The sequence below is a fragment of the Mercurialis annua genome, linkage group LG1-X, assembly GCF_937616625.2.
Source record: "Mercurialis annua linkage group LG1-X, ddMerAnnu1.2, whole genome shotgun sequence".
Classification (NCBI taxonomy): Eukaryota; Viridiplantae; Streptophyta; class Magnoliopsida; order Malpighiales; family Euphorbiaceae; genus Mercurialis; species Mercurialis annua.
Window position 1 is genome coordinate 12572176 of NC_065570.1, and position 72089 is coordinate 12644264.

At 32.0% G+C, this 72089-nt stretch overlaps 2 protein-coding genes and 3 long non-coding RNA genes across 8 annotated transcripts; 3 read left to right on the top strand and 2 right to left on the bottom strand.

Annotated features, from left to right (window-relative positions):
• Window positions 1-1512: 1512 nt before the first annotated feature.
• On the bottom strand, window positions 1513-3893 carry LOC126676943 (uncharacterized). The gene is made up of 3 exons (XR_007640442.2): window positions 3629-3893; window positions 2677-2761; window positions 1513-1789 (listed from the first exon to the last, which is right to left on the bottom strand). It is a non-coding gene; the product is annotated as an uncharacterized LOC126676943 (long non-coding RNA).
• Window positions 3894-8975: 5082 nt separating this feature from the next.
• LOC126664998 (3-hydroxyisobutyryl-CoA hydrolase 1-like) lies at window positions 8976-34071 on the top strand. The gene is made up of 13 exons (XM_056106090.1): window positions 8976-9149; window positions 23428-23496; window positions 23674-23737; window positions 28724-28803; window positions 28912-28996; window positions 30566-30649; window positions 30717-30802; window positions 31303-31424; window positions 31524-31584; window positions 32174-32272; window positions 33322-33423; window positions 33508-33549; window positions 33906-34071. Exons 1-13 carry the CDS (start codon window positions 8976-8978, stop codon window positions 34035-34037), a joined length of 1200 nt encoding a protein of 399 aa, XP_055962065.1. The 3' UTR covers window positions 34038-34071.
• Window positions 34072-34944: 873 nt separating this feature from the next.
• LOC126676776 (uncharacterized) lies at window positions 34945-44149 on the top strand. 4 transcript variants are annotated; one of them, XR_007640410.2, is made up of 4 exons: window positions 34945-35502; window positions 35582-35675; window positions 36583-36668; window positions 43940-44149. It is a non-coding gene; the product is annotated as an uncharacterized LOC126676776 (long non-coding RNA). The 4 variants fall into 4 exon arrangements; XR_007640409.2 differs by lacking the exon at window positions 43940-44149 and adding an exon at window positions 38812-39601; XR_007640407.2 differs by lacking the exon at window positions 43940-44149 and adding an exon at window positions 37561-39601 and having other exon boundaries at window positions 34951-35502.
• A 4853-nt stretch (window positions 44150-49002) lies between these two features.
• LOC126665379 (uncharacterized) lies at window positions 49003-49673 on the bottom strand. The gene is made up of 2 exons (XR_007637595.1): window positions 49468-49673; window positions 49003-49238 (listed from the first exon to the last, which is right to left on the bottom strand). It is a non-coding gene; the product is annotated as an uncharacterized LOC126665379 (long non-coding RNA).
• Window positions 49674-53942: 4269 nt separating this feature from the next.
• Window positions 53943-54859, top strand: LOC126665006 (uncharacterized). The gene is made up of 2 exons (XM_050357660.1): window positions 53943-54244; window positions 54355-54859. The coding sequence occupies exons 1-2, from the start codon at window positions 53943-53945 to the stop codon at window positions 54857-54859; spliced, it is 807 nt and encodes a 268-aa protein (XP_050213617.1).
• Window positions 54860-72089: the final 17230 nt, after the last annotated feature.

Consider the following 72089-nt stretch of genomic DNA (forward strand, 5'->3'; position numbering starts at 1 on the left):
TGTAGGCTCTAACCTACAAGCATGGGTTCTAATAGCATTTGTTGCTATAGGCAATAACTTTACGGTGTACTATTTAACCAATACATTTTATATCGATTACATATCAAATACAAGTAATCATATTTTCTACAGTTGCATGCCACAATAGTCACAATTCAATTATGATCAATTATACAACAAACCAATCAATATAGCCAAATCAAATACACAAACACACCATTTGTACCATTTTTGGTAGGCACGAAATTCACGTAGATTACACAATCATATAATTTATTTCAATCACATAAGCAGGTAACTTATGACATACTTTGGGCAACCTACCTAGACTCACCCCTCTCACGAGTCACAATACTATGCTCGTGCCTTCTAGCTTAACCAACAATATCTCTACCCTTAGGCACGGGGAACACTGATCTATCATGTCTATAGAAGAAAGGTCTAATGGGGTTGTCATCTCACTCGTGGTCGCTAGCTATCGAGTGAGCTCTAACAGATAACGATCCAAAATGTTCTGAAACATAAGCATATAACTCTACAAACTCAAGCCTTAATCCTCGAATATACCTATGGTTGACTTCTTTGTTGCCTCAAATTAAGTTTAGGCATCGCTTCTACCATACTTAGAAACTTAATAATATATGTTTCCATAGTGCGTAAGCCTCTAGGAAAAAAAAACGATGTTCATTTATGTCTGAATACTGTTTACACTGGCCTCGGCATATCTCTCCCTCCATACTATCTCATCTCTCATGCCACAATATCTATGTATCTCGGCGCAAAACGGATCTCCCTTAAATACCTCGATATCAAGGTCTTCTAATGGATCCTCCTCCGATGCTGCATCTTCGGACGGGTTGCTCTCACTATCACTATCATCTCAGGTGAAATAGCCCCGTCCTGATCTTCGTCACTATCTAGTACATATTCATTCTCAAATTACTCAGGTGACCTATTAGCATCGATAAGAAGTCCATTTTGATAAATAGGAGGCGTTTACTCCTCGATCGATATAGCATGTCACCAAGTTCCTCGTCGCCCGGGCATGCGGAAATCAAACAATTTCGATACGTAAGGTACAATTCAAACCCCTTATATCACCATGTTCTATAACTATGCCTAATTTATAACTCAGATAATCACTTAGGCACATCACAATATAATGCACATATCAACAAATCTCACATCCCCGTATTATATTCGAAAATCACAACCTAGCAAAATCAATCAATTTCAGACAATCACAATCAATTAAGGCTTGACTCTCTATGCTGCAGTAGTTCCTAGGTTACCTAGTGACTCAGTCACTAGGGTCAAATAGACATTTTTCACAGACCGGCAGTGGTAACTGGACCAACTGCTCTGATACCAACTTTGTCACGACCCAAAATCGAGGGCCGCGACCGGCGCTAGGGAATGGGAATTGTAGTTCCAAATCCCGTAGCAAGCCTGAAATTCACTATAAACTTTTTGCAAAACAACAATCTTAAATTTTAAAAAAAATCGGCAATATAACGTTTGAAAACTGTGCTACTGGCACCTGTTAAAAACACAAACCACCTTGTGCAAAATATCATGTAATCATATACAAAATGTGTGGATAAACCATTTTCCAAAAATACATCTTTATGCCACAGCACATGAAAAACATAAACTGTCAACTATCGAATTAATCTACTAACATAACTACTGCAGCTCTAAGAAGGGTAGGAACTCTCATAACTGAGACTTCCAGAACAGTGGATGGAAGCTCGACCACGTCACCACATAATAAACCTGAAAGAAAACACTATTGGGGGGTCAGCTTAAGCTGAGTGAGATATACCTTACTAACGGTATTATCACAAAATAACATCGCAGTTGAAATTCATTTATTTAAACAAATATAATATCATTATATTACAAACAAAGATTTGATCCGATAGAAACCTTAATCTTAAACTCCTAACATGTATCGTATTCATATCAAATCATTTTGATCCAAGTGGTACGGTCCCGAGATAGTTCAACCGAGTTACTCGTTACCACGTGGCATAGTCCCGAGATAGTTCAACCGAGTTACATCATGCCACTACTCGATCCCAAGGTGTGAGTCCCGAGATAGTTCAACCGAGTTACTCACTAGATACGGGTCCCGAGATAGTTCGACCGAGTTACCTCGTATCTACCAAAATTATAATCCTCCTTTCCGATACCCAAACATATTCCATTTCATAATCATAAATATGATCAATATTTAATGAGCTCATGTCAAACAATTCTAAGTACAGACATCTAAACTCTTACAAACACCGGTGATCACACGGCCTATTGACGCCCAATAGGTAGCTTGTTTCTTCGGATCACACATCAATTTCAAACATAGAACAAATAGCAACAAAACGATATACAATTCAATCCAACACCAAATATTTAATTCACTCACAAATATATAATCAATCAATACATAATTTAATTGTCAAATGTAAATTATTAATATGTATACTCATATACATATATATATAACTATTTCATTAGTCATATTCCGTGTATCCCACGGTAGAATAACCATTTAGTTCATACAATTCCAAATCACAACAAATGATTATATAATGCGATGTGTTTTTATAACTTATAATTAAAATGTTTAATAATATAATTATAGCGTAATAATACGCGAGAGTAAAGTATACTCACCGAATTTGCTATCCAAATCATGATATCAAAATAATGGCCGAACCCCACTAAGCCAACACCGTCAAGTCCGTACTCGTCAATATGTCTGTCGCAATATAATACAAATACGTTTAAAGTTAATAAACATATAACCAATATTTATAAGCCTAAGCTATTAGCGTAGGTCGACTTCTTAACTTTAACTCGATATTCTTAGAATATCGACTTTAACTTTCTAAATCCAATTTCCATGTTTCAAATTCAATAACGTATTTAAAAACTTAAATACGTCTAGCTTAATTCTCACATCCAACCTTTACATTTTATTGGTTATATTAACCAAAAACATCTTAAGCGTTCAAATTTGACTCTTTAGCATTTTATGTGTACTTCGTATATTATGTTTTATACTTAAAACGCCTATTCCATAACTCCTATTCTCTAGCGTTTTTAAGTATAAAACAACCCATATACCTCATATAATATCATTTCCAAATCGATAAAACTTTCGTCCAAAGTTTGTTTTCGAAAACTATTTTACGTTACGTTCGATTTCTAACTCCGTAACTCAACGTATATCGCAAAATCGAACGTACTAGGACCTCGGGGAAGGGGTGGTTTGGACCCCTTCCTATTGTCGTGGCCCTCCCCTGTTTTTATAGGGGAGGGGCTGCTCAGTTCTGGTGCGTAGCACCAGAGCTGCAACAGCTCGGCACCACCGTGCATTCAGCACGGTGGTGCGCCTGCTGGACGGCCGGGTCCAGCAGGTCCGGCCACCACCTATCATTAAACCCTTAAGCATACTCAATGCACAACTCTCATTCTCATACCAAAACAACACAAACTCAGCTCTACCTAATCAATTAGACATCCAAAACATCACAATTAACCTTTAAGTTATCATTACCATCAATTTTGAACAAAAATCGAATTTATTACTGCTGAAAACCTAACCACAGAACAATATTTTTACCTTGAGTCTATGGGATAGATGCATAGAGCTTTCCTTCCCCGTTCCGTGGCCGCAAGAATCGTCTAATTCGGACCAAAATCGAGCAAGATATGGCAATTCTAAGTTCTTGCATGTTTAAGCTTTCTAAGGAAGGAGATGAAGTTGAGGGCTGAGTCCTTTTTTTTTTCTATTGCTGATCTGAGAATCAAATCAATTTGATTCAAGTTTTAATGGGAAAAGTCTCCTTTAGTCCTTTGAATTGCCATTTTTAACCATTTTAACTTCTAGCTTTTATTTCGCCCAAATTCGTCGATTAAATACCCGATTTTTATACTTCAATAAATTTTATATTATTTATTTTCCAAATAAATAATACCACCTTAATAGCTCCTAATTCAATTTCCGATAATTTATTTTAGCGATTTTATTTTTGTTTTCGCTAAAAATGCTCAAATTCCAATTTGAGCTAGAATGCTTGTTTTTCCATCAAATTTTGCTTAATGAATATCGATTGCCAATTAATCGATATTACATGCTTAAATATTAATTTCCATATATACAGTTTATTTAAATTATATTTTTCGAGAATTAAATCATTATTTTCTAGTTTAGGCTTAAATTTGCCTTTGTCCATTTTTTTCCATAAACTCTTTTAAAATCCATTTTCATTTCTTTTATGAACTTTTAGCATTGAAATTTTCTTTTCAAAATTTCAATATCGACCTACTCGAGTCCTCTTTTATTTAACTCTTTCGCTAATTTCCTCATTTTTTTTCTCATTTTGACGATTCAAAATGAGACGCACCGCTTACTCTTGAAACATCCAAATTTCAGGGTATTACAATTATATTTTGTGCTCTACTTTAAATGCTAAAGTTTATTATATTGATCGCCCCTTTTCTCTTTTTAGATTCTTTTAGAGTTACAAAATCTCGCCTTTAAAATTAATGATTATTCCATTCTTTAATATGTCTATAAGTAATACTAATCTTTTTGGACAATGATACTAACATTTAAACATAGAGTATAATTACATAAATTTAAATGATAAATATATATAAACATAAACAATAAAATTTAAAGAAAGTATTACATTTAAAGATTATTATAAATATTGCTAATTGTAGAATTTGACCTAAAAATAAAATATAAAATATAAAATGACAAATTTTTCATTAATATTAGAATAAATTAAATAATTTTAAATTTTAATTTAAGTCAATTAATTGAAAAATAATTTTTTTTGCATGTATCAAAATTTAATAGAAAATAAAAATAATATCTAAACATAAATTAGAAATAGAAACAAAAAGAGAAAGAATTGGAGCAATAAAAAGAATTGTCAGGACATAATCATAAAGTATGAGATATTATATTATTAATGGAGTGGAAAAGAAAAAGCGTATTTGTGCAATAAAAATTGTAGAACAGCGCACGCTTGTCCATATGCAACATAACCGAGTATTTTTAAAAATAAATGACAAAAAAGCGTACACAGCATCATTTTCTCATTTTATGGGTTTTTTGAAGCCTTTATTACAAATTTAAATCTTCTGCCTTGATATTTACGTGTCTAATATTATTGTAATTTTAGAACTTTATTTCTAATATTTTTAAAAGAAAAATTTGTTTGCTTGGATAGAATACTTTTGTATTTTTTTCTGATATAAAAAATATTAATTTTTTGAAATTAATTTAGTCAAAACGTTATAATAGTGTGTTGGTGTGGACAAGTATAATCAGAGGTGGAGATAGACCCAAATTTCACCAGATTCAGGCCTACTCTAATCAGACGTGACTCGTATATATAGTATATACTAATTCATTTCGATTTAATCCTAATATATATTATGCAAATTTGGCTCATAACTGATCTAAATAGTGGAATTCGGAGTTAAGAGCAAGTTTATAGCGAATATGTATATTCTTGTGAGATTTATTTTGGCACCCTAAACATTTGAGTTTTAGAGTGATATATTGTGAGATTAATGCCTTTATTTGATGTTTATGAATTGTTAAGCCATGCATTTTCCGTCTTTAATTTGATCAATTGTTCACATGTCCACCGGAAATGGTTGTAACTTCGTAATTGCTGTAAGTTAGCATGATCCCAATTCAGTAAACTAAAAGTAAAGTGAGATATCAAGTTGCATAATAGACAAAACAAGTAAAAGCTATGATAAGTCTACGAATATTAGAAAAATTTGTATTATATTCACATAACTACCGAAAGCAATTACATTCTCTACTAATAGATTTTGACCAAACAAAAAGCCTTATCAATTCTTATAATATTTAGGCCTAATGGTAAAAAAAAATCCAAAACTTTTACGACTTGTTACAATTATATACAAATCTTTTAATTTTTCCAATATTATCCAAATTGCATTTTTTATAGTAATAGTAGTCAAATTGATGGCTAAACTTGTTGTTTTCAATTAAGATATTAGGCTATTATTATATTTTAATGTATAATAATATAGTAAAAGTCCTAAAAAATTGCAAAAAACTCAAAAACATTCACATAAAAAGTGCAATTTGGATATTATTGCAACAAAATAATGCAATTTGGATATTATTGCAAAAATTAAAAAATTTGGATATAATTGCAACAAGTCGTAAAGGTTTGGGTTTTTTTACCATTAAGCCTAATATTTAATAGATTATTTGGAGTTAGACAGATTCAAAAAAACAAAATCAACAAAAATAAGTGAGACTATGAGCCTATGATACTTTGATAATGAGATTAAGCATAAAAAGGTTACATATTATGTATTTAACAAGGCTTAACTCAAACAAATAAAGAGTTAATGTATAGTCTAACACGAGAAGATCAAAAAGTTTATTTTACCCTTCCAATAATAATAAAAAAAACCTTAACATCTATATTTAACAATTCAATCATATAGATGATACCTTAATTTTTGTCATAATTATATATAATTTTAAAATATCTATAAGGTCATATAGAATTATAAATAAATTAACACGATGCATTTGTTTGAGTTTGTTATTTGAGATTCTCATATAATTGGTTAAACTGATATTTAGTCCATATACTATTATTCTTATTCAATTACTCATTTGGATTGTCTATTATCCTACATAGCATTCTCATCGTGTAAATATAATAAAAATGTTTACAAACTTTACTTTCTAAAGGTCGCCAAGTCTCTATCATAATATCGTTTTCTATTAAGACATTGTTTAGAAACTTATAATTACAGTGTCTGAATTTTTATGAATTTGCTATTTTGGTTTTTGAACTTTTATTTATTTTCATCTTTTCATGGTAACCGAAAAACAGTTAAAAATAATTATTCGATAGATTTCGAGAAAGTTTCAATACAAATTGTGACCACCAACATATTAGATTCAAAAAAAATACCACTTCTGTAATGTTTCCTAATTTTTATGATTATTTTGCTCAATATTGAGCTAGAGGGGACTAGGGAGGGTCTTCGCCCCCCTCAACTTTTATAAATTGTTTAAAGTTAGTATCTAAATTTTTGCATATTGTAATTTTATCTTTCCAACTCTTAAACTTATCTCCTCGTATAAAATATAGGAGTAATGTCATTAAAAATTTACCAACTTTACACGTTTTGTCATTTTAATCATGCCGTTTAAACGTCTTCATTTTCATTCACCAATTACAAATATTTTTCAGATCCACACACTGTTCAAAGTTCCGGTAAAAAATGTTGACGTGTCGCTTTTCGGTTCTTTATGATATATCACTATCTGGTTGCTAACTCATCACCTTTCACCAGATTTTGAACGATATATGGATTTGATTTGATAGTTTGTGTATGAAAAGAATAATTTTTAAACAACGTGATTAAAATAACAAACATACAAAGTTAGTAAATTTTTGTTATACTATTAATTCTAAAATATATAATGTGATTTAGCCCTCATAATATAATAGTTCTTTATCCCTGATTTTGCTTACAAAAAGTTAGTTTGAAGAATAAGCACAACGCACTACAAGTAATATTGTATTTGGCAACAAAAGTTGTTGCAGCTAATTTTTTTTGCTGTTAAAAAACATTTTAGAGCATTAATTTTGAAAGTTGCTGCCATTAGTTAAGTTATAGCAGCATCTTACAGTAAATTTTGTTACCAATTACTTAAGGCAACGTTTTATTAGCAGTAATATGCCACAATTGTTTTTTGTTGCTATGTGTTAATAGTAACAATTTTAGTACTATTAGCAGCAAAAATGTTTCCTGCTAATTCTAGTATTTTTTGTAGTGACGGGATCTACTATTTTTCTACAAATACAGAAAATACTTTTCTAGTTCTTTTGCTTTTGCTGAAAAGACTATTAATCTAATGGAGAAATTTTTAAGTAGATTTAGTCCACCACATTATCTATGGACTAAATCTATGACATTATGACACATTATTAAAATAATTGTACTATTATAATATTACTATTTAAAATATAAAAAAATAATAAACAAAATTACAATAGTGCCACTATTTTAATGACGTGTCATAATGTGATAGACTAGTTCACAAATGACGCAATAGACCGAGTCTACCTAAAAATCTCTCTAATCTAATGACACACGAAATCACTAGAGAAGGAAATTTCTTGATTTTTTCCCATTCTTATGTCCCAGTTAATTATTTTATTTTATTATTAAAATTGATTCTAATTGTTTTATTTTTATTTATTGAATAATCTTAAAATTAGTTTTTATCCTTATTATCCCTATTAATTTTAACTTTGAAGTAAATAATTCTTGATAAAATATAGTAAGATTAATTTATCATAATTTGGGTTTCAATGCGTATTTATTTATTTAATAATTAAAATATATTTATATAATTAAAATAAAATGGAGGGATTTTTTATTTAAACAAAAGTCTAATGATAAATTAAATCCATATATTTGTGGATTGTTACACTTTAATCTAAATTTTTTAGTTTTTATAATAGTAGTCTAATTTTAATATTTAGTTGCAATTTAGCCATTTTTTAATCAATTTAATTTTCTCAATTTTTCACCTCAATTCAATGTATATTAGTTTCATTTGGCTTTCTAGTCATTTTTAATTTTGAAATAGTTTTTTTTCTTTAATCATCAAAAAAGTTAGAGACTTTATAATTGGATTTTAATATTATAATTTATTTTTTAATATTATAAGTTAAATTTTAAAATTTTAAATAAGGATCAATTTTGTTAATTGTGGAGTTAATTTATAAATTCAACTAAAAAATAGAAAAATTGGATAAAATTATAACAAAACGTTGAAATTAAGTTATTATTATAAAAATTAAAAATATTTAAATAAAACAGTAATAATTCAAAAAAATTGAATTTATTTTATTTTTAGGTCTAAAAACAAGCCAGTCATGTCATTTTCTCCTCAAAAGAAGCCATTTTTTAAAGTGGCGCGTCTTATACATGCAGTGATCAATATTAATTATATTTGCAAAATATTACAGGTGATTTTTGAAGGAGACTCAATTTTCAGAAAGGTGATACTAAATCGACCAAACAAGTTCAATAGTTTGAGTTATGAAATGGTAAGTCAGATATTTCCTTTTTTCGTTAAATTTTTTATTTTACTAAATTAATTTGTTACGAACGACTTTATAATTATGAAATTACTTTTATTTATAATATTAAAATCTTAATTATTTTTTTAGCTATTTGCAATGCTTGAAAGGTTTTTAGATCAATCATCCACAAATGAAATTTGAATGACTTTATTTGATTCCATATAATATTTATCAAGACTGAACTTAGCTTAAACTCAATAGCGTTTGATAAAAATAAAAATTAAATGCTGAAAATTAAGTATTGAATTTTAAATGCTGAAAATAATAATTGCTGATTATTTTTTAAGCGCTGAATTAAATAAGTCAATTGATAACTGCAATTACTAAATATTAAAATTTTACTAAATTTACATATTAAAACTCTAAACATTAATTATTTTAAAAATAAATTGTTTAAAAATATGTGTTTTAGTTGCATTTGTTAAAAATAGTCCTTATAAATTATTATTTTATATTATATTATTTAAAAATATAACCCATAAATGTAATACACTTATAAATCAGCTCTATTACTTTCTGAAAGAATATGATCATAGCTAAACACACCAGAATCAACATTTGCTTAATTATGGATGACCGTCCCCAAGAACTCTTTATAATGTTGAACTAAAATCTCTCTAATTCTATCAAGATCAGTAACATCATTATCATCAGAATCTTTAATAGCTTCAGTCTTGATTTTTTGAAAAATCTGGTTGCAAGAACTCATCTTCTGATTAAAAATGAGATTATTTCTTGCCCCCCAAATATGATAAACTGCAGCAGCGAACATGAGTTTCCTCAGCTTGACTTTTCTGTTCCTGCTGTTAGATCTTCTACAAAACATACTAACTTCTCTTCTCCAACAGAGGATATCTCTATCCATTCCAACATAATTCAGCACTTTCTTCCAAACTTCTTTAGAGAATGCACAATCAAAGAACATATGGGTCACATTTTCAACCGCAACATTACAAAGACAGCAGATATCAGAATCCACAGACCCCCACTTAGCCAACTTATCCCTGGTTAGCAATCTGCTAGAAATAGCTAGCCAACAAATGAAAGCATGTCTAGGTATATTCCTAGAGCACCAAACTAATCTGTACCATGGAACATTATTATGAACTGGGGTCATTTTTTCCCTCAAGCTATTAATAGTGAACTTGCCCTTAGAGTTAGCAGTCCATCTCACTGAGTTCTCTCTATTCTCATTGATTGAGAAGTTCATTTCGACATATCTCCAAGCCATCAGAGTATACTCATCCATAGGATCAGGCAGCTTCCAACCATTTCTCCTCCAAACATCATTGACTTTAGCAGATTTAGGGACTTCAGAATCCTCAATAACCACATTAGGAAACCTATCTCTTAAGGAAGATCCATTGGCCCAAGGATCAAACCAGAAAGAGAAATTTCTGCCATTGCCCAAATTGTACTCCAGATAAGGAGCAATAACCTTTCTCACTTTCAGAAGACTGCTCCAGCACCAAGAGTTGCCATATGTCTTAATAATCCCCCAGAAACTGAGCTTCTTAAGCTTATTCTCATTGACCCAGCTAGCCCAAATAGACGGCTTGAGAGAGACCAGACTCCAAATATGCTTACAAATAGATGCTATATTCCATCTATAAACTGCCTTAACCCCTAACCCACCTTGCTGCTTCTTATTACAATTTTTGTCCCAAGAGACTAACCCTCCTTTCTTATGATTCTCTGAGCCATGCCAAAGAAAATTTCTGCAGATGCCTTCTACCCCCCTAATCAGACTTAGGAAGGATAAAATCGAACACCAATAAATGTGCAGGCTAAGTAAGACAAAGTCAACTAACTGAAGCCTACCCGCATAAGAAAGACATTTGCTGGTCCAATGTGACACTTTAGAGGAAAATCTATGCATAAGAGAAACACACACCTCTTTAGAAAGCCTAGAGGAAATGAGAGGAATTCCCAAATAACAAATAGGCAAGCTACCCTCTTTGAAGCCTAAAATCTCAAGAGTCTCATCTCTCTCAAGATTAGAGGAACTATTAAAGAACACTGAGCTTTTCTTGTGATTAGGGACAAGACTTGAACAAGCTGCAAAGTCTTTAAGGACACTATCAATAATGGTTATAGATCTCCTATCCCCCTTACTGAATAGGAACAAATCATCAGCAAAGGACAATTGGCATAATCTCAGATTCTTGCAACCTTTATGGTACTCAAAACCAAATCCCATCTTAGTTTTACTAATCATACACCTGGTAAAATACTCCATGCAAAGAACAAATATCAAAGGGGACATAGGGTCCCCTTGCCTAAGACCCTTCCCTCCTGCAAAGTAGCCATTACTTTCCCCATTTATCATAACAGAATACATGGGGGTTCTAATGCAGGTCATGACTATATCAATAAAACTCTTGGGAAATAAGAAACCAATCATCACCTCCTCTATAAAATCCCAATCAAGAGAGTCAAGCTTTTTTAAAATCCACTTTAATAGCATAGGAATTGTTATTGCCCCTATGGTAATTTCTCACTATCTCATCTCAGCTATACTTCTATTAGGGATAAAAGTAGACTGACAGTTATTAACAATACCATTGATAACACCTCCAATCCTATCAGTAATGATCTTGGAAATGCATTTGTACAACACATTGCAGCATGCAATTGGCCTATAATCACCAATAGAGCTAGGGTTACTGACCTTAGGAATAAGAGTGATAACAGTTGAGTTCAATTGCTTGAGCATTTTCTTAGCACTGAAGAATTCTGAAACTGCTTTAAAAACATCCTCTCCCACCGTATCCCAACACTTCCTGAAGAAAGCACTACTGAAACCATCTGGGCCAGGGGCTTTGTCCTCTTTGATAGAAAACATGGCTTTTTTAACTTCATCAAAAGTTACAAAAGAGATAAGACTATCTCTATCCTGGTCAGAAAGAACGTTCCCCTCATTGAAGATTACAGGATCTACAGATCTTCTGTTAGACATTTTAGCCCCTAAGGAACCCACATAGAAGTCCACAATATCCTTCTTTATCTCCTCAGCATTTCATAAGCTTTAAAGCCACAATACTCTTCCTGGATTGTCTCTGCCTTAGGCATTTATGAAAAAATTTAGTATTTTGGTCTCCAAAATTTATCCACAGAGCTCTAGATTTCTGTCCGAGAATGGACTCCTCCCAACTTAATAGCTTACCTAGGTGATTACAGTAAGCCCTTTCCTCCTCTTGCAATAGGACATTAAAAGGATCCAAAGCTAGATTAGTTTGAATGCCTTCCAATAAGAGTCTAGCTTGAGACACCTGACCAGAGATACTACTAAACTGATTCTTGTTAAGAGTCCTCAACTCCTTCCTAATCAGCTTTAGCTTCTGATAGATTTGAAAAATAGTGACCCCTATAATGTCACGACCCAAAATATTGAGCCGCAACCGGCGCTAGGGAACGGGAGTGGTAGCTCCGGAACTCGTAGCAAGCCTTAAATCACTATTAATTTTTCGCAAATAATAAACAAACAACAGCAAACAACGGAAGCCAATATACATATATAACACATAAACCAATATTTACACTAACTGTTCAAAACCTCGCGGGCTCTAGTTACCGTACCCTGTACGAACTGGCCTGGCGGTACTATATCCATCAGTTAGTGTATCCAACATATCACCGGCATCTGGTGCCGTGAATGAAACATAAAACACGTAGCCTATCAAAACATATAAACAAGACAGCAAGTATTATGTACAATCAAAATGTACTGCTGTCTAGACTACGACTTTGTCAACGCGGGACCACTACTGCAGCATTCACAGAAGTCAGAAACAATACATACACAGCTGACTTCTGGACTTCAAAATCGGCCTCTAGCTAGGTCCACAAACTAAGCACCTGAAAGACATCAAAGGTGAGGGGTCAGTATTTGGGAAAATACTGAGTGAGTTTGCATTTACTAACGGTATTATTATAAAAACATAGCATCGCATCTCAATAAAACAATAATATAAAACATATAAACATGTATTTGATCCGTACGAAACTAATATCCTAGCATGCGACACATTTCTCGAATAATCATTATCATTCAACTCAATCGTAAATATCAATCGCGAGTCTAACTCGCTGGTGGCCCAGCCACTAGATACGGGAACTCCAGACTACACCGTAGCCGAGTACTTACTCGTATCAAAAACCCAATCGTAAATATCAATCGAGAGTCTAACTCGCTGGTGGCCCAGCCACATAAATTTTATAATCATCAACAGCTCCCAGCTGTGTCAAGTCATTTCTCAAATGCAAATATACTAGACTGACTCGATACTGGTGATCACACAGCCTATTGACACCCAATAGGTAGCTAGTTTCTTCGGATCGCATACTAGTACTTGTATATAAAAATTAATAAAGCATATAACATTTCAATCAATTATATATAATGCGATGCGTGTAAACAGTATATATATATATCTATACAAAATAACTTTATATGTATAATACACGAAAGTAAAGTGCAACTCACAGTGACCGCAATCCAATCACAAATATGGTCGATGAAATGATATGCCCTCGCTATCCCACGTCTACTGACCTCTCTGCTCGCTGACACGTCTGATAAATAATTAACATTTAATGATTAGACGTGAATCTCGTATTCCTATACGTATAATACTTTTAAGTTTTAGGGTTTAGTTTCATTCCGGTGAAGTTTTAAGGAGTTTTCAAGGCAATGTGCAGGTGCTGCCTGCACATTGACACTGTTTAGTAAAACGACGATCTCTCCCAATTGAACCGTTGGATCGACATGAAATTTGACAGACGCGTTCCTAAGAGGCAAGTCTATAAACTGACCGTTGGGATTTTGAATCTGCCAAGTTTTGGGTAGTGTGCGAACGCACACAATGAGTGTGCGAACGCACACCCTAAAACTCAGGGAGTGTGCGAACGCACACTCAATGTGTGCGAACGCACACTCGTGACAGCCCCCGGAAAGTCGTTTTCCGGGGCTTTTCAGCCATCCCGACGTGCTATACATTCGACTATACAATACCCGCATCTCGGTTTTCATTAAAACGCTATAATAACTTCAAAAACGTCGAATTCAATCCTAAAACTCAATCTGACTAAAACAGCCATATATATTCGAATTTATCACCTATTTTCGAAATATTTACCTTGATTTGATGCTCGGGATTGATAGAAGATTCGATTCTGAAGAAATCGCCGCGAAAATTGCTCGAATCGGACGTCGAACGACGAAACAGCGTCGAAACGACGGTATCGCTCGTTAACTCTCAAAATCTCTCGATCCTTCTCTAATTCATATCTTCTTCTTCTTATAATTTGGCTAAAATGCCACTTTGATCCTTGTTCTTTTTGTTTATTATCATTTATTCTTTAAACTTTTCTTTTATACGATTTAGTCCATAGCTAATCGATAAATCCTTTTACTATGACTTATACGTATTATTTATATCCAATAAATAATACGAAACTCGATATTAATACTTTCCCGTCAAAACCTATAAATTTCCATTTTCGACACAAAGTGGTTAAATTACCACTTTGGTCCCTGCACTTTATTTCGAGCTTTTCTTGACATTTTTCCTCTTAATTCCAATTCGAACTTATGAATTGAAATATATTACTAAAATCCTCGCATATAATCCTTTCCAAAACCGACCTACTAAAACTTATTTATCGGTAAACTTTCTGATATCGCCACCCTGGCGAGTCCAAACTGGACACGTGGTCCAATTAGATAATTAACATTTTGGGGTATTACATGTAATAGTCGTATTCCAGTTCCTTCTAACTAAGTTTTGGAAGTCTAGATGCTCACACGACACATTGAAGAACTTGAAAGAGCTTTTCCTACAAGAATCTCCCACCTGCAATCTGACCAGAAGGGGACAATGATCAGAGATACCTGGATTTAGAATCTCATAGTAAGAGTTCCCCCACACATTCAACCACTGGGCATTAACCAAACACCAATCAATCTTCCTTAATATTCTTTTCTCACCAATTGATTAGTACACCAAGTGAAGTTATTTCCCAATGCCTTCAATTCAAACAAATTGGAGAAAGCCACACACTTCTGAAAATCTTCAATAGCCACTAAATCTATCTCATTACCCCCTTGTCTATTATTATCCTCCATAACAACATTGAAGTCCCCAATAACAATCCAACTCTCTTTGATACATTGACTGATTCCAGTGATCTCATTCCAAAGCTCCTTTCTCTCATTAGCCAGATAAGAGCCATACACAAATGTGCAAATCAGCACCACTCCATTAATAACGATTTTACTATGGATGAACTGCTTATGATAAAGAAGAATAGAAACATCCACATCACATTTATCAAAGATAATCCATATTCTACCCATATCAGAACAGCATTAGTTATTAAGAACCTCTCAACCAGGAATTTTCTTTTTAAAACTCTTCCAGACACTATCAAATTGACATATATCCACTCTAATTTCATTAATACCAAACACCAAAATACCTTTATTCTTAATCAGAGCAGCAAGCTCTGATTGCTTTAGAGGGTTATTAAGCCCTCTAATATTCCATGATGTGATCATTTATCGATTTCCAAGGGTCTAGCAAGATTCCTGCCTCTCTTGCCATTGCCAATTATCCCCACCAATTGCTTATAACTGCTTCTTCCAACATTGCTACACAAGGGCAAAGCATTCATCATAGTCAAGACATTGAAAGGATTCTCAATTACCTTAGGCATAACATCATTTTTCACTTTTGCAGCGGAGAAACAAACTGGATCCACAACATTGGGATTACATTTAGTAACCACATAATCATTCACCACCTCTTGGACTTCCTTTTGCTTAGGATCTACTTTTTCCTTCTCCTTCAGCACTAGAGTTCCATTCCTACAAGAGTCTTTTGAGTGGCCTATTTTCTTGCATTTCTCACAAGTTAAAAGTCTCCCATACACAATACGTTGCATAAAACTGCTACCATTTTCATCTTGGAGCAATACATGTTCAGGATACAGCCTATTAACTTCCATATTAACAAGGATTCTAGCAAATGCCAATCTAGATTTACTCATTGTGCATTGGTCACTATATAGAGGAGTTCCACAAAAGCTACCTATCTTACTCAAGATCTCAGGAGACTAGAACTCCCAAGGTAAGCCAGACAGCTGAATCCAAATCGGTATGGTCTTAATCATTGAAGGATCCATATTCATTCTAGGTTGCCACTTCATCAACATAAAAGGCCTTTCATCAAAAGTATATGGACCTTCAACAAGAACTCTACTGCACTCCTCCTCAGTACTAAATTCAAAGAGAAACAATGAGTGATTAATTCTAGTGACATTAAGCAACCCAAACTTCTCCCATCTATTCTTCACAAAAGCAGCAATCCGCTCATACCTCGGAGTCATGCCATACACGCAACCAACCATGAACCTCTTCCATCTATGTTCCTCATTGATTACATCTTTAGAATTAAAGCAAACAATTCTTTCCCCATCTTTAACTGCAGGAGGAATGAATTTAAGAACACTCTTCCCACTCTTCTGACGGTTATCTGTGAACAGAGCATTCCATTTCTTTCTTTCCCCAACATTCAAATCATCTTCCACAGATTTAATCGTATTCCCATCCGTATCGCCATCAGCGTCAATATTCGACAACTGATCACTAGAAACCCTAACTTCATTTTGCAAATTAGGGATTTCAATTGAAACCTGATCTTCAGTTTTCCCTAATTCTGCATCCACTCCATCACCCGATAACTCCAAGCTCACATTAGGACCCTTCTAAAAGCTAAATTGTTGAGCTTTCTGAACTCATGCTTAAAGAACTTAAGCTTCTAGTAAATCTTATACATACTGCACCCACTCATATTCATATATTCCAACCATTATGCACAATGAAAGTGAAATTAATATGCTCACCCCATACATTAAAGAACTTGAAAGGAGTTCTCTTATTTACTACATTGGCCATCATCCTGATGACCACCAAAGGGGAGTGATTAGAGATGCCAGAGCCCTTAACCTCGTAGTAAGAATCATTCCACTCCTCGATCAAATCTCATTCACAAAACACCAATCCAACTTCCTCTAAATTCTTCTGTCATGTAAGCTCCATAGAAAAAAAACATGGAAACAATTTACTATCATAAATAATTCTACAATGAAAATAAACTGACTATAAGTAGCCATCACATCCATGGATTTAAATCGCGGTAACGGCCGCAGTCGCGGTCGCGGCTTTACATAACGGTAACAGATTGGTAACGGCCGTAACGTTGCGTAACAGTCTACCGAAGTGCATTTTTTAAAAAAAAAACTGTAAATTACGTAGAATTAAAAGATTTTGAAAGAATTAAAATGACATTTAATTAAACAAATATCTAATAAAAAGAACTATAAAAAAATACACATTTTATTCATTAATTTATATCATGTATTTTTTTGAAGACTTAAAACTTATAGAAGTAGGAGTACACACACATATATATAGCTTAAATTATTTAGTTATTCCATTATATATAGATAATTATTATTTAAAATATAAATGTTTAGGATTAATTATTTAAAAAAAAACCAAGCTCTAAAAGACTAAATAAGAGTTTATAAAAAATACAAAAAAATGTAAGCATAAACTCTTTTTTAAAGATATTAATTTAATAATAAAAAAGATATAATTTATGTAATTTATTTATATTTAGTGAAATTTTATAATTTTAGTCTTAAATTCAAGATTTTAGTTCATTAAAATTTATCATTTTGGGCTTGTTTAAAAAAATAGATTAGTGATCGGGTACTAGGCCCAATGAAGTGTTGTCACAAAACCTAAACCTAAAAGAAGAGAAGTTGCGGCGCTGCAACTTAATAAAATACAGGAGAATACATTTGACAGAAAGGTGGTCGCTGGCTGCTCCTCTTATCTGTGCTGCTCCTCTTCTTTTTTCTGTTTCAAAATTTACTTCACACTGTTACCTTTTAAGTAAAGGTGAGAAAACATCCGGTTACCTAGAAGTAACGGAGGTAACAGCCGTTACCTTACAAATTATATATAACGGTTCAAAATCGGTCCTAATGGTAACGGCAGGTCCAAAAACGTGTAAATAACAGTTGTTACGTTACGTAACAGCCGTTATTTAAATCCATGATCACATCCACATTAATCGTCTTATTATTATAAAGAACCCAAATCCTGCCCATGCTAGAACAAGAATAATTATTATAAGACTTAATCATTCAAAAGCTCTCCACCTTTAAACCTTTTTTCAATTGCACCATGAAGTTGAAAAACTCTCTCAAAACCCTCCCACCTTTAAATTTCATTCCAATTGCACCCTGACGTAGGAAAATCCTCTCAAAATCCCCCCACCCTTATATTTTTTTCAATTGTACCCTAAATTGTAAATTTTTATGGTTTTGATTTTAAAAAGTTATTGGATATAATTTTAGGAAGAATGATTTTTTACATTATTCATAATATTAGTGTTTAATTAGAATATAGATTAAAAATAAAAGATTATTTTAAAAAAAATTGATGTGAAAAGAGATCAATTTAATACTTTGGGGTACAGTTGAAAAAGAATATAAAGGTGAGGGGCTTCTGAGAGGATTTTCCTACGTCAGGGTGTAATTGAAAAAAAGTTTAAAGGTGGGGGGGTTTTTGAGTGATTAAACCTTATTATAAAACCTCCCAAGTAGGAAGCTTTTTCTTCAAACTATCCCGAACTTTAATAAACTGATTCCAATTCACTCTAGTTTCTGTAATTCCCATAATAAAATTTTACTCGTTCCAATCATATTAATAATTTATGATTGCTTTTAGAGGTCTATTCATCCCTCTAATATTCCACGCTCCTATCATCTATCAACATCTATCATCAGGGAGTTCAACCTAGCTTTCCTCCCATCCCCCGCATATCCAAATTTCATATTCTTATTGAAACTAGGAGTACTACATTCACCATCAATGCCAATGTCATCAGCCAGAGTCTTGTAAAAACAAGCACCAAACGTTACATTACTATTCCCCTTACTAATAGGAGTCTTCTTTAAAACAGATCACAAACTCTTGAGAATCTTAATAACATGAACAGTGTTAGAAATGATAGAATCCCGAGGGATATCTTGATTAACACCATCATCAACATCTTCATTAACCACCTCCCTTTCGATACCAAGAACCTTTTTAGTATCTTGAGAAACTATGTAATTTTTCTTAGCATGTCCTAATCTACAACACTTATCACATAACATAGGCCTCTATTCGTAAACAATTTTTTGTTTGAAACCATTCCCAAACTCACCTTGTAATTCCATAGAATTAGGAAACTGACCCGCAACCTCCTTCTCCACAAGAACCCTAACAAAATTTAACTTAGTTCTACTAAGAGTACATTGATCATGGTACAAAGGTGAACCATAAGAACTTCCAATCTTGCTTAAGATAGCTGAAGTCCAAAACTCCCAATGTAACCCTTGAAATTGGATCCTCACTAAAACTGATCTAATGGTATTTGGATCCATGTACATTCTCGGTTGCCATTTCTTCAGCGTCAACGAGTTCTGATGAAATGTATACGGACTGTCACCCAAAATATGGTTCTAATCTTCTTTATCTCTAAATTCAAAAAGAAATATAGAGGCATTGATCTTCACCACATTTTTCAGACCATTCTTAATAAATCTATTCCTATCAAAATAATTTAATCTTTCAAACTTAGGAAACATACCATAAACACAGCCAACAATGGCAGACTTCCACTTATCTTACTCCTTTCGAGTTTCATTTGAGTTAAAACTGACAAATTAGACTCCACCTTTAACCGCAGGAGGAATGAACTTCAACTCACTCGCTTCACTCCTTTCACGGTTACCAGAGAATAGTTTGTTCCACTTTTTCTTTTCAATTAAGGAACCATTGATCTCCATAGGAACATTGTGATTAAGATTCTCATCCTTTATAGCCTCAGTCGTCAGATCTGTCACCTTCAGGCTCATTTCACAAACTAGGTCATCTACACACACCATTTCAATAGAAGCAGGACTATCATTCTCCTTATCAACTTGATTTAGCAAACAATCATCATCAGTAGTCTTCTTTGCCTTATTCACCATTTTCTGATTAGTTTACGTTACGATTATTCCTAGAATTCTAATTAGTTTAGGACTTTAATTTATCCTAATATGTGTTGGATGTTGATTATGTCGCTATTCGGTCTGTGTAGGAAAAGGAAGTCTAAATCCTATTTTGGATTTGAACTTCTGATTCCTTTAACCTATTTAGAAGTCTATAAATAGACAAGTTATGGCTTGTAGAATTTAAGAGTGTGAGGAAGATTAGTACGACAAAAGCATTATTTAAGTTTATTGTTGGGTTTGGGCATTAGAAAAATCTCTACCGTTCTTTTGTATTCTTCATCTATTAGTGAAGAAAACTCGTTACTTCGCCCGTGGAGTTGTCATTGACGAACCACGTAAATCTTGTGTTTGTTTTTAGTTTGATTCATTATTTTGTTATATGTTTGATTTCCTAATTACGTTTCAACTATTCCGCTGCGACTTATCTCACAACAAGTGGTATCAAAGCGACAATTCTGATTTGGGATTTATTTGGGAATTTTTTAATATGGCTATGACAAAATTTGAAATTGCGAAGTTTGATCGCACCAAGAGTTCTGTCTTATGGCAAACCAAGATGCGAGATTGTTTGACACAAGCTGAATTACGAAAAGCATTATTGGAGAAGGAGAAACTGTTAGAGAAGATAACTGAAGACGAGATTGAATATTTGGATGAGAGATCTCTATCTACCATCCGGCTATGTTTATCTGATAATATTTTGCGTGAAGTTCTACTCAAAAAAATCCGCTTTTGATTTGTGGAAGAAACTTGAAGCGCTGTTCTTGAAGAAAAATCTCACCAGTAAACTTGTTGTCAAAAACCGTCTACATATGCTTCATATGGCTGAAGGTACGTCTTTGAAAACACACCTTGGAGAATTCAATTCTATTATAATGGATTTGGAGATTCTGGATATTAAATGTGATGAAGAAGATCTGTCTCTTATGTTACTTCATTCATTACCTTCTGATTAAAAGCAATTTTGTGAAAGTTTAATATTTAATCATGATACGCTTTCTATTGAGGGAGTTAAATCTGCCCTATTTTCGGAGGAGTTAATGGATAAGGAGCTAATGGGCAATGCTAGTCAGATATCTAATACTGCCTTTACAATCAGTACTAGCATGAAGACAGATTATGATAGCAATTGTCCGAAACACAAAAACTCTACTTGTAATTATTGCAAGAAGAAGGGGCATCTAAAGATTGATTATTGGAAAAATCCAAAAAGCAAAAACTACCGAAAGCCTAACGTTCAAGCCAATATTGTTGAAGATGAATCAGATCAGGACCATGAAGATGTGTTAGTAGTTTGGAGTGGAGTTTCAGGTTTTAGAGGGAGCTGGTTCTACAACCGGTTTAACCCAGAGAACTGGCTTGATCCAAAAGTGCAGCAGAAATCTATAAGTTCGAAATTTTATGCAGATTCGGGTTGTTCATATCACATTTGTGCCAATTTTGATTCGGTTTCCGACTACAACAGAGTTGATAGTGGAGTTGTAGTTATGGGAAATGGTCAAACTTGTAGAATTTTGGGCATTAGTTCAGTCAAGATCAAGATGCATGATGGAAAAGTTAGAACATTCATCGATGTTCGACATGTTCCTAAAATGCATAAGAATCTTATCTCTATCTACTTTAGAAATTTGTGGATATAAATTTTATGGCAGGAATGGGGTTTTGGATATTATGAAAGATGATGTGGTGTTATTGAAAGCTCATAGAGTGGGTCGTTTATATGAGATTTATGAAACAGTTATGACTTCGTCTCTTTTACCAGATTCTACTGATGACATTGCCAAGATCAAGGTCAACAAATTCACAGTTGCGTGCCAATTGGTTGATAAGTTATTTGATTTATCTATTGTGTCATTTTGCATTAACAAGTTCAAGACGTTCTTGGGCTTGTTTGGAATTTCTCAATTGTAGTAACCTGTTATGGTGAAGTGGAGAAGGTGGAGTTTGGTTGTCATTCTAATTTATTGAAGATGCAAGAAAATTCTAGTCAAGGAGGAAATTGTTAGAATTATTTCTAAAATTCTAATTAGTTTAGGACTTTAATTTATCCTAATATGTGTTGGATGTTGATTATGTCATAATTATTGAGTCTGTGTAGAAAAAGGAAGTCTAAATCTTTTTGGATTTGAACTTCTTATTCCTTTGACCTATTTAGAACTCTATAAATAGACAAGCTATGACTTGTAGAATTTAAGAGTGGGAGGCAGATTAGTACGACTAAAGCATTATTTGGGTTATTGTTGGGTTTGGGCATTAGAAAAATCTCTACTGTTTTTTTGTATTCTTCATCTACTAGTGAATCAAACTCGTTACTTCGCCCGTGGAGCTGTCATTGACGAACCACGTAAATCTTGTGTTTGTTTTTAGTTCGATTCTTTATTTTTCTATAAGCTTGATTGCTTAATTAAGTTTCTACTATTTCGCTGTGACTAATCTCACAACAGTTTCTTTTTATATCACAAACATTGGTCTTATATTTATGTTTTTGTTATAATTTTTTTTTAATCAACATAGAGCTTTATATTAGCTCCAAACTATTGCAGTCACAAATGTAAGTTTCAGGATAAAACCCGATAACCTAACATAGAACAAGACACCCATGCTAGAAACACAAACGCATTGATCATATATTGTCTTACAAACTTTGGAAGTTAAAATTATATAACTTCACTAGACCTATATAAATTTGTTGATCCATTAAGATTCTACAACCTGCAAGCCTCGATCATCGCAAAAATTGCTGAAGCAACAAAATCGTCAAGAAAAAGCTTGAACCATCACAAGAATTTGAAATGAACCAAATAACAATAACTAGACACAATTCACCAAGAAACGGTACAAGTAAACGTCCAAAACTATAAGATCTTGATAGAATCCTTAAAACGTCAATAAAATAATAAAAACATATATCACAACAACAAAAACTCTATAACATAAAAATTTATTCAAAAAATTCGAAAAATGGTAAAGCAAATGGTGAAATTCCGGTCTAAAATAGGAAATACCGTTTTCCACCCAATAAAAACGAAGCGATGGAATATGGTGGAAAAACAAGAAAAATTCTCTCTCTAGGTTTTCTTTTGCTTTTTGTTTTTATTTATGTTATTGTTATATTGTTTTGCAGGTTTCTCAAATGCTAAAGAATTTAAGAACATTTGAGATGGATTCTAGTGTCAAATTTGTTATTTTGAAGGTAAATAAATAAATTTTAGACTAGCGGTTTACAAATGCATTTATAACTTCTTTCCTTACCATGTGATTTAGAGTTCTATGCTTTTTCATATGATTATGTTTTCTATCAATATATTAATTGTATTATATTATCCTATAATATTTTTTACTATTATAATATTTTTAATATAATTATTAGGCAAATGGAAAAGCATTTTGTGCTGGAGGTGACGTTGTTTCAATTCTTGGTTCCATGATGACAGGTGAAATTAATTTTTTTAATTTTGTATCACCTACTAATTATCAAAAATGGTTACAAATTCGGGAGGGAAAAAATAATTATTATTTTATTTCTTAACTTTAAAAATTCTGCATTTGAAAGATTCTATTTTTTGCATTTTATAAAGGGGATATTGTATGCTAGTAGCTTCTTGTAGTAGCTACTGATAGAAGAAGCAAACATTACAGCTCATGTCCACCCCCAGCTTATTACCACATCAATTAGAGCATAACTAACTCAAGTCTGATGGGCAAAAACTAGTTACAAGAAAAGCATGATAAGTCATGAGAATTTTTTAGGTAAACTCAGTCCACCACGACAGCCGTGGACTAAGCCTATCATATTATGACACGTCATTAAAATGATGGCAGCCTTGTAACGATAAAGTGGGAGACTACATTGTTAGTGATATGCACTAGGTCAATCATGTTTGACCATGTTTTGACTCTATTATTTTATTATTTATTGATTGGCAGTTTTTATCATTTTATATTAATGATTAAAATACTTGAATGGTTAATTCTTTCTAAGGTCATCAAATATGTGACTTGATAGTAGAACCCTTAAATTTTATAAAATAATTATATACCATCTATCCCTAGTCTTAATATAACATTGAGACTAGTATGATGTTGACTGATGATTATGTTTTACTAATCATGTATATGAGATATTAAGTCAAATCATAGGTGCTATTTGAGAAATAAGACACTGGATGACCCACTATGAGAATACTACATAGATCACTGTCATAAGTAATTCTCATTACAGTTCTATTAGTATAATCCTTTGACCTTGAAATCATCATGGATTTCTACATAGGTATTTTATATTTTGATACAGTCTTACATTATCTTTAACAGGATAATGGAATAGATTGTCATTGGATATGAAAGTAACTATGTGAGAAATGTGAGTGACTTAGAAGGAATTTGTCCCTCATTTATTTGAGTAAGATATCTATGGGCCCCTTGAAGAAGATAGACTGAAGGAAATGCATGGCCATGCTAAAAATGAATTGATAAAGAATTATCATTTTCAGTCTACTTAAAATCAAAAAACTAATGATTGAATATTATAAGGATGACATGACTATGCCTTATATTCAATTTGGATATCGAGAGACAAAGGAATTAAAATGTTATTATAAATGGTTAAATCGGATTGTCGATATTCATATAACTTGGGTAGTCATAATGTCTTGCTAGAGGCCACTTATGACTTGTGGGCTGAAATAGGGATTTCAGGCCTACTGCCAACGTTATATGAACCTACAGGGTCGCACACTAAGAACAGGCCCAAAACAGTTATGGGTTGTATAAGCCCAATGTGATTAAGTGATTAATTATTTTATATATATATATATTAATAAATATATATTAATTCGAAATTTAAGGATAAGTGTGTTTTTTAATTTATTATTTTTTGAAGATAATAAATATAATAATTAATATATATGGATGATTATCAAAAAAGGAGTTTTTTGATAAACATAAACTTGTAGGAATTGCAATAAGATTGAAATTCGAATTTGTCTCAAACCCTAGTGTTATTGTATGACTATAAATACACATTAAAGAATAGTTTTGAGAATAACAAAATTTATTATTCACTAAATCACTAAAATTCGAAATTGCTTGTGAAGCAATAGTGCTAGCACACAAGCACTAGTTTTGGCTAAGGTCTGTTCGTGTGGATACTCGTAGAGGACGCATTTTTTGGAAGCGTTTCTGATCCGAAGCTAGGTATCATCAAAGTGAACCACCTCCTTCCTTCCTATATTATTGTTGAATTCGACATACAAGTAAGTATTAATTTTATTGTTAATCTATTTATTCGAATTACATGGATCTTGGTTTGGGTTTTAGATAAAAATTTTAAAATTCCGCTGCGTTAAGAACAAAACCCAACATACAAAGCTAACAAACTAAAAATTGAATCTATCCTCAAAACATGGTAGAAACAACCTTGAGTCAATAACAACTCAACACCTCATCTTGAATAAATTAAATCACTTTCAGGTGGAGCAATAGATTGAGTTGGAGCAACATATTAAGCTAGCTTGGGAGTTTTTTTAACTTATAAAAAAATCAACCTGCTCTGTCACCATATAAATTTTATAAGCCCAACTTGGCAATAACTTGTTGGAAAGGTCCGGGAGCCAAATCCTTGGTAAAATTGTCAGCTATTTGGCCAACCGAAACAGCATGAAGAAAATGAACTATATCCTTATGTAACGGTTTGATCTCCAAGAGTGGCTTGAGAGAGATTTTCTTTGAGCTGCATAACTCATGTTCGCGAGCGATTAGCAAAGAGGCGGGACAAGATTGTCCAGGCATCTTTTGAAGTTTGAGCGGCTAAAATCAATGGAATTATTTCAGCAAAGAGAGATCTGAGAAGGGCGGAGAGGATTAGCTTGTCCTGCCTAAACCAATGAATATAGGCATCAAATAAAGGTTCGTCGTTAACTAGAGGAGGTGGTGCAGTATCACCGTTCAGATATTCGACGAGATCATATCCATTGAATAAAGAGATGACAACATTTCTCCATGATGGATAATTGGTAGAGGTTAGAGAGAGGGGAATTTGTTGATGGCCGTTAATGGTGATTAGAGTAGCACCTGAAGGTGAAGCAATGGTGGAAGTAGGGTAAGAAGAAGTGGAATTAGATTGGTTGGCCATTGGATCAGAAAAATTGTCGTTAGACAGTGAAATCTCTGATACCATATAAGAGTTGTTGTAATGTTGTTTTTAGTGTATTTATTTCAAGGCCAAATAGCCTAATATATATATACAAAGATGTTCATCAATTGATTAGCTAATTACAAGGGATTTGGAGCTATCATAGTGATACACTATTGACTAAATACATAAGGAAATAAAATAAAATTTTAAATTGTGGGACTGATTTTTGGTTTTTTAGATTGTTTTGATAATATTGTTAACATAATTAAAAGTAAGCTAACAAATCGTTAACATAATTGAAATTAAGGTACTAAATCATTTAAAAGTTAGAATTAAATTATTAACGGAACTAACAGAAGTCCCTAATTTTGATAGAATCAAAATTGAGGTATCAAATCGTTTAATTTTTAAATAAAAAATATCAAACTGTAAATTATGACAAATGTGATGGTCTTAAAAAAAAGCAGCTATTGTTTGTACCCTATATAAACTGATGATTACTCACAAATTTATTGATTTTGTAATTTCTACAAACACAATCAATATATTGTTGGTTTTTCTCTTTATGTTTTTGATATTATATCAGTTTTTAAATATATACTAGTGTCGCTTTACGTGTTTCACACGTGACTCGTAATGTGACTCGTCAAATTATCAAATAAAATTTAAAATAATAGGTAATTTGTAATAGTTTATCTTATTAAATATTTTAAATAATTGTTTTAATTATTTAAAAAAATTAATTGGTACTCAAATTTTATAATTATAGAGAATTTTAATAGAAAATATAAAATATAAAATTAAAATTAAAATAATAGTTCATTAAAATAGTTTATTTTAATGATAAGAACTCGCAAATTTTCTTTTGGGCCAAAAGAAAAAACAAATCTTCTTTTAAAAAAAAAAAAGAAACCCGCAAATCCTATTTAAAAAGACAAATATATAAAATCTTGATCTAATTTAAATTTAAAAACACTTACAAATTAAGTTGCAGCATATAATTGAAATTCGCCAATTCCTTACAGTGCTCTATATACTTTGGTTTAGCAACATTGAATGTTGGATATACATCACCAAGTTTGTTAAATAGTATATGTTTGTAAGGATGCATTATATTCATTTATTTCAAACTCTATTGCCTAATTCTTCGGCAACGGTGATTTTTTAAAAGCTATTCACAACGAAACTCTTCACCTTTTCATTACCAGCTGTTTTAGTTATAAATATAGTAGCTGGTTTTAAGCCGTCCATCGAATGTAATTCTCTTTTGACATATTAAAATTAAAAGACCTTACACTTTTTTCCATGTTTGAATCTCCATATATCAAGCACAAATCTTTATGAGTGTGGGATAATCTTTATTCAGAATGCAATAGTTTAACACTCGCATGCATATGTTAAAAAGATTTAAATTAAATTCAATACAATGAAATTAGGAAAAAGAGTGACTTTTGAGAATAATGGAACCGTAAACCGTAAATTATATAGTGATAGATATAGTAGAAGACTATAAAATAGGTGAGTACTTTAAAATAATTTAAGTTAGCTAAAATTTAGATAAAACAATTATTGTTTAATAATAATTAAAATAGCATTAAGGACAGTGGCTTGTAACGTAACTTCTTAATGAATATATTAGTAAATTTATTATAATTATATCAATTTTTTATTTATAATTAATATTAAATTAGTTAAGAATTTTTGTAAAAATAAATATAATATATTCGGTTATTAAATTTTTTTTCATACTGAATTTGTTCTTCTTTTGGTTTTATAATAACCATAATTAAATAATTAACCTAATTTTATTTAATAATATCTTTAAAAATAATAAGATAGAAATTTAAATAATAATATTGACCAAATACATTATTTTAATTTAGTAGTTTAATAAAACTAAAAGAATAGGTATTCGTACTAATTTGGAAACAATTTAATTATTTTTTACATACTAAAAGTTAAATTGGAGATAATTTAGCTACCTATTCTAATTAGAACTTTAATTATAATAGTGATTAATTAAATAACTAATTAGTTAATGACTATAAAACCTTTATTTATTAGTAAATTGAAAATGATTATTCAGTATATTTGTCTGTCCCCCCCTCCCATCATCCGTACTTTTATATATAGTATAGATTACTGTAATTTTTGTTCATTTTCAATTCAAGCCCTTCTATTTTTAGAAATTTTATTTTATATCTTAATATATATAATTTTGACCCCCCGTACATGGGATTATAATGACAAGTTCAAAGTGCTTTTTGTACTTAAAATAATTCAGGACATTGGAGCTTTGGAGCTAGATTTTATAAGAAACAATTGAATTTGCACTATTTAATTGCTACATATAAGAAACCTCTGGTAAGCTAATAAATATTAGAATCTTATCTCATGTATATTTCATTATTAAAAATTAATTATTTTTTCTAATCTTTATTCATTATTTGTAACTTTGAAATAAAAATGAAGATTCCATTTATTGATGGTATCGTAATGGGAGGTGGTGCTGGACTTTCAATGCATGGAAGGTTCAAGATTGTTACAGAGAAAACTGTAAGTTTATTATTTTTTATTGGCTTAATCCATTTTTAGATTTCTGTACTTTTAATTTTTTATTAACTTAATTTCTGGTATATTTTTTTTAGTTAGTCTTGTACTTTTCACTTTTTATGTATTTGGTCAAATTTTACAGTGATTTAGTTCTTAATAGGTAGATTAGGAAAAATTCTTAGATGAACCTAATTCATCACGTATGATTATGAATCATCCATTTATCGTGTGACACGTGTAAACAATAAATGTATTAACTAATCAATAAATATCATATTAATTGTCTATATTTTAATGTGAATTAATGTGATATTTATTGAATGGTTATTACATTTATTATGCCACGTGTCACACGATAAATGGATGGTTCATAAACCTACGTGGCGAACTAGATTCATGTAAGTATTTCTCGTAAACTAGGGATAAAGTAAAATAAAAAATAAACTTTAAAAAAAATTAAATAAATATATTCTTTCTATTTATACAGGGATTAAATAAAAAAAACAGAAATGTAGAAACTAAATAAAGAAAAAATAAAAAATATAGTGACTAACTAAAAAACATAGACCAGAAACTAAGTAAATAAAAAATAAAAAATATAGAGACCTAAGAATAGGTCGTGTATTTTTATTTTCTACTTTAATATTTCGGCTAAGGCTTTGGTTGGCACAATCTATTATAATTTATGATATTTGTTTTTTTTTTAATTTTTTAACACTTTTAAAAAAAAATTGAAAATTCTATAAGATCTAATAGTTCAAATATTTAAAGGTTTTCTCTTATATAACTAATACTTTTAATTTTCCCAATTTTTTTTAAATTTTAGAAAATTACCAGTATTTTTTATGCAATTTTTCACTAATTTATAATATTTATTTTCTTGATTTTACTAATATGTATTTTTGTATTTAAAGATTTATATGTATTTTAAAAAAACGTTACCTTATTCTTACAATTTTAAAAAGATAATATCTTAAAATAATTTTTAATATAAAGAAATTGTTAAAATTTGAACTGAAATTGTTGTGAACTTTGAAAATTGGATTGAAATTATCAAAATTTATTTGGATTTATAAAAAAGAGTTGAAAAGATAATATTTCATTAAACCTTGTTAAAAACAGATTTTGAAAGATTAGAAAAATAATTAATAAAGAAAATTAAATTATTTGAAAAATAAATGTTTTTGGCATTTTTTTTTTATCAAAGGTAGAACTATTCTATGTTAGGTGTTAGCGGTAACGCGGGAGTTAGCGGGGATTAGTATTCATTTTTTAAATCAGGCGAAACAACTGTCTGCGGAAAGTTACTGTCGAACCCCTGACCTCCGGATGTACATAGAGGAACTTAGCCACTAGGCTAAGCCCTCAAATACGTTTGGAATTTCTTATATTTTGTTTTCAAATGTAGAATATAATTATTATTTTGGTGACGAGGGAACTCCTACGGAGCCCGATTTAGAATATGATATTAAAAAGAAACAGTGTGTACAAAGAAGCTGCTATACTAATTAATTAGTGCATAAACTAATTTTAACCCCAGACTGAATAAAATTTTATTTTTATAGGTATTTGCTAATTGCTATGCCAGAAGCTGCTTTAGGACTATTCTCAGATGTTGGGGCATCACATTTTCTTTCTAGGCTCCCAGGACATTTTGGTAATACATATAAGTAATTTTTCATAAAATTATATAAATAGTTTATTAATTTCATTTCATGATGTAGGAGAATATTTAGGACTTACAGGAGCTAGACTAAATGGAGTAGAGATGCTTGCATGTGGCTTGGCTTCACATTTTGTTCTCTCCAAAGTAATAATTTTACTTAGCCTTTTTCTTTGATTCTTTGAATAATAAAAAAATTAAAATATTATATTTTTAAATTGCAAAAAACTGTTTGTCTTTTCTTTAATACTCCCTCCGTCCTATAAAGATAGGTCACCTTTCTATTTTGACCGTCTCAAATTATAGGCCACTTTCTATTTTTGGTTAATAATTTTAAACTTAAAAGTCTTACTTACCCCTAATAAATACACATTGTTATCTTCAATTTAATTAATTGCTACATGTTCCAATATAGAATAAATGTCATTTTTTAATACCAATACAAAATATACCAATACAAAAATTAGTCATCAATACATTATTTATTTATTTAAAAAAATATTAAAGATTAAAAATGGAAAAATATACAAATAAATTAATTTTAACTAATCTAACTATTTTTTTCTTAATTCCCGTGTTTGTTCAAACGGCCTATCTTTGTGGGACGGAGGGAGTAGTAATTTAGTTTAACTTATTTGTGCGAGTAGGATTTGCCTTCATTGGAAAATGCACTCCAAACACTAACATCATTCGAGAATGCATCAATTCATGAAGTTATTCACAAATTTTCACAAACTCCTAACCTTAAGGATGACAGCATTTATAAGAGGTAATTTCTAGTTTATATATTAAAATTTTGTTTAGTTTAATTTCATCTTCTTAAATGAGTATTTAGAGTTATTTTATTTATTTGTATATTGGTAAATAGGTTGGAGATAATTAAAGAATGTTTCTCCAAAGATAGAGTTGAGGAGATCTTACTTTCTCTTGTAAGTACATATAAACATTAATTTATTATAGTATGATAGAGAAATTCTTAGGTGGACCGGGTCTTGCACGTCATCCGTAGATTAAGCCACTCATAATAATGCAATACTTTATTGAAATGATGGTAATATTGTAATAATTGTATAATAAATGCATTCAAATTTTTTTTTGATGAATATATGTTTTATTAAAATGCATTTAAATTTTAATGGTGATATTACAATATTGCCATCATTTTAATGAGATGTTGTATTATAAGTGGCTAGTTTATAAATGACGTGGTAGACTCGGTCTACCTAGGACTTTCTCTAGTATGATATAAGTTTATGTAGTTTATTATCATTATCATTAATATTCATATGAATATAATCTATAAAAAAATTCAGTCTAAATAAGACATCAATTTAAAGATTAATCTCATTTATCAAAAATATTTTTTAAAGATTTATCGATCAGATTGGACTTCTAAAAACAACACTTCTCTAAAATTTTGCTGTCCTTTAAATTCAAAATAAGTTTAAGTGAGTATATTTATTAAAATTTGGAGTTGGAAAAAATAAAAATCATATTTCTGGAGTTATTGTATTGCAGGAAAACGAGGCAAAAATGAAAGAGGAGAATTGGATTACTATGGCAATAAAATCCATCAAATCAGCAAGTCCTCTAAGCCTCAAAATTACTTTAAAATCGGTAATATATTTATACGATAAAAACTAATAGTAAAGTGAGTTTTAATTAAGCTTAATTACTTAAAAACATCCCACCTTATAATTTTTTTCGTTTATACCCGGATATAGGAAATTTTCAATTGTACAATATTTTGGGTTTTTCGTTTTCATCTCTACCCTGAAGCACTAAATTAATCTTTTTTCATCTAAAAAAAAGTTAAAATAGTCCTTCATTTTTAACCTTTATTCTAATTAAATATAAATGTTACTAATTTTACAAAAAAAATCATCTCTTTTAAACAAAATCAACTAATTATTAAAGAATTAAAAAATTCCGACAAAATCATCGTCCGCCGCCGTCCGAAGGAGGAGCTGCCTGCTTCTCCATTTTGGAGGAACAACTATCTGTTCCTCCATTTTGGAGAAACAGATGTGTTCCTCCAAATTCCTCCAAAATAGAGGAACAGCGATCTGTTCCTCCATTTTGGAGGAACAAATCAGTTCCTATAGATGGAGGAACAGTGTTCCTCCTTCCATGGAGGAACATGAAGGAGGAGCTGCTGCTCCTCCTTTTCCGGAAGGGGGACGGCGGCTCCGGCGAATTCGGGCGGAGGTGTCCAAAAATAAAAAAAAATTAATTTTTTTGTTTAAATTTAGTGACGGATCGAAGAAGTATGGTGGTAGATCGAAAAGTTTTTTTTAATAATTTAATTTTTTAATAAATTTTTAAAAACAATTAATTATGTGGACTCATTTAAACTTTTTTAAAGTTGAAGAACTTATTTGTATTTTTTCAAATAAGAAAAAATATGGTAAAATCGTTCTATTTAATTGTTATTAACGTTTTTATCCTTAAATTATTTAAATTATCAATTGTACCCTTAGTTGGGGTAAAGTTGAAAACGAAAAACCCAAAATATGGTACAATTGAAATTTTTTCTAGGTCGGGGTATAAACAAAAAAAAATTACAACGTGGGGTGTTTTTAAGTAATTAGTCCTTTTAATTATAATTTTAAAAATGAATTAACATATTATGGTTAATTTAATATACCAATGTTGTATGTTTTTAGATAAGAGAAGGACGACAGCTGAACCTGAAGCAATGTTTAATTCGTGATTATACAATCTTTTGCAATATTAGCCGAGCAACTGTTAACAAGGATTTTTACGAGGTATATAATAATTATTATTATTATGTTCTCGCTAATTTTTATATAATAGATCACCTTTTATTTTTATTTCTTTTCTGAATGTAGGGTTCAAGAGCAATGCTATTTGATAAAGATAAAAAACCAAAGGTATGTATTTATGAGCACATTTTGTAACAATTTATGAACAAAATTAGTTTAAAGTAGTTGGGGTTAAAACAATTATTTATAAAAAAATGTATCGATATATATTTTTTTTTAAATAACAGTTCGATCCATTTTAAAATAAAGAGTTAATAATATTTCAGTTTGATTGATAATTTATATTTTTAATTTAGTTATTTTCTTTTTATTTCTTTCATTGGTATTTTTAATATAAAGTATTAAATATAATAAAAGACTATAGAAATAACATTATATGTTGTTTTTACTCCATCCTACTTGAGTGTGCCATTTAATCAATTAATTAAATAAATGGTAAATTCTATTTTAAATTTGTACAACAGTGGGAGCCGCCAATACTAAAAATGGTGAGCGAAGATATGGTCGATCGTTGTTTTGCTGCCATTAATGACGATGACTGGAAATATTTGAAACTCCCACCTTCAAGATTGGAATTCTTTAAGTCGAAGCTCTAGATGCTCAAATCCACATTTGATATATTTTACTGCAAAAGTACAACTATTTTTTTTGTAGTTGTAATAAAAAAGAATGAGATATCATTTTTATTTCATTTGTCATTGTGTACTAGAGTGATGGATTTTTCAAAAATGCTGGTGAGTTTTAACCAGAAAAATAATATATAAACCATTTAAACGTTAAATATTTGTAAACCAGACTGATGATACCTCTTAGCACTAAAGAGTTTGTCATTTTTTTGTATCATGTATACAATGCTTGTGATGCATGTAACAAAATTATTAATCCTTGTTTTATTAATTTCCGTGTTTTATGCCTTATGAAGTTCTAACGGTGTTATAACTTGTCATTTTTTTTAAATGATTAGAATTTATTTGATGTAATTCCATTTGATGAATTAATGTCTATTTGTTTTATCATTTCAATCAAATAAGTTTAATTAATTGAATTTTAGGCTTAATATGCACATCAAATTAGTGTCTTCCGCCTCAATTGAATGAAAAACTTGTATTTGTTTTTAAAAGATCTTTCAATTGGCTCATTTGTCTATGTTTAAACATGCCATTTTTTTGTAATATTGATACCGATTGTTGAAACTATGATATCCATTGTCGTGACCGGTTTGTGACCGAATTGGTATGTTGTAACACCCTGAAATTTGGATGTTTCAAAAGTAAGCGGTGCGTCTCATTTTGAATCGTCAAAATGAGAAAAATAAGGAAATTAGCAGGACAGTAAAATAAAACAGGACCCGAGTAGGTCGATATTGAAATTTTAAAAAGAAAATTTCAATATTAAAATTTCATAAAGGAAATGGAATTGGACTTAAAAAAAAAGAGTTTATGGAAAAAGAACGGACAAAAGTACATTTAAGCCTAAAATTGGAAAATAAGATTTAATTCCCGGAAAATAGAAATTAAATAAATTATAGACGGGAATTAATATTTATAAAAATAATATCGATAAAATGGGTATCGATAATTACTAAAATGGAAATTAGACGAAAAATTGAGGAAAAGTGCAAGTTAGCTTAAAAGTGGAATTTGAGCGTTTTTGGCCAAAATTGCCAAAATAAATCATCAGAAGATGAAATTCTAAGATATGGGACTAATATTATTTATTTGAAAATAAATAATATGAAATTTATCGGATTTAAAAGATTTAGCGTTCGATAGGTAAAATTTAGCAATTTTTAAGTTAGAATTGCGAAAGGTTTAAGTCAATTTCTTTGAGGATTAAAGAGGGACTTTTACCTTAATTATAAAAGGGTAAGGGAATGATTTTAAACTCAGCAAACCATTTATTCTCAGCTGAAGCAAATCAGCCATGGTCACCTTCATCAACATTCAACATGTAGAAAATTTCCTAAGGCCATATCTTTTTCGATTTAAGTCCGATTGAGGCGATTCTTGCGGCAACGGAACGAGTAAAGGATCCTCTACCAATCTATCTCATCAATTTAAGGTAAAAATCTCAGATTATGGTTAAGGTTTCTGAAATTCGTGGCTGTTCTATATTAATATATTGATAATGGATTGTAAAGCTTATAGATTCTTCGTTTCATATCGGAATTGGACGATTCTTGCGGCTACGGAACGGGGACGGAAAACTCTACACATATGTCCCAGAAAATTGAGGTAAAAATATCAGTACAAAATTAGGATAGCTGCTGTAATTTTCTGTTTCAAATAAAAAAGATGATGATGATGATTTGGTGTTTAAAACTAGTTTCTATGAGTTGTTAATGATGAGTTATGGCTGAGTTTAGGTGTTTGTTGATAAGATAAGAGAGTTGTGATGATTGTTTGGTGTTAGGGTTCTTTCTAGGAGGTGGCCGAAGGAGGCCATGGTGGTCGGACCTGCTGGATCCGGCAATCCAGCAGGCGCACCACCGTGCAGAACACACGGTGGTGCCGAGCTGTAACAGCTCTGGTACGATGTACCAGAGCTGAGCAGCCCCTCCCCTTAACAAAACAAGGGAGGGAACGACAATGGGAAGGGGGCCAAGCTGCCCCTTCCCCGAGATCCATTAACGCTCAATTTTGCGTAAAACGTCAAGTTACGCAAACTAGTGTCGAATTGGACGTAAAATGGATTGTAAAAGCAAACTTAGAGCTAAGGCATTATCGATTTGAAAATGGTTTTATATGAAGTGTATGGGTTGTTTTTAAGTGTTTAAAACGCTAAGGAAATGCGCTTAATATTAAGCGTTTTAGGTTGGAAAACGTAAACTAAAAGGTTGGTGAAAAATGCTATAAGTCGAGTTTGAATTTTTAAGTTGATTTTTGGTTATATTATAACCATCAAAGATATAAAAAGGATTTTGGTATCAAGATTGAAAGTTTAACGTATTTAAATTATTAAATACGTTATTGACTTTAAAAATATAAACATTGGATTTGAGAGGTGAAAACGAATATTTAAAGAATATCGAGTAAAGTCATAAGTCAAGGTTAAGAAGTCGACCTAAGCTAATAATTTAGGTTTATAATTATTGGTTATACGTTTATAATCTAAACATATTTATATTGTATTTTGTGACAGACGCATCGATGGACTTCGAAAGTGACATGTTTGGCTTAGTGGGGTTCGACTATTATTTTAATATCATGATTTGGATAGCGAATTCTGTGAGTATACTTTACTCTCGCGTGTTATTACGCTATAATTATATTATTAAATATTTTATTTATAAGTTATAAAAACACATCGCATTATATAACCATTTGTTGTGATTTGGAGTTGTATGAACTACATGGTTATTCTACCGTGGGATACACGGAATATGACTTATTAAATAGTTATATATGTGTATATGAGTATATATATTAATAGTTTATGTTTGACAATTAAATTCTATATTGATTGATTATATATCTGTGAGTGAATTAAATATTTGGTGCTGGATTGAATTGTATATCGTTTTGTTACTATTTGTTCTATGCTTGAAAATGATGTGTGATCCGAAGGAACAAGCTACCTATTGGGCGTCAATAGGCCGTGTGATCACCGGTGTCTATAAGAGTCTAGATATGTGTATATAGAAATGTTTGATATGAGCTCATTAAATGTTGATCATATTTATGATTATGAAATGGAATATGTTTGGGTATCGGAAAGGAGGATTATAATTTTGGTAGATACGAGGTAACTCAGTCGAACTATCTCGGGACCCGTATCTGGTGAGTAACTCGGTTGAACTATCTCGGGACTCACACCTTGGGATTAAGCAGTGGCATGATGTAACTCGGTTGAACTATCTCGGGACTATGCCACGTGGTAACGAGTAACTCGGTTGAACTATCTCGGGACCGTACCACTTGGACTACAATGATTTGATATGAATACATGTTAGGAAAGGTTAGGAGTTTAAGATTAAGGTTTCTATCGGATCAAATCTTTGTTTGTAATGTAGTGATATTATATTTATTTAAATAAATGAATTTCCGTTTGCGATGTTATTTTTTTGATAATACCGTTAGTAAGGTATATCTCACTCAGCTTAAGCTGACCCCCCAATAGTGTTTTCTTTCAGGTTTATTATGTGGTGATGTGGTCGAGTTCCATCCATTGTTCTGGAAGTCTCAGTTATGAAAGTTTCTATCCTTCTTAGAGCTGCAGTAGTTATATTAGTAGATTAATTCGATAGTTGACAGTTTATGTTTTTCATGTGCTGTGGCATAGAGATGTATTTTCGGAAATTGGTTTATCCACACGTTTTGTATTAATTACATGATATTTTGCACAAGGCGGTTTGTGTTTTTAACAGGTGCCAGTAGCACAATTTTCAAACGTTATATTGTCGATTTTTTTTTTTAAAATTTAAGATTGTTGTTTTGCGAAAAATTTATAGTGAATTTCAGGCTTGCTACGGGATTTGGAACTACAATTCCCATTCCCTAGCGCCGGTCGCGGCCCTCGATTTTGGATCGTGACATATGTACATCGAAATCAAAATCATTTGTTAGGTATTTAATTATAGATTTTATCAACAAATAATAATATAGTAAAATAAATAAATAACACAAGAGATTTACGTGGTTCGGCATTAAAACGGTACATCCACGGGCGAAAAAATCGAGTTATCCACTAATCATCAAAATGAGTACAAGATTGGTGGAGAATCACCAAAATAGAGAACATCTCTAGTAAATATGCCCTTAGATGAAAAAACTCATAAAATGTTTAACTCTCTATAAGAAGTAACCCAAAAGAATTGAGATTAACTTATATTCCAAACAACGCACCCAACCCTTTTTCCTTTATTCACATCAATGTCTATATTATGTGTTCGGTTTTTTTCTACCATACTAAAAGATGAAAAAGGTATGATATTTACAGTGTGTAAATAATCTATATGGCATTAGGAGTATTAATCCTAGTTTGATTATACTTTCGAATTATCCAAAGATAACAAAGTTATCCTTTATCCAGATACTCCACAATAGAATCCTAATACAAATTAGAATTAGAATTTTAAACATATTCCAACACCCTTATTCTTTTTGTGCTTGACAAATTGGGGAGATGTCTCTGGCTTATATTGTTAATCATTTTTCGAAAATTTCTTGCTTATGCCTTAAATTATTTTTTTATCTTATGTGCATAAAGTGAGGGGAAGTCAAAATCAATTTGTCTCATACTTAACTTAGTCATTTTAGTATGTTGATTGTCAAACTCAAAAAGGGGAAGAACGTTGGACCTTTATCTTTTTATACTCCTTGATTTTGACTTTGACAATCAATTATGAGTATTTTAATATATTTTTATAAGTATGTACGAACCCATAGGAACAATCGAGAGTCAATTTGGAGCCTTCTAGCGAGAATCGAGTTTTCAAGATTTCAAGATTTCTAGAGGATTTTCGGACCCGCAAAAATCATCATTCAAGAGCACGACCTAGACCTCGCAGGCGCGAGCCAATGTTGTCACAAGAGCGACCCACGTCAGACGTGAAACCCTAACTTCTGAAGGTTTGTAATGGGCTCGAAGAACATGTCACGGGCGCGATCTTGATGACTGTTGGATGCCTAACTGATATATTTGAAGACCCCCCCCCCCCTATTAAGTGGCGACATATGACACTAGCCGTTGGAGTTTTTGATGAATGACAGAAGTCACGGGTGCGACTCCCTTGGTAGCGGACGTGACATACCACCTGACAATAAAAGTTGTTTTGTTTGTTTGTGCTTTGCTTGTAGTTTGTAATGGGTATAATTACAAACCTATTTGCAATGTTTTAAGGTTAATGATGTACAAATCCTGAAACAACAAACCTATCATCTTTAAATTACTTTTTTTTCCTGTAGTTTTGTAGTAAGTTTGTAAACTTCTAAATCATTGTAAGTTACAGTTTAGTTTTGAGAAAACTCAACTTTTGTAAGTTAGAGATTAGTTTTGAAAAATCTCATAGTTGATGTTTAGCTATAAAACACTAAGTTTGGAGTTAGCTTAGAAAACTCTTTGTGAATCTCATTTAGTGGATTTTAAATTTTAATCTTTGATAGAGTAGTGGAGTAGGATCGACTTGTGATCCGAACCACTCTAAATTTCTTGTGTCAAATCCTCTATTTCTTAAACTCTTTCTAAATTCTTTATTCCGTTTAAAAAGAATTTAATTTTCCGATTCATAATCCAAAAACCTGATTTGCCATACCCCATAAGGAATTACAGTATTTTAATTTGATAATGATTTATAAGGATAAAGTTGTAAGTCTATATGGAATTCAGGAGTTAAGTAAACTAGTACAAAAGTTTATTATAAATTGAAAAGAATTTAAAAATACGATTCCAAGTCTTCAGGCAAAGTAAATGCTTATGTTATGTAGGGAACAAGACCAAAGGTATGAAAATGTTATTTGAGTTATTTTTTCAATATAAGTGGTGATTTTAAAATTTGAAGACGAATTTTCATAAGGGAGAATGTAATATTTTAAAAATTTTAATTTTTAAGTTAAGCTATGTGTCATGATTTGGACGATCGGAATGATAAAAAGTGATATTTAAATTCAAATTGAAAATTTAATTACTTTGAGAAGCCTATTAAAATTGTTGGATTATGAGAAATAAATTTGGTAGTTTTTGGTTGTAAAGTAAATTTAAGCGAGAATAAGGAAAAGCGAGAAAATGAAGAAAAATGAAGAAAAAAAATTAAAAGTCCCAGGATAATAATTTTAATATTACTATCCATAATATACTTTTATAAATTTATCCAAAAACATTTATCGAGTAATGAAGGAGTTTAAGAAAATAAAAGTTCAAGAATTAAAAAAAAAATTCCGTAGATTGTCATTCCGATCTATTTTAAATAATTAAAATTTAAAATAGAATCTTGAATAATATGATTTAAAGAGTCCTTAAAAATAACAAGTGGTTATGTAAATAATTTTTACAAAATTTCCAAAATTAATTGATTTATTAAACTGTTAGTATAAATAAAACAAAAATAAAACATAATTGGAAATAAAAGGGGATAACAATGAATTGAAATGGATATTTAGCCAATGAGATGGATTAATTCTTAGTTAATCCTCCAAATCCTATAAAAACAACGGTTTTAGTACGACAAACTTCCCGAGCTCATATCTCTATTTCCGACATTGGAATTCGATGTTCTTTATGTCGAATCGAAGTTATCGACCTCCTCTTCAACTAGACCATCTTTGTTTCGTAAAATTTGGTTAAAAAATATAACAGAACTGTGAGGGAAGTCGTTGCTCAAATCACCTCGATCAGTTCATCATGATTTGGATAACCATGGTCATAAAAAATATTATTTAAATTGAGAATTTAAATACCTTGAGAACTCATAAAAAATATGGGAATCACAAGAAATTAATTTGGAAATTTTTGGACGACTAAGTGAATTTAAATGGAACTAAAAACTAATCAAAATAAATATAAAATAAAAATTAAAGTTCCGGAATAATAATTTTGAGATTGTTATCCGTAAAATAATAGTTAGAATTTTTAGAAAACAATTTCATTGAAAGATGAGTTAGTTTTATAGTTAAGTACGGCCGAATAATTAAAAACTCATATTAAAATACAAAATATCCCAAAATTTGTAGAACTAAAGTGGGACTTTCTCTAATCCTTATCTATAACACTTTAAATTATCTTTTTCAAAGAAATTCTTCTCTTCTTCTTCTTCTCCAAAGTTTCTGCAACCCCACACAACCTAAGTAAGGATGTTTCTTGAGAGAATTTCTTACACGACACTATTTTCTATTTTAGTTATAATTTTATATTGTATTTTTTGTCTTTATTTCTCTAATTCTTTTACAAATTTTTTTTTTATTTTACAAGTATATTTTTTCACTTTTTAAAAATTTATTCTCTTTTATTATAGATTTTTTTCTGGTATGTTTTTATAGATTTTTTTCTGGTATTTTTTTATCGTGTTTTTTAGTGTAACTACAGTATATTATAGTGTATCTATTGTGTTTTGTTAGTGTAATTATGGTGTTTTTATAGTGTATATATAGTGTATTTATGGGATTTTTGTACTGTGTATATGGTGTATATCATAAAAGTACTACAAATACACCATAAATACTGCACATATATCATAACACTGCAAATGCACCATAAATATACAAAAAAAACGGCAGAAAAAAAATATAGATATACTGAAAACACCAGAATTACACTATAAATACACTATAACGTAAATACATTATAAAAACACTGCAAATACACCATAAATAAATTCGTTCTTTTTAAAATTAGTAGCATTAAAATAAATAAACAAATCTATGAATAAGAGAAGGACAAAAAAATTATATGAATAATAGAACAATTTTATAAAAAAAAAAGATAGATATACAATAATATATTTACAAAATGTTTAAATCATCACAAAAAAACCTAAAATATTACAAAAAAATTAAAAACGATGTCGAGAAATTTATAGCGCAAACGGAAGAGTCGAACGGAAAAGCGCGAACAGAAAAGACGAGCTGAAAAGCGATCGAAAGAGACAAGTAACTCATCGGAAGTAGACGAACGAAAGCGAGAATGGAAAAGCGAACGGAAGAGACGAACGGAAAAATAACCGGAAAAGACAAACGGAAAATCAAACGAAAAACTAGAAGAAAATAAGAGAGAATGTTGAGAAAAAATAGAGTGGCTATATAAAATTTTAACCTAAAATGAGATAAAATTTCTATATATAGTAGATATTTTTGTAAATATATTTGTTATTAGTGTAGACTGGGAAATTATAAAAAAATAGATAAACTTATTGTGAATATGTTTGAAAATGAAGTATTTTGAAAATAATCCCACGTTTCTTCTTTTTCTTTAATTTAATTCATAATAATTAGCTAATAATTGTTGATAACAATTAATTTGAGGTTTGTTTGATATATATAAAGGTTTTGGGTGAGTTTGAGGTTAAATAAATTCTGAAATTTTGCTTATATTAAAATCTTGGATTTTTGGAAGTTTTTCATCAATTTTCTTCATTATTTTAGGATTTAACTCAAGTATTATTGGGTTTTAATTTTTATTTAAGTGTATAATTGATGAAAGTAGGGTGATATATATATATATATTTTGCTGGAATTCAAGAAGTGTGGTGAAGAAATGGGTGATCTGTAATTTTCGGACTGGAATCGGCGGCGATAGTGGCGGGTCCGGTCCAGAAAATAAATTATTATAATATTTTATTTAAATATTATAATTTATGTCAAGTATTTTTGGTTAAAGACTATGCACTAATTATTCACAGATTGTGAGATAAAAAAATTACAAAATTTAAACGATATTTAGACAAATGCCTAAAATCGAATAAAATGGGCGCCTTGCATAATTTGATGTATTATTAAGAATATGAAGTTAGAAATCGGAAATTTAAAATTTATGAGGTATTTTTGATTTTTAGACTCTGATTTATTGTTAATGTGAATTAAAGGTCAGACTTATAAATTTGGACGAAAAATGTCCCAATGAGAAAAATTTTAAAAAAGTGAAAAGTGACATTTTTTCTCTAACAAAGTGGGATTTAAAAGTTTAAATGAATATCAAAAGTGAAAATGGGACATAATTAAGAAATTTAAGGAAATGTATAATTTTTGAGATTTTAAATCGAGAAAAAGGACAAATTATCGTTAAATGCTTATAACGATAATTTAAATAGTTTATAGTGGTAAATTGTTCACAAACACTTCATGAAAAATGGATAATGGTAAAAGAGTAATTATCGGGATTAGGCTATTTATTATTCCCTCCGTCCCACTTTAAAAGTCCCATTTGACTTTACACACAGATTAAGAAAACATTAATTATTCTTGTCTTTTCATGTTTTTTCATGTTTTGCCCCTATTAATGATAGTGGAATTTTCCATAGAACTCTTTTAAGATAACTAAAATAAGGGTAAAATGGGGTATTCAATGGAAAAGTACTCTAAAAATAGTAATGGGACTTTTTAAATGGGACATCCCAAAATAGAATATGGGACTTCTTAAACGGGACGGAGGGAGTAAATATTATATATACGTCTAGAGTCAATTATAGAGTTAGTAATTTATTAATTTAGAAATTAATATTTTAATCCTAAATAGATCCAATAAGTCGTCGAAAAACTGGGCCGGAGGATTGAAGGAATTAATGGAGTCGAAGAGCGGTATTTTAATTTGAAAATAATAGTCACTGTGAGTTTGCATTTTACTTTTAAATATTATTAATATTAAATTATTTTATGCCTTTAATTATTTACTTAAATCGCATTATATATAGTAGTATTTTGTATAGCTTTATGAAAACCGATATAGATTCGAGGAAACATGCTTTTCTATTGGATACAATAGGAATGTTTGATCACCAATATTGATTATCTTAAAAATAAGTATATGATAGATATGATAAATTGATTTTCGATGAAATTGTATGTTCTAGGCGACGACCTAAACATTATCGGGAGTGATATGAGGCGACGACCTAGACATTATCGGGAGTGATACGAGGCAACGGCCTAAAATCCTGATCAGATCTTGATGGCGATGGATCTATTGACGCACGGTCTGGATTTGTAAAGACTTAAACACACGGTCAAGGCTTCATGTATATTTTGGACGGACGAATAATATTATTATGAATTTTGGTGAGATGATTTCGAAATAAGAATTGAGGTTTAGGGTTTCAATCGGATCAAATATCTAGCTACATTTGTATATAAACTTTTATGTGATTTATATATTCATTAATATTCATTAGTAAATATGTGATTTCTCTCAGTTTTAACGGACCCGTTGATATTCCCCCTTTCAGGACAAGAGTGAATTTGAAAAGTCAGACTTCCTTCCTTTATTTCTGAAGTCGTTTTCAAGTAACGTACGGAAAACTGTTTAAACTTTAGAGATGCAGTAGTTGGGTATTTTGGAAGTCTGTTAATCCAATTATCAGTTATTCAATTTATTTTATAAAATTCTTGCATGAAATTGCCGATGTTTATATATATTTTTTGAAAGATGCGTGTTTTCATATTATCAATGATTTTCCTATCATTATTTTTATGGAACTAGATCATATGATTTTAATATTGTGTTTGAAACAGCATCATAATGAGATAAGTGATCAGTGCCCTGATTTCTAGTGTTGAAATACCGATTGTTAAAAAATATTTGATAAACATTATAAATTTGAAAAGAATGTTTTTTGAAAATGAAATCTATTTGTTATAATAATGTTAAAAGCAAAAAATTTATAGCAATTTTAGTTTTTTTATTGGTTTCGGAGCAATCACTTTTAATTTTTAGCGCCGATTTCGGCTCGAGATTTCGAGTTGTGACAGTTTGTAAATATAATGAATGATTATCAAAGATTGATAGATATACTCCCTCCGTCCCAATAGAGTTGTCCACTTTGAAAATTTTTTTTGTCCCAAAAACTTTTGTCCACTTTCAAAAAGTAACTAATTTTTATACTCAAAATCCTACATTACCCCTATATAAAATTCACTAATGAGTCTTTTGAAAGTAAATTGTAACTGGACCCTATATTAAATAGGGGTATGACAAGAAAAATAAAGAAAATTTTATAAAATTCATAAACAATAATTATTTTTTTTAAACTGTGTGATAAAAGTAAAGTGGACGACTCTATTGGGACAGAGGGAATAGATAATTTATAAATGAGTATCTTTGAGCTTATATAGATTATTATATTATAGATGCGTACAAGATTTATGCTCTATATAAAGTATGTAACAAAATAAAATTATGTAATTTTTTATTGGCTTAACCTCTAAAAAACCCCACACCTTTCAGTCCCTCTTCGTTTGCACACTCACCTTTCAAAATCTCCAATTTTACCCAAATTATCACCTTTCATTTTCAATTGAGAAAATTACACCAAATCACCCAAAAACTCAAATTTTTATGTTAGTGACCCAGTTTTTTTTCCAGCAAAAATCCCTCAATTTTTATAAAAAGTTTCTATGCCTACCTTTATATAATTGTCATTCCTATTTTATCCTTATAGTGTATTTTTTTCTATTGTGTTTCCATTACACACAATAACTGTCTCCCTATTTGTTGATGCACACCACGTGATTATTTTCCTAAACTCTTATCTGCTTATACTCTTTTTTCTGCTTATACTCTTTTTTTCATACTTGCACATTTAATTTGTCCTGCTCATTCAATTTCCAATTTATGCGCACCCTTGCTCATTCAACTTTTTTTTGACTTACAACACCTGCTCATTTCAATTTAAAATTATTATTATATATTCTATTTTATTTTTTTTGTTCCTTGAGCTATAAAATTAATTTCATTCTTTCTTAGAATAATATTTATTTTAATAAATAATAATAAATTTATTAATTTTATATTAATTACATTTATATATTCTTTCTTAAGGACTCTATGCTGGTAAGTGGCAGTCAAGCATTATTTAAATTAAAATTATTTATGACCAGATATTTGGCGGTGTGATCCGCTGTGATCAGTGCAAACTCAATATAAATTTAATGTTAATTTAAAGTAAATAATTTAAATTATTATTTTATTTAACTAATTATAAATTTAAATTTGATTTAGTCTAATTAAATTAATATAGGTGTAAATAAAATAAAAACTTAATGTAAACTGAACATCAACTTAAAATATAAGTTAAAGCAATTTTTTATTAATTTTTTTTTATAGTTTTTCTATTAACTTAGTTTAATTAAATTTATTTATTAAAAATCTATACTATCAAGAATCAGTATGTATGTTAAATAAACGATTAAAAATTAAAAATAAACTACCTATTCTTTTTTACGGTGTTGGATCTAGCGAAGAGAAAAAAAGTGCTGACAAATAATGCAATTGTTTGTTATCTTGTTGTATGATTTAACGAATTTGATTGTTTTTAATTTTATTTTTTAGCTTTTATTCCAACTGACCTTTACGATTGCTTTATTTTTATTATAGAATTGAATAGCTCTTTTAATTGAAATGTATTTGTCTATAAAACTGAAAATCAACCTGATATGAACCTGATGTGAATCTAATATTAACCTATATCAACTGAACTATTTTAATGCAATTTTAATTAAATTTATCTTACTACTCTTTACAATATTAATGATATTTTACATCGATAGAATTTTAAAATTTAGTGTAATATACTAATTAAATATCTCTTTTAAGTGAAATATATTTGACAACTATAAAACTGAAAATCAACCTAATGTGAACCTGATGTGAACTTATATCAACTGGATTATTTTAATTCAATTTTTAATCAATTTTTTCTTACTGCTCTTTGCAATCTTAAATGACATTTTAAATAGAGAAAATTTTGAGATTTAGTGTAATACTAATTAAATAGTTCTTTTAAATGAAATGTATTTGATAGTTTATAGAACTGAAAATTAACCTGATGTGAACTTGATATAAACCTATATCAATTGAACTATCTTAATTTATTTTTTTATAAAATTTATCTTACTACTCTTTATAATTTTAACTGACATTTTATATAGATAAAATTTTGAGATTTAGTTTAATATAAATTGAATATCTCTTTTAAGTGAAATATAGTTGACAGTCTAGAAAACCAAAAATCAACCTGATGTGAACCTGATTTGAACCTGTATCAACTGAACAACCTCAATTAAAAATTTTACAAAATTTATCTTGCTGCTCTTTACAAATTTATCTGATATTTTATATATAGAGAATTTTGCGATATAGTTTATTATAAAAATTAAATATTTTTAAGTGAAATATGATAGTTTATAAAACTGAAAAGCAACCTGATGTATACCTTATGTGAATCTGAAATAATACCACATGCTGAATTTTTGGGTGATTTTTGAAGTTACTAACAAAAATAATAAGCAGAAGCAAAATGAAATTGTTAAGTGTGTATGGCGCAAATGCAACGTAAGATAAAGACTACTATTCATTCAAAATTTCAACTTTTATAATTGATTAATTAAGCTTTTGTAAGAAAGTCTCCACGGTTAAAACTCAACAAGTATATCATTCTTCTTCAAACAATATAGACCGTCATTCTTACACACACAAAAATTACTTATTTTTTATTAGATTATTAAAATTATTATTTTATGATTTATATCATCAAAATTAAATTAATAGTTTATTGAAAGTAAATTATTGAAGATTTTTTACGGTGGTTTTTGTAAACTTATGTAAATTCAATGTCAACTCGAATTAAACTAATAAATTCTTAGTAAACTGGTTATAAAATAAAAATTAATTTATTAATAATTTAGTTTATCAAAAATAAATTCATAAAGTCGCAAATAAACTAATGGTTTTAATGAAATTTAATTGAACGTAAATTTATAATAAAGTTAAAATACGATAAATATAAACTTAAAGTAAACTTGAAATAAACTAACCTTATAAATTTTTTAAGTAATTTTATTATAAATTTATAATTTACTTATTCTAGTCAAATCAGTTTATTAATAATTTACACACTAAAAAATAAATTTATAAAATGACAAATAAATTGATAGTAAACTGAATATATTTATATATGATTTGATTAAAATTAAACCGAATTGAAATTTATACTCAACTTAAAATAAAATAAATGTGAACAAAATATATATTTAAAAGAAATTTAATTCAGAATAAACTAACTAACTTTTAATTTGAAATAAACTGAATATAAATTAAAAATAAACAAAAAATGAACTCAATATAAAATAATTTAAAGTAATTTTTTTATAAATTTATTTTAAACTAAAATAAATTTAGTCAAATAAATAATTTATTAAAGAGAATAAGTGTTTGTGAGGAATTTTATTTTATGCATATGAAAATTGGATGGCCGTTATCTAACATTAAAAATGGAAGTCAAGTATTACGCGTAAAAAGTAAAAACAGGAAGAAAAAAAATAGCAAGAGTAAGGTGCCACCTATAAATGAGCACATGCTTAAATTTCATAGATATAATGAGCTGTCATTTTCAAATGTTTAAGTAGAACCATTTCTCCGTGTTCAACCCCAAAAATAGGGGCAAATTTGTCCTATTTAAGATTATAAGGAAGTTATGAAAAGTTTTTTATTTAATTGAGAGATTTTTGTTAAAAAAAATGTTGAGGTAAAAACATTAGATAGAAGCACTTTTGAGAGATTTGTGTAGATTACCCTTTTCAATTGCACCTTATAAATATTAAATTGGTCTTTTGTCACTAAAAAAAAGTTGAAATCGATAATTTATAATTTAATTCATGTTCTAAATAGTTCTTAATGTTTAATTTCAACAACAAAACCATATTTAAAAGTCATAAACGTATAGCCCCCATCACGTGCTCTCTCCAAGAGTGCTAATTAAATATTATATTGTTTCATAGGTGCATGAATATAAGGAAAAAAAAAAAAAATAGGTGCATGAATATAGATATTAAACGAAGACACATATTTAACTATAGATATTTGCATGTTTGCATGAGCTAATAAGTGGAACATATACTATAACTTGGGCAATCAAAGATGTAAGAAAACAACGTACGCCTTGATAACAATTGAAAAATGAAAATACAAAGAGAAGTAGAAATTGCAATGAAGATTACAATCCTAATCTCATTTTATTCAAAGCAAACTAAGACAATAAATATGAAAAGTTCATTGATTCTTCAATGTTTGAAGTTAGCAACAACCATCAAAACAGCAAACGCTACCACATCGGATGTTTGGAATCACACCAACAAAATAGCAACAGCGACAGCCAGCTGCAAATTTAAATTCAAAATGTTAGTAAACACTTCATTAAACATTGTGGATATATCATATGTCAAAATATAGAGAAATGGCGAACTTCATTAAACCAAGTTCGCCACGTATGTGATATTTATTGATTGGTCATAACATTTATTATTTACACGTGTCACACGATAAATGACGAATTTGGTGCACACAAGAATTTCTCGAAAATATATAACAAGTGATAACGAGAATTACCTAGGGGATAATCCACCTTCTGCTCAGCTGGACTACGATGAGGATCTCCGCTTGCACTTGCACATATCACAATGGATATCAACACTAGAATCCATGTCAATACAATCAACAAACTTCCCTTTTTCACCATTGTTTTTCTTTTCTGATTGCACAAACTCAATATTTTTAGAACTAAGGGATGAGAATAGCCTTCTCCGAGTTACCTATTTATAGGATATTAAACTCTGTAGATCACTAAGCTTTCCTCAAATTACAGAAAGGTCACTAAAAAAACTTTTGTTACAAAATGGTCATTAAACTATACCTTTTATTACAAAGGGATTCAGCCATCTAAAATGTTGCGTTTTAAGCAAAAACGCAACATTTTTGCTGACGTGGCATGCCAAAATTACAAAAAGGAACATAGTTGAGTGATCTTTTTGTAATAAGAGGTATTATCAAGTGACATTTTTGTAATTCACGAAAAGTTTAGTGTTATTTTTGTAACAACATAAACATTTTTGTAATAAAAGGTATAGTTCAATGACCATTTTGTAACAAAAGTTTTTTGAATGATCTTTATGTAATTTGAGTAAAGTTTAATGATCTACGGAGTTTAATATCCCCTATTTATACTACAAATTGACTGTGATTTAGGGCACTAATGACAACCCTTCACCATTTGTTTTCACGCCTCACATGCCAACTTGTTACTAATTTTGTATCAATTACTTCATTAACCTCAATTTGATTCTTTGATTAACCACTGTTGGGTACTATAATTCAAGTTGCATTTAATTTAACTACATCAATTCACCGCTAAGATAATAATTTTATAATATCTATAGATGCTTTCTTTTAAATTTTAATTCAATTTATTTTCATAATTTTCTAATTAATTGCAATCCATATATATTTAATAAATATAATATTACAGCTCATTATTACATTTCGCAATATCATGCATGCATTTTTAAAGTTTTTACATTGTCATATATTATATATAAAAAGGAAATAATAAATTGCAGGATGTAAAAATATGTTTACATGGTTTTGGCACTTAAAGTGCTAGACCATTGTTTTCCATTTCCGGTAAACAAATGGAACATTATATATAGTTTACTACAAGTGCTGACTTTGATTACAAAGTGGTGACTATTCGAATATTATTTTTGAACATGCAATATTATTAGAATCTAAACAAAATATTGTTTACAGTTTAATACAAGTTCTGACATTGAATGCAAAGAGGTAACTATACAAAGTATCTTTCTTCTAGTGTATGTAAGTTGATTATTTTTTAAAATCAAATTATATATATCCAAATTTTAATTAAATTAAATTTATAGAGGTTCTCATTCTAAACTGGATTAATTAAATAAATTTACATTGGGTTAGACACGTTTTGGATATATATTTATCCTTATTCATAAGATTGATGGAAAAAATTGTTCAAATTTTAATTAGAAATATATTTAACAGGATAATCAAAATCATGGATAGAAAAAATTATTTTGCATTTTGAAAATTAAAGGATATTAAACTCCCTGAGTCACTCAAGTCTCAGAAAATTCCAAAAAGGTCATTAAAGTCAATTTTCTTATAAAGCTGTCACTTAATTATATTTTTTATTACAAAAATATTTCTATTGTTACGAAAAGAACATTAAACTTTTTGTGAACTATAAAAAAATCATTGGGTTATTCCTTTTATTACAAAAAGGTCACTGAACTATATTCCTTTTTGTAATTTTGGCTTGCCACGTAAGCAAAAATGTTAGGTTTTTACGTCGTTTTATATGGGTGAACCCTTTTGTAATAAAAGGTATAGTTCAGTGACCATTTTGTAAGAAAATTGACTTTAGTGACCTTTTTGAGATTTCATGAGACTTGAGTGACCCAGAGAGTTTAATATCCAAAAATTAATGTACTGTTTCAGATAGAGTTTTGTGGGGTTTTCTAATCCAAATGGGAGAATGGATCTAACATATTTTTCTTATATCCACAAAAAAAAACACTAATAAATGAAAATAAAAAACAAATAAAATAAAACCATTGTTTTTATATGTAAATGCTAATTATTTGGGTTCTAAAAATTTAATATTCGGAGGCATGAGCTCAGTTTTTGTGTTAAAAGGCGGGTAATTGATTCTGACCATCATTTAACTTTCGAATTTTTTCATTTTAGTTACTAAAATATTTTTCTTTTCTTTTCGATAATTGAATTTTCATTTTTTTTATTTTGATATTTCAGGCAAAAAATGCTTAAGTGGCAGCTGGAAGTTGACATGTGCGTACCGAATTTTATAAGTTTTATTTTGAAAATTTATCATACATACATAATTTCACTTTTGAGTTTTTAGTTCAAATGATGCATATATGACAAGTTTTCAGGTTAAAAAAAATTAATTCCGGCTGCCACCTAAACATTTTTGACCAGAATATCAAAAAGAGAAAAAAAAATGAAAGTTTAGTGATTAAAATGAAAAAAAAATAGTTTAATTACTGAAATGAAAAACTCGAAAATTCAGTGATCTTCAGGATCAATTACCCGTTAAAAGGCACTATTTTAAGAATGTTAATCTTTTTGTTTAAGTTTTAAATTTTCAATTGTTGGTTTATTATTATTTTAATTTTTTTCCTTTTCTTTTGTCAATGACAAATAACTTAGCATAATTACAAAATTACTTAGATAAAAAAGAGAAAACATCTCCTCTTTCTCTCTCAGCGCCTGTTAGCATTTCTCTGTGCTAACTACGTTGTAGCCGTTATGGAGAGGGAAAGAGTAGCGAAACTGTCTGCAACTCCGACGATAAGAGAAAAGGGTGGTGAATCCAATACTCTGGCGATGAATAAGAAATAAACTGTAGTAGATCCATTAGTGACGGGGAAGGAAGATACGATAGAGTTGATAAGTTCTGAAGTGAATGAAGTTTTGACAGAAAATGTTCCAGTAGAGGAGCTGGTGAGGGTTGATTGTGAGGAAAATATGGAGAAAACTGAGAAGAAGGAAAGTGAAGAAGTTGCAAATCTGAAGAAAGAACAACCTAAGAAATGAGTCCTCTGTTTGATAATAGATCCAGATGTGAGTCGAGCGAACTGAAGTTTATCCCTTCAGTAGTGAAAGATGGGAATCGATTTGTAAGCTTTAACTCTAAAGATGTTTCAAAGGAAGAAGAGAAATGGAAGTTTGCAGTTGTGGGGTGTGGGTATGGTATGTATCCCAAATTTGAAAGACTCAATGCGTTTGGTAGGAACAGATGGACAAAATTTGGTATGCAGATTGTTACTCGAATCAATGCCTCAATGTTCTTATTTGAGTTCAGATTTGAAGAAGAGTGTAGCAATATCCTAGGGTCTGGTCCCTATATATTTGATCAGAAGACCATGTTGTTGAAGAAATGGCACCCTAGAATGTCCATGGACCCAAATGAGATCAAGCAGTGCCAATATGGATTCAATTACCAGAGTTACCTTGGGAGCTTTGGAACCCAGAGATGTTGAGCAAGATTGGTAGTTATTGTGGTACACTTACCACCCCCTGTATTGTGATCAGTGCACTATTAGTAAGACCAGACTGGGATATGCTAGAGTTCTTGTGGAAATGGAAGCTACTGATCCTTTTCCTGATGTGGTTGAAATGCAAGATGAGGTTGGTAATGTATTCAAACAGAATATCATATATGAATGGAAATCCCTTATTTGTGAAAAGTGTTGTAGATTGGGGCATTCTAAAAGTACCTGTAGAGTGACTCAGAATTCTAAGAAAGCTTTATCTGGGAATGAAAAGCAAGTGCAAGATGAGAAAGATAAGGGGATTGACTCCATTGTTGATGAGATTGTTGAGAAAGTAGATCTAGTGCCTATTTTGGGAAAAACTCAGGGGAGTACTATTTCTAATATAGAAGGGGAAATAGCAGCAGAAAAAAGGGAGGTGGTTCAAAAGAGTCCAAAGAAGCATATGGTAACTAATTCATTTAGTGCATTAGTTGACAATATTTCCATTTAAGAGAAATTTGAGGATAAAAGTAGTAAGTGGAAGTCTATTTCTGGCAAACGTGGGAGTAAGGCAAGCTAGGCTGAACTCCAAGATGCTAGACATTGATAAATGATAGGGTCTTGGAATATTAGGAGTATTAATTACCCCAATAAGCAATCAGAGATGGTTTCTTTGATTTGCAAGAATAAATTAAAGTTTATGGGTATTACTGAAACTAGAGTAAATTCTACTAAGTATGATAAAGTCTGGAAGTGTTTTATGTCTAGGCTTCCTGGTTGGGATATTACTGATAACTATAGCTGCTCTTCTATGGGAAGAATTTGGGTTATTTATAATAAATTGGAGATTGAAGTAGTCCCTATTATAGTGCATAATCAATTCATTCATTATAAGATAGTCAGTGAAGGGGTTTTGATTTTTTGTACTGTGGTTTATGGCTCTTATGTGGCTAGTGATAAAGGTGATTTATGGAAGAGTTTGCTGGCTTCAGCCAGGGTATGATGAAAAAATGGATTATTCTTGGAGATTTTAACTCTCTAATAAGCAACTTGGATAAAGTAGGGGGCAATGATGTTGATATGCAAGCTTCAGATGAGTTTAAAAGTTGGGTGAGTGATGCAAATATTGCAAAACTTAAGAAGTTTGGTAATTGCTACACTTGGACCAATAATCAACATGGAGGGGACAATATCTGGAGAAAAATAGATTGGTGCTTTGTTAATAGTGTCTGGTTAGCTGAGTGGCCAGAGTCTTTTTATGAAACCAAATCTCCTAGCATTTCTATCATAGCCCGCTTCTGGTTAGTTTTGGTACCAGAATTGAGAATAGAAAGGTGAGTTTCAAATTCTTTAATGTTTGGTATGAGCACCATCACTTCATGAACATTGTTGAAAGAACCTGGGGTCAAAGGATTATGGGAGTCCATATGTTTAAAGTCTGTCAAAAGTTGAAGCTCCTTAGGAAAGAGTTAAGAGTTTTGAATAAAGAGAAGTTTAGTGAGTTTAAAGCTAGAGTTGATAAAACTAGAGAGATGGTTTCTAAGCTACAATCTGACCTGCATGATGACCCTTTTAATAAAGAGTTACAAGATGAAAAGCGAACAGTCAGTAGCTACTTATTTAGGCTTCTTAGATGGGAAGAAAGCATTGCTAGGAAAAAATCTAGGATGTTGTGGATTGACCTGGGAGACAAAAATACCAAATACTTTCATAGATGTATTAAGCAAAGGGAAGCAAAGAACAAAATTATTATCTTAAAAGTTGCGGATGGGTCTATTATTGAGGATAGACAGCAGATCAAAGAGGATATTTTGAGGCATTATAAGAGCTTTTTAGGTACTGCTGAGCCTAATAGAATAAATGCTAATTTTGTTGTGTTTGATGAGGGTTATGTACTAATGAAGATGATAGGATGATCCTTAATGCTACAGTGTTTGAGGAAGAGATTAAAACATCTCTGTTTGATATCAATGGAGACAAAGCTCCTGGTCCTTATGGCTTCAACAGTGCTTTCTTCAAAAAAGGATGGAGAATGAAATATTTGACATATTTAAGAAAATACAAATATATATGAACAGTAGAATAAAGATTTAATATGATTAAAGAATCAAGATGAAACTTAAGGAATACGTATAACGTACATTTGAAATAATGTTATTTTAAAATTGAAATCGGTTAAATTTATAAGTAATATAACAAGGAAATGATAAAAAAACAGACGGTTAGTTGCGAGACAATCTACGTTTTATGAGCAAAGTTTGAAGTGGTTTGAATTCTTTTTTATACGGGTAGGAAACTGTGTAATTCACTTCAAGAAAATTCCTCAAAATTAGACGTGAGTCTGATTGATTTTTATGTGCAAACACACATAGCAGGTATTGTTGCCGTGTGCATTAGCACATCTATAACTGTTGCTGTTGTGTGCATTAAGCACATTTGTAGGTACTCATCAGATGTGAGGTGCGTATGCATAATCAATTGTTGGTGAAAATCCGTAAATATGCAGATATCAATCAATTAGAATAGAGTGTAAAGTCCATATATTGTATCCAAGGGAAAACCAATCTTTAAGCACCTTGTTATGAATATCAATTTATAAAGGCTAAACCCATTCAAAGGCCCTTCTATTTTACCATTTTGACTCAGTAAGCCCCTACCCCAAAGTTTTTCACTGATGGATCCCTTTACTTTTATTATTGACATGTTCAGGCCCTTACTTGGACGGAATTTGGCAAGTGTACCTCACTTGACGTTAACTCACAAAAGCTCCGATAAAAAAATAAATAAATATATATATTGCCACATCACTAAGCCACATCATCATTCCCTTAAAAGAAATATAATTTGAGGGAGCAACTTGTTAATTTACCATCTTCTTCAAAACGTTTTTTTTTGCAGCAATAGATTTTGGACTTGCCCTGTTCTGTCATGTTTTCATCCATTCCAGGTGACCATGATATTATTCTTATCTCTATTTTCTCTCACTAAGTAAAACTTTTTCTGTGAAAAACAAAATTTAAAACATCACATTTTTTATGAAAAACAACTCACATCAGTTTTATCACAAACTGAAAATTACACTGAAATTAGGTTTTCGATTAAAGAGTAATTTTGCAATGGACGTTGATTCTACGATGGTGCTTGAAATCGATCCAATTTCGGCGATTCTGCTGTCTCCGACTGTCGCTCCCCGCGGCTTCTGCCTCCGACCATCACTCTTCGCCGCCTCTACCATTGTTGTTTGCTCTCCGCCGCCTCCGCCTCTTCCATTGTCATTCTAACTTGTTTAGCTCTGATTTGAGGAGAGTCCACTTAGAGAGATAAGAACTGTTGAGTGAATTAGAGAGGGGGTGGATGAAGAGAAGAGAAAAACACACATGCGTCAGATCTAGCCGTATAGAGACATTTTTATGTGCAAATTAGGTGGGAGTGAACTGCCGAACTGACGTGAAACCGGCATGGCATCCTTGGATGAACTACTCAGGCGAATAGAGAAGAGGGAAGAAGAGGGTGTTGTATATGTCAAATCCGGTGTTTGTTGATTTTATTTCCCTTGTTGTTTGAGTTGTTATTAGTTGATGGGAAATCTGAGAAGCTTTAGGATTCAGTTGTTGGTTGTGTTCTGGAAATGGTTTCTAAGAAGATGGATCTACAATCAAAGTTAGCAATATGTTTTGTTCATTCACCCTTGGTAATAAGGGATTGCTAATACGTTCTGTTCATCCAACATTCAAAAGTTTACTCAAATGATGAATTATGTTTTCTATTAAAAGATGAAGATGATAATTCTATAAATGTTAAATCTTCTTTTAAAAAGCAAGATTTAGAGATGGCATGGAGGCTACTTGTGGGCAAATATGTGTTGAAAGAGTTTGATGATAATGGTGTTTATTTAGGGAAAATAGTTAGTTCTAGCAATTTTTCTCAAAAAAAAAAGTTAGTTCTAGCAACTGTTTCTGCATATTTTAATACAACCATTGCCATTCTAGAGAAAGTTAAGAACAAGAAGAAGATGGGATAAAAGGGTAAGAATAACTGAAGAAATATAGATTGTTAAAAACGACACCGTACTTCTTCGCTTATTCAGTGTCCATGTGTCGCACATGTGGCTGAACATTTTTACAAACTGTCATACACTTATGCTCACACTCTCACTAACACAAGGTGCATTCCACATTCTAAATTCCGTCCAAGTAAGGGCCTGAACATGTCAATAATGAAAGTAAAAGGACCCATCAATGACGAATTTTGGAGTAGGGGCTTATTGAGTTAAAACGGTAAAGTAGATGAGCCTTAAAATGGGTTTAGCCATTTATAAATGAATTTCTTTTAAATTATAGTTTACCAAAATATCTATGATTTAAATTTATTAACGGTTTATTGTTGGTTTACTAAAAATAAATTTACTATTAATTTATTAACAGTTTACTGCCAGATTACTTAAAAAAATCAACTTACTATTAGTTTATTTCTTAAATTTTGAAATTGAAATAAATTATTGCTTAATTTACTATCAATTTACTATTAGTTTTATTTAGAATGCACGGAAATTATTTTTAATTTTATTACTTTTGGATTACTAAAAATACAAGTTTACTATTGGTTTACTAACACCTTACTATTAGTTTACTATCAGTTTACCACGTCTATTTTCTTTTTACAAAATCTACAAATATGGTGTAATGGTTTAGTTAGAACTTCTATCAAACACCTTATGTGCATTATCATGCACATCAAACATTCAAAGTATGAAAAATACCAAAAATCATATTTATAACCAATTAGAAGAAATCAGTATGTAATTGACCAAAAACAACAAATACCCATTAAACCAAAAATTAGAATTCATTAACCCAAAAGCCAAAAACATCAAAAGATTAAAAAAAATCGAACTGGGTATCTATCATTTTGCTAATTAACGGCTCTTAATCACATGGAAATCACAAAAAATATGTCGGACATGACAACGAAGAAGACGACGATGTTGATGGTATCTCCACCGGCTTCTTGGCTGAAAAAAGGCAGGGTTTGAGCGTTTGACAAAGATTTAATTGGAGAAAAGAATATTGAGGAGAAGATGAAGAAGAAGATGGATGAAAAGGTAATCTTGCAATTAGAAAACGTAAATCAGTTAAACTACTCCATTAGAATTGGGAAACGGGAAATTAATTTTGAAAACTTCTCACAGGCGCCATATTTTTAAAATTATTTATGTGTTCACTGGTGTCTCGCCTAATTTTATTTTATTTTATTATGCTGCATTAGTTAGTGTTTAATTTCTCAAAATTCGAGAATCAATGTAGGGGTTGTGCATGTTTAATAGTTTATAATTACTTATAAATACTATAATTTAACTGTATTAAAGGTTCTAAGAAATTGAACCCTCCACAAAAATGTAACTAGAAAAGAAATAGTAACAAATTGCACTATTTAAAGACATTTTCACATGGTTCCGACACATATAGTACGTTTTAGTCCAAATTGTTTTTCCATTTCCAGTGAACAAGTTGAGCATTATATTAGAAAGCAATTATGGAATCTTAACCAAATTTTGTTTAGTTTAATACAAGTGTTAACATTAATTACAAAGAAGAAAATATACAAATATTTTGTGTTCTAGTGCATGTATGTTGATTATTTTTTGAAAGCAAATTTTCTTATTCGAAAAACTTTTATAATAAAATAAAAGATTAATTACAAAAACAATTACCATCTTCATACATTTTTTTTATTTTAATCACGTTCTTTAAAAGGTGTCATATAAATTTACCATCTTTTATTTTTTTTCAAATCTATCATCAATTTGAAAATCCGGTGTCTTTCTCCTCCCAAATAAATGCTCTAACCTTATCAAATATCCTAATTAAAATAAAAAAATAAAATATCTTCCCTTTTCTCTTTTTTTGTCAATTTCGGTTGTCGAATTGGTAAAAATACTCCGTATTTTCACATCAGTGATAGATTTGAAAATCAAAATGGTGATTTTATATGACAATTTTTAAAAAATGTGATTAAAATAAGGCCAAACCCATCCTCAAGTCCCTCTACTTTTCACTTTTTTTCAATAGGTCCTTTTACTTCAATTTGTCGTTTATGTGTCCTTTTATTTTCTTTTACCGAGTCATTTTGCCCCTCGATGGATGGAATGCGGAGAGTGGGCTACACTCTCCATTAACTAATAAAATTTCCGTTAACTAATGACATGTCACCATTATTTTTAAAATAAAAGACAATTTGAGGAACCAAAATCGTCAATTAACCACCTAAATAAATCTACATGTAAAAATGTAGTCCACGTCATATCATCCTCTCCAAATAAACCCCATCCCAAATTCTTCAAATTTAATTGTGACTCCTGCTTTTTTAGTTTATAAGCTTTGTATTTAATTTTACATACTCGTTGAAGACTTAAATTAAGTAGATCCAGGATTAGAAAATTGAACCAAATGGTAAGACGGGTACTTTTGAATCGGAAATGGCGAGCGCGAATAAAAAGGAGCTGCATCCGCTATGTGTGAACAGGAGCGTCTCCGCTGATGACGAACTGTTTTCTTCTTCCGGCGACGAGTTGTTGGCCGCCGTTTGTTGGAGATGGTCGGCTGAAGAAGAAACCACAACTGGCGCAGGAGAAGACAAGGTCGTAGACTAGCTCGTCGGATGCTAGAGATCGCCGTTAACACCAGTTTGAAGAAATCGTCTTGATTTCTGGAAAATAAAAATGGGTGGCTGTGGTTGTAATGTTTTAGGTATAGAATTAGGTCAAATAGTTTCTGTTTACACCGGTCCAAAAATAGACTTTAAGACAATGGGCTGCCAGTTAAAATGGTGCACAGCAGGCTGAATTGCGATTGGGTCCATAATAGCCATTTTTATTATTGTTTTTTTTATTAGCTGAGTCAAAGACTTTTAGTCTTATTAGGTTAGAATTTAGTTAAGTTATTGAGTCTTAGTTGTTTTCTTTTTCTTATTATTAGGGGATTTGTCCCTATAAGTAGTTATTTTCAGCAAACTAATAAACGCTACACAAATCAATCAACAAAAACACAATCTCAAAGCGCTGTGCTTTTCTATCCACAACTCCTGCGGTTGGTTAACTTAGGAGTAGATGGACATCAATCCCGCTTAGATTTCTTAACCTCCGGATCGATACTGTTAGATTTAGTTTAGCTGGTTACTTTTGTTCCGTTCGCGGAACACGTTTGCCTCGCGGAACCTGTTTGTTTGCGAGACAAGTTTGCAAACACCGGAGGAGATCAGCGCATCGAGCCATTTGGCCGATCGGCGGATCATGACATGTTTGCAAGACCTGTTTTGCGAGACTTCATCGACTTGACCGATTAAAGCATCAAACCGAAACAGATCCCATTATAAATTCAAAGATTCGAGTGGCGGATTATTTCCACGCGAACATCTTTTGGCGACTCCACTGGGGACACGTTTATGGTTAGCACAAAAATCGGTACTAAAGAGCTAAAAGATATACACGCTCAATGAGTCGATCAAGCTTATTCGAAGGAAGCAAGACGTCGGGAGATTCAGACTCAGAATTGGAAGCAATCATGACCAAGGGAGACAAGAACCAACTGTCGCACGAGGGAACTACTATACCTCCCACATAAGGGAAATCAGTCGATCTCAGAGTCAAAAATTTCAACCAATTCGGAGATGACGATTCGAGTGACGATAATCGTGTCTTATCCCCAAATCCTTCAGCATTATCAATGGACGATTCCATAACCGTGAGGAATAAGATCATGCATAAAAATCGGCTTGGATATTATGGAGGAGATCAATTGGCGAGAGCGATGAAGACCGTACTTGACGAACAAAACACTGTTCAAAGAGAGATCGGGTCGGACATAAGAAGAAGCCTATTAAGCAGAAACGATATTATGTCAAAAATCATGGCTCGACAAAACATCCCCGAGACTACCATCAAGATGGTTGTTCTTGGCTACCACCAGAACAGATTGGCTCGCAAAGAGGGACTGCCGATCAGACACAACCGATCAATCAATCTGGTATGGAGTACGATGTTGCAGATCACAAAAATGATGTGAGACACATGGAGTATTGTGTGGCCAATCACAATAATGCTTCAAGCCATATACATTATGGTGCAATTGATCACAATAATGCTTCAAAACACATGACGCACGGCGAGATTGATCTCTATGAGCCTTTGAGACACATGAAGCATAGTGTGGACGATCATTTGGCGGATCAAATCCAGACACCGGAGGAGATCACCTCATCGAGCCATTTGGCCGATCTGATCCAAACGTCAGAGGAGATCACCCCGCCGAATCATTCGGTTGATCTGATCCAAATGTCGGAGGAGATCACCTCGTCGAATCATTCGGTCGATCTGATCCAAACGTCGGAGGAGATCACCTCGCCGAATCATTCGGTCGATATGATCCAAACGACGGAGGAGATCACCTCGTTGAGTCACTTGGTCGATCTGATTCAAACAACGGAGGAGATCACCTCGGCGAGTCACTTGGTCAATTTGATGCAAACATTAGAGGAGATCACCTCGTTAAGTCATCTGGAGGATCATATCCAAACGCCGGAGGAGATCAGCTCATCGAGCCATTTGGCCGATCTGATCAAAACGTCGGAGATCACCTCATCGAGACATTTGGTCGATCTAATCAAAACGTCGGAGGAGATCACCTCGTCGAATCAATTGGTCGATCTAATCCAAACGTCGGAGGAGATCACCTCGTCGAATCAATTGGTCGATCTAGTCCAAACGCCAACGATCACTTTGTCGAGTCATTTGGTTGATCTAATCCAAACGACGGAGGAGATCACCTCGTGGAGTCACTCGGTCGATCTGATTCAAACATCGAAGGAGATCACCTCGTCGAGTCACTTGGTCGATCTAATCCAAACATCGGAGGAGATCACCTTGTTGAGTCATTTGGACGATCATATACAAACGCCGGAGGAGATCACCTCTATGAATTATTTGGCCGATCTGATCCAAAACGGTGGAAGAGATCACCTCATCGAATCTATTGACCGATCAGATCCAAACACCGGAGGAGATCAACATTCGAGTCCATTAGCAGATCAGATCAACACGGTACACCCATGGGTGAATCAAATCCACATACCGAACAAGCTTGATTTCACTTATTGTTTGCACGAACAACCCATAATTATGGAGACAAGGCCGAACCAAGCACCTAATAACGATTGCAACAACATCAACGAAGAGAGACTTTTGTTCCCTCATAAAAAAGAAGACGAGGTCAAGAAGTTAGCAACCAATACGGCACAACCAAAGTTTGTTCGAGTCCTAAGAAGCGGGCACATGATCCCACCAGCGGACCAGAAAGTTGGAAAAAAGTACTGCAAGTATCACAATTCCTGGAGACATAGCACCAATGATTGTGTTATCTTTTGGAATGTGATCCAGAACGCTATCACCGAGGGAAAACTTATTTTTCCAACCAAGAAAGAGGCTAAAGTGAAGTGTATCACTACCGATACAGTTCGGCCACACTTTGAGCGGGTTTTGGGAAGCGGGCGTGCTATAGAAAGATGGAATCCAAAAAAGCCCAAGTATCGAGTTGAAGATCAACCAAGCAAAACATCGGTTCCTAAAAATGGTACACCTACCATGATCGCCAAGAATGGTACACCTATCATGGTTATCAAGAATGGCACACCCACTATGATCGCCAAGAAAGGTACACCTACCATGATCTCCAAGAATGGCACACCTATCATGGTTACCAAGAATGGCACACCCACTATGATCGCTAAGAAAGGTACACCTACCATAATCTCCAAGAATGACACACCTACCATGATTACCAAGAATGGCACACCTATTGTGATCGCCAAGAATGGTACACCTACCATGATCGCCAAAAATGGTTCACATACCATGGTTGCTAGGAATGGTACACCTAGGAAGACAGTTTTTGAAAGAATTTCTGAAGTACGTTGTCCGTCGTGCAAGACGTGTTTCAAATCAAGAGCTCGTACGAAAGAATGGAAGAAGCATGAACCCAAGAGAGAAGAGGGTGTCACAGTCTTCAAACGAATGTTTCGGCCCACTGCGGATCAACCTCACCTGAGCAAAACTCAGAAACGACGGACGCAAAGGATGAGACAAGAGTCACGAAAATTGACTGATTCAAAAATAAAACAGGAACCATCAAGAGTGGAAAAAATTCAACCTGTGAAGCGACAATTGACATTCTTAAATGAGTCAGCTGACAAACTTGGCAAACATCATATTGTCGATCTAACGAAGTGTCCGGGTGATCGCAACGAGACAGCTACAAATGTTTCTAAGTCTCCAATCAAGAAAGTTAGAAAGATTTGGGTCGAGAAGAAGTCTATCAAGCCGATCGAACAACCAAAAACAAAAATTGTTGAAGTTGTGATCGGCAATGGTGCTAAAAATGACTCTAAGATAACTAAGTTATCATATAAAGATGTTGTGATCTTAACAACAAATAGCGAACTACGTGTCAAGAGTGTCAAGAAGGATTCGCAGGGTGTTTACGTGGTGACCTTACTAAAGTCGTTCCGCAATAAACCATGGCGAAGGCGTATGCTAGATGGAGACGTGGTTGTGCCCGATCAAGGAGACATGAAAAAATCAGTCGTCGTATCACTTAGCAAGCCACCCTATTGGATGAGCGAGACACCAAAAACACAAATCCGTTGGATAAGGCGAGAGTCTCGTAAGACAAATGATCCATACAGGGGGACAATATTTAACAATGAAACGACTAGAAAGATGGATGAGAGAAATCATAGTAGACGGAAACTACCTATCAAAGGACTCATTCGAGAGCAAGATAGTCGATATGGTGAGAGAGACTTCAATCAATCATGCTCGCTGATTCGAAAGGTCATGAAGAAATGGGTTGAGAAGCAGAAAATCAATGAACTTGGAGTACACTTCTGCGAGGCGATTTCACATGATGGAGACGACTGCTTGAAGATTGGTCCTATATACTGGTGATCAGCTTTAAAAAGGCGATCAGATTATCAAGTCTATTTTGTCTCGCCTTTACGTGAGATCAGATTGTCAAAAAGGCGATAAGGCATGTGACTCGTTTTTAAGAACGAATCAAGACGCTGGGGGGCAAGAGTTGATCATCCATAATACAAAAATCTGATGATTAGTAAATACAAGTCGATTAGGGAGAAAGTTCGCATACTTCCTAAAAATGGTGCGATACGATCAACAAAATGCATTTACGAGCAAGACCCTACAAGACTGTTTCGTGCAAAGATCGACATATTTACTTAAGAATGTTCTGAGGATAATCTTGTTGATCGATCGGCGGCCGATCATTGGTTGTTCACACTTGTGGTAAAACGCAATGATTGGCCTAACAAGAGTATTTTGTGTAAAGATCGACATCTTTGCTTAAGATTGTTGTGAGCACAATATTGTTGATCGATCGGCGGCCGATCATTGGTTGTTCACACTTGATAAAACGCAATGATCGGCAAAGCAAGAGTGTTTCGTGCAAACGTCAACATCTTTACTTAAGAGTGTTGTGAGCATAATCTTGTTGATCGATCGGCGGCCGATCATTGGTTGTTCACACTTGTGATAAAACACAATGATCGGCCGAATAAGAGTGCTTTGTGCAAAGATCGACATCTTTGCTTATGATTGTTGTGAGCACAATATTGTTGATCGATCGGCGGCCGATCATTGGTTGTTCACACTTGATAAGACGCAATGATCGGCAAAGCAAGAGTGTCTCGTGCAAACATCAACATCTTTACTTAAGAATGTTGTGAGCATAATCTTGTTGATCGATCGGCGGCCGATCATTGGTTTTTCACGCTTGTGATAAAACACAATGATCGGCTGAACAAGAGTGCTTTGTGCAAGATCGACATATTTACTTAAGATTGTTGTGAGCATGATCTTGTTGATCGGCGGCCGATCATTGGTTGTTCACACTTGTGGTAAAACACAATGATCGGCCAAACAAGAGTGTTTTGTATAAAGGTCGACATCTTTACTTAAGATTGTTGTGAGCATAATCTTGTTGATCGATCGACGGTCGATCATTGTTTGTTCACACTTTCGATAAAACGCAATGATCGGCAAAAACAAGATTGTTTCGTGCAAAGATCGATATCTTTACTTAAGATTATTATGAGCATAATCTTGTTAGTAGCTGTTTTGAACAGAAAACAAACTTCGGCAAAACATGCCGATCAAAAAAGCAGAAATCAATGTTTATGCCGATCCACAAACTATAAAATAGGCCCAAACATGCCGATCTAACCGAGACATTAAAATGTCTCACTAAAAATTACGTCTCTTCACCTTACTTGACATTCAGCTAAAAAGACGTGAGTGGCATTGTTTACACCGGTCTAAAAATAGACTTTAAGACAATGGGCTGCCAGTTAAAATGGTGCACAGCGGGCTGAATTGGGATTGGGCCCATAATAGCCATTTTTATTATTGTTTTTTTATTAGCTGAGTCAAAGACTTTTAGTCTTATTAGGTTAGAATTTAGTTAAGTCATTGAGTCTTAGTTGTTTTCTTTTTCTTATTATTAGGGGATTCGTCCCTATAAATAGTTATTTTCAGCAAATTAATAAACGCTACACAAATCAATCAACAAAAACACAATCTCAAAGCGTTGTGCTTTTCTATCCACAACCCCTGCGGTTGGTTAACTTAGGAGTAGATGGACATCAATCCCGCTTAGGTTTCTTAACCTCCGGATCGATACTGTTAGATTTAGTTTAGCTGGTTACTTTTGTTTCGTTCGCTGAACACGTTCGCCTCGCGGAACACGTTCGCCTCGCGGAACACGTTCGCCTCGCGGAACACGTTCGCCTCGCGGAACACGTTCGCCTCGCGGAACCTGTTTGTTTGCGAGACAAGTTTGCAAACACCGGAGGAGATCAGCGCATCGAGCCATTTGGCCGATCGGCGGATCATGACATGTTTGCAAGACCTGTTTTGCGAGACTTCATCGACTTGACCGATTAAAGCATCAAACCAAAACAGATCCCATTATAAATTCAAAGATTCGAGTGGCGGATTATTTCCACGCGAACAGTTTCATATTTTATTGAAATGATGTATGATTAAGAAAGTTAGAAAGTTAGTTCTTATTAATTTGTTGTGTAGTTCTGGTTTGAACTGCAAATTTGATAAATAAATAAGGTCAGGTACGGTTTGGAAAGTTGAAGAATAGAAAAAGGAAGAAGATGATGGCAAATTTATTGTTTTGTCATCAATTTTATTTAAAATTATAATTTTATTTTTAATTAAGATTTTGAATGTCATAAGTCCTTAATTTCTGTCACCTAAACTTTATTTAAAACCATCATTTTTTTTACTCTCAATAACAGAGAGTGAGAACCACTCTCTCCATTCCATCCATCGAGGGATGTGCTGACCAGAATTATTTAAGTAGAGGGACACGTAACCGGCAAATTGAAGTAGAAGGATCTATTGAAAAAAACTGAAGAGTAGAGGGACCTGAGGATGGATTTGGCCTTTTTTTTTTTATAATTGGGGTGGATTTGGCCTTAAAATAAATAAAAACGTATAAAGGTGGTGATTTTCTTTGCAATTAGTCCTAAAATAAATTATGAACTACTTAATTTTCAATTTTTTGTCATTTAATTAAAATTTAAGTCTATTTGTTTTGTAATTTTTCTAATTAATTGTAATATCTGCTAAATACATATAATCTTATATAGTTTAGTAAAAAAATTATCAAAGATTTCAAAAAAGATTTATCAAAAACTCTATATAACGCATAAAGATTTGAAAGGGGCATACGGTAGGAATTAATTTGTTTTTTTTGTTATGAGTAAATATGTTATTCAAAGCAGTGTTTTAAAAAACGAACCGGTAGCCGAACCGGTGAGGCCACCGGTTTCCGGTTCAACCAGTTTAACCGGTTTAATGACCGGTTCAACCGGTTTAATAAATTTGAAAAAAATTCCATTTGACCGGTTTTTTACCGGTCCAATCCGGTTCAACACCCGGTTTTTAACCGGTTCATACTGGTCCAATCCGGTCCAACTAAAAAATCCGGTTTTTTACCTTTTCAGACCGGACCACTGACCAGTTCGCGGTTTATCCGATCCGACCGGCCGGTCCGGTCCGGTTTTTAAAACACTGATTCAAAGTCCCAAAATGTAGTAAGAAAGCAACACTAACACTTCCACATAAAAAGATGGCACACTCATTATGACACATAAAGACTTAGGTCATAGTTAAAAGAAAACAAAACCATCGGTCCGAGAACATATCATAATAAGGATTTCGAAGAAAAAAAATCATTCCCAATAAGAAAAACTTATAATACAAATCTTATAAAGATAAACAGCCTTTTAAAAATTACCTCATCCTTAATTGAATTATTGTTTTAAAAAACTCTTATATTTTTACAATTTCAAATATCCCACATAATAAGATACCAAAGAATCTGCCAAATCATCTAATATTACCCAAAGAAACAATATGCTACCCTTAAACCATGAAATTCACAAAAAAACAAAGGGAGACTAAATTACATCCAATTTCTGAAGCACGCTGCGCCAAATACTCCAAGCATAAATAAAATAATGTGCTTGCTTTTTCACCAAGTCAAAAAGGGATCACCTTGACTTATTTACGGAGACGATCGAACGTCTCACCAAAAAGTCAAGAGTGGGCACTCTTTTAAGCGAAACAATTCAAATAAAGAATTTTACCCGAAGTGGAGCTTTTTACTTTCACACTTAGATAAAAAGACGAGAACCCAAAAGCCTACTAACTTCTAATCATATCCCTCCGCCATGATTCTCAAACACCACTTCCTCCTCTATACCATCCATCATAAGCCTAGAAGACTCCACACTTTTTTGACGAGCTATAACAACCACATCAAGAGTAAGTTCTTCAACTCGTCGAGCAGGGGAGAGCTCGACGAGCATCTGAGGCAGACAACTCTCTGTCCTATCAATAACTCGACAAGCATAAAGAGCTCAACAAGCATCAATTCTCAACGTGCAGACTAGATTTGACGAGTAACAACATCAGACTAACTTTTTGGATCAACCCCTGCTCGACGAGTACCAACCATGTCTGCTGTGCTTTCAAAAAATATCCCCTAAAATTAAAAAAAAGAAGACGATGACTCATGCAGCTGAACGAGACTATATCATTTTGAGCCAAAAAATGAAAAAGACGACTGAAGATGGATTGAAAATCATTAAACAATAAATATTCATTACCGTGCAATCGACGCCTCCACCTCCAACTCTCCATCTAAACATCCTTAACAGTTGCCAGTTTTTTATTCGAAAAATTATAAAGTTGGAGAAAACAGAACAGTTACCAGATCATACCCTATATGATTGTAATTTCTAAAAGAGAAATAGAGTCTCCTTCACCAATTTTATATTTCAAATTAGCAATAAATATCCTCCAAGCTTTTATGTCTTCACAACAAGTTTTCCCAATGCCTTTTCAAATAAAAGACATTTTCTTAACATCACTTTATATAAATCCGAGAATTTCAGTAAACATCTGATGAACAATTAAAAATGATATTGAACCAAAGAGAGTCAACATTATTAATCCTCAACTTCCAAATTAATTTGAATAAAAAATTTGAATTTCTAACATGAAGATTAAAAATTCTCAAACACCCTTTATCAAAGTCTTGACATATAACCTTCCAAGAAACCTTACTCAAAATACATTAGAATTATCACACTTCCAAAGAAAACGCATCATATATGATTTTGATTGTTTCGAACCAAACCAGGCATACCAAATAATGACATAAAATATGTTGGAACACTAAACAAGAAAGATTTAATAAGGACAAATCTGCTTGCAGAAGAAAGTGGAGAACACTTCCATAAAGTCAAACACAATTTGAACTGCTAAACGACATGATCCCAAGACCTAGCAGTAAGCTTCCTATTACACAAAGGATGGCCTAGATATTTAACTAGGAAAGAATTAATCATACAACCAACCATTTGCGCAGCTATCAATCTACCTCATTAACATTAATTCTCATAATAAAGCTTTATGAAAATTAATAGTCAATCTTGAAATCAACTCAAAATAACGAAAAATTCGAGACAAATTCCTGAACTTCTCAATATCAAAATGAAGATATAAAATAGTGTCACCCGCAAATTGGAGTAAAGAAATAGGCTCATGATCTGCTGCAAAACTAAATCCCTACGTGAAGCCCAACTCCCCAAATTTATCAAGAATACGCTTAAACAATAACAAACATATATGGAAAAATAAGGCCCCCTTGACTCACGCCTCCCTTAAGTGAATCAAATCAACAAAACTACCATTAACAAGAATTACCCTGGTCGCCAAAGACAAACAACAAGACATACATCCCATCCACTTCACCAAAAATTTCATGCACACATACCAGAAATCAAATATCTCAATCAATATTGTCGAAAGCCTAAAAATCAAACTTTAGAACGAGCAATTTGTCCTTCCTCCTAGTAGCTACATGAATAAGGCCATTAGCTATCATAGAATACTCCAGGATATGTTTGCCTCTAAGAAAGCATACTGACTATTCTGAAACCACATTAGTTAATAAAGACGCTAATCTTCGAGAAAGAGGCTTAATGAGCAGCTTAAATAAACCATTTACTGGACTAATTGGTCAATATTCCTTGATGTTTGACTATCTTGCAATATTCGGAACCAACACCATGAACAAAAAGTTAATACCTTTAGGCAAGATATTAAATCTATGAAACCCCAAAAAAATCAATAATTGCTTCCTTGATAAAAGGCCGAGCTCTCCGATAAAATTTAAAATTAAAACCATCCGGAACCGCGGCCTTTCTATTACGACAAGAATAAAGAGCATTGAAAATCTCAAACTCCTCAAATGGTTTAACTGAAAAATCTGCATAAGCTCCATAAAAAATATGTTGACCCTACGATGAAGAAGTTAGCAAATTGTTGTATATTGAGATTGCAATCCTTCTTTTAAAAAAGGGCTAGACCCCCAGATAAGCCTTCTGGATTTACTACAAAGGTATTTTAAAAATCTAGAGACCTTGTCAATTTTGCTTCCCATTTTGCTTGGTTTATTATTTTCCATTAAAAAGAGAATCTCCGAGGAATTAATACTACATACCTTATTTAGGTGATAAACTATCAAGGGTGACCCCAAACCCTAACAGTTCCAAGACATGATTCTCATCTTGCCCCTTGGGCCTTTTTGGGCTGGCCTCCTTAACCCTCGGAGTATTTGTTTTGCTTTTGATTTTCTCATTTGCCTTGCTAGTCCCTTTTTTTCATTTCTATATTTTTTATTGTTCCCTTGAGTATTGTTTAGGGACTCATCTGACAGGAGTAGATAATCTACAAATTTAGATTGTGGACCCATTTTTGTAGCTTTGAGCAATGTTCAGATCAAACCCATTGTCTAGGGTCTTTCTCTTTCCTTCTACTAGCGTTAGAAGTGTTTTTCCTATTATTGTTCTGCCTTCTCTCTCTTCTCTTACTTTTGCCATCTTTTTCCATGTACCATGATTGTACTGTTGTGAGTCACTGTGTATGTTTGCTAGGATTTGGGTTAAAATCCTCTACAGATGAAGGTAATAAGCAATTCCTTTATTTAACTTCTTCTAGTAGAACTCTTATCTCATCTCTGTCTGTTTGTGAGAGATATTGCTCCTCTTGTGGACTCTTATTGAAGTTTGGATTGATCAAATTTACCACCAATCCATATTTCTCCTCTTATTGACTCTTATTAAAATTGCTTCTCTATCTTTACTTCTATATTTGTCTTAGAGTTTTGGATCTGACTTCCCCAATTCATCTGATCCCATTTATTTTTGCTTACACCCTGTGAAGCAAAGTCGGACAAGGGGGGAAGACATGGAATTGATAGGAGGATGTTTGATGAGGCGCATTGTTCATGAGGAGGGTGATTCAGGTAAGGATTGATGTACTTGTGGAAATTATCGAGTAATCAGAAATGAAAATTCAGCATTCTGAATAGCCCCTTGTGGAATGAAGCTATGATCAATCAACCCTATGATTTAATTATTTTCCATGTTCTTCATCAACATATGCTCATTGTTTGCTATCCACTGATCTGGGAGCTACTATGAGTCTAGCATGGAACTGGTTGGAATTGATTCCCATTGAGGATAGTAGGAGACCAATAATGTCCATGTTTCCCGTTGAGAATATTCCACATTCTCTTACAACATTACCCCTTAGTATATTTTGGTTAATAGAGGCTAGGATGGCACTTATATAGCCTGAACCTGGAATCACATTTGGTCTCCTGAATTCCTGGCTGGCATTGTACTGATTTTCTACTTAACTTTCGATGTTTGCTTCCAACATTGTTGTAGTATATTGTTGAGCTATGCTTCTTTGTCATGATTTGGTGCGTGCTTGTCTTGTTGTCAACTGCACTAGAGACAGCTAACTTCTATTAGGAGTTTGTTAGCTTTCATCTTTAAGTTGTACTTTGGTGTCCCAGAAACGGGAATGCCTACTTCCTCATGTTGAATCATTGTTTGACGTCTTTGTAGTGAGTTCCCAAAAATCCCATAGTAGAAGCGCACGGCTGGTAATTTTTCATACTAAAAGTCCACCCACCCCTTCACTCTTGTGTTTGATATGTTTGAGAATGATCCTCTTAGGATGGAAACATGAATATTGACATGAGCTCTATACCGCAGGATATTTTGTCTCCATAATGCAACATGGATGTTGATGTCCAATTCAATGTATTCATGAAAAAGACCCCCCTATACTTCTAACATTCTCCTTAATAATTTGAATCAAGTGGTAGCCCAAGAGCCCGAATCCAGAATGTATTGGAGTCAAAGTGGACCCTTGAAAGTGGTATATTTCCTAGCCATTCCTTGATCACTGTTAGCTGGTTTTGTATATTCCATGGTCTCTCTAACATAACGTACTCATAATTTTGCCAGTTTGAAAGTTTTACGGTGAAAGTCCTTTTTGGGTATCTGGCAATAATTATTTCACCTTCTAAGCCTTCAAGAGCTCTCAATCATGTTGGCATAAACGTTATTTCTTGAGCGTTAAGCAAGGTTCAGTGATGTGAATTTCCTAGGTTCCAATTATTATCTCGAATATTGGAGTTTGAT

Bases quoted from the DNA above. Each gene is read 5' to 3' on its own strand.
- LOC126664998 (XM_056106090.1), top strand. From the start codon at position 8,976: ATGTCATTTTCTCCTCAAAAGAAGCCATTTTTTAAAGTGGCGCGTCTT. The intron at 28,997-30,565 runs TAAGTTTATTAT...ATAGGTATTTGC, and splicing joins GATTGTTACAGAGAAAACTG to TAATTGCTATGCCAGAAGCT. The intron at 33,424-33,507 runs GTATATAATAAT...TTCTGAATGTAG, and splicing joins TTAACAAGGATTTTTACGAG to GGTTCAAGAGCAATGCTATT.
- LOC126665006 (XM_050357660.1), top strand. From the start codon at position 53,943: ATGATGAAAAAATGGATTATTCTTGGAGATTTTAACTCTCTAATAAGC. The intron at 54,245-54,354 runs GTTAGTTTTGGT...CTGGGGTCAAAG, and splicing joins TCTATCATAGCCCGCTTCTG to GATTATGGGAGTCCATATGT.